The sequence below is a fragment of the Cibotium barometz genome, chromosome 23 (genome assembly GCF_041138505.1).
Source record: "Cibotium barometz isolate CiBa-2024 chromosome 23, ASM4113850v1, whole genome shotgun sequence".
Lineage (NCBI taxonomy): Eukaryota > Viridiplantae > Streptophyta > Polypodiopsida > Cyatheales > Cibotiaceae > Cibotium > Cibotium barometz.
Genome location: NC_141068.1, coordinates 54,469,809 through 54,541,897, shown reverse-complemented (window position 1 = coordinate 54,541,897; position 72,089 = coordinate 54,469,809). Strand labels below are relative to the sequence as shown.

The 72,089-nt window shown below is 40.5% G+C and overlaps 1 protein-coding gene across 1 annotated transcript; it reads right to left on the bottom strand.

Moving 5' to 3' along the window:
* Positions 1-65,674: 65,674 nt before the first annotated feature.
* LOC147626103 (uncharacterized) lies at positions 65,675-68,712 on the bottom strand. Its single transcript, XM_086817667.1, has 2 exons — positions 68,282-68,712; positions 65,675-67,250 (listed from the first exon to the last, which is right to left on the bottom strand). Exons 1-2 carry the CDS (start codon positions 68,632-68,634, stop codon positions 66,116-66,118), a joined length of 1,488 nt encoding a protein of 495 aa, XP_086673793.1. The 5' UTR covers positions 68,635-68,712; the 3' UTR covers positions 65,675-66,115.
* Between the last annotated feature and the right edge of the window lie 3,377 nt (positions 68,713-72,089).

Sequence of the window (72,089 nt, the reverse complement as noted above, 5' to 3'; positions counted from 1 at the left end):
TCCCTGATTTTGGCGGATAGAACCCTGATTACTCTGGATGGAAGGGGCCGGAGTCTCGAATCTTGGTCCTTGATTTTCCTGCCCTGAAAACCTTGATTCAAAAGGATTTGGGCAATCCATGCTGCGATGTCCAAACCCTTGACAGTTATAGCATTTCACTCTCTTGTTCAAGGGTGGAACTTCTGAAGTTGAAATCAAGGGGATTGAATTTCGGGAAAAGGACATTTCTTCTATTTTGCAACTTTCCATATCCTGGGTTTGACCCTGATATCTCTTAGGTGGAGGAAGGTTGGAATCACCTTCTTGGAATAAAAACCTTTTGAAAGGTGATGGTGCTAGGTTTGGAGGGACTTTGACATCAAAGGCTTTGGCAAAATCCTTTGTCTTTCTTACTGCTTCGGCCATTGAGATAGGTTTTGCATTCTTGACTAAAGTATCCAATGGCTCGTTCATTCCCCGAATGAACCTGGCCATCAGCTGCTCTTCATCCAATTGAGGGGAATATTTAAGGAGAAGGGCAAAATCCTGATGGTACTCTTCAATTGTCCGGTTCTCCTGCTTTAGTTCCAAGAACTCATTCATCTTAGTTTCAATAAAGCCTGGGGGACAAAACCTCTTTCTGAGGTAAGCCTTGAGATCGGTCCAGGTTTGGGTATTTCGGTCGAGACGGTTTGTCTCATAGTGGTTTCTCCATGCCACTCTAGCTGTGTCCACTATCTTCAGCCTTGCAAGAGCCATTTTGCTCTTCTCATTGTACCCGATGACATCGAAGTATTCTTCCATTGATTCGATCCACTTCTCCACAGCCTCGCCCAAGTTTTTTCCTTCACTCTTGAAAGGTCCAGGCTGTGAACTATGAAGAGTTTTACGAACATCCAGGTCGAGCTCTTCTTCATCGAGTTGGGGGTTAACATTTCTACCACGACAACCTTGATCCATGTTCCTATCAATACGGAAATTCTTGTTAAGTCTCTTTATTTAAGATTCAATCCGATTTTTGATTCAACTGATTTCAGGGTTTTCGGCTCCCCACAGAGTCAAGGGATAAAGATACTCATATAGAACGTATTATTAGTTAACAATTCATTCAGAATTATCTCATTCATATCTTTAACACAATAATGGTCCATTAGACTGAATTTTTCCATCTGAATAGTCCTCCATGGGGATTTCAATTTTTCAGATTTTTAATTTATCATCCCTTAACTTGATCCACTGATCAAAAGTTAACAGTAGCAATCTACCAGGACAATCCACTAATCTCATAGTGATTGGCTGAAGTCATTAACTTCATTCTAGTTAAGAACATCATCACAGGGACTCATCCCATTCATCCTCATTGCGGTTTTGTTCAGCTTATTACATTTCAACCAAATTTCAGGGATCATTATTTTTCAATCAGAATCCAAATCAACTCATCAGTTCTCAAGCAGAATTTAAAAATCATATCAACCACATTCGAATTCATCATTTGGATAGCATTAATGCTTATATTTTCAAGTCTTTGATTTACTCGTATATACTACCAGTAAAGAGCTGCAGTTATACCCTCGGTATATATGGGTAGTCATGGTTCTTGGAACTATAAGGTAAATACATACCATCATGTCTAGGCCTCAAGCAAGTCAAGGATTCCATACAATTGTAGTACTTCCATCTGAAGACCCAATTACCAATTTACGAATTTCAGTTTGAATATCAAATTGTATGAATTTTATCACACAATTACAACCTTTTAGTGCTTCTTGATAAATTTTTAACATATTTGGCTTCTCAGTTGATCCTCATTAACCAAATAGCTCTGATACCAACTGTAAGATCCCTGACCCCATTGCGCAATGAATTCTGGGGTGCTAGCAGCGGAAGTAGCACTTCTTACGTGGGGCAGGGTCCCACACTCAGGGCCTCGCCCACGGATATCCGGACAAGAGACTAATCCATCAATTTTTCCAAAACCGAACCCGAAAAAGCTTCATTTGCCCGGAAAGCACGGGCGATTCCACCAGAATAACTTTTTCCCAACGTAATCAAAAGCCTTAACTAACTGAACTGATCTGACCAAGATCGTAAGTTCCATAGTCAGATCAAGGGACAGATTGCACTTGGATCATAGAGACCAACGCTTTTTTTCTCATCGAGAGGCACAGCCGTTGATTCTTTTTTTATAGAACAATTTTTTTGTCTGGGATTTACTTCATCTATCAAACTAGACAGAAATTGAGTCTCGATTTACGGATCCAAAAGAATTTCTTTTATCCATCTAATTTATGCATAAAATCATTTATGATGAAAATCACACTTTTAATATAAAAATATCTTTTATACATATGTTTATGCATACAATCATTTGTGATGAAAATCACTCTTTTAATATAAAAGAATTTCTTTTATGCATCTAATTTATGCATAAAATTATTTATGATAAAAATCACACTTTTAATATAAAAATATCCTTTATGCATATGTTTATGCATACAATCATTTATGATGAAAATCACACTTTTAATATAAAAATATCTTTTATGCATATGTTTATGCATACAATCATTTATGATGAAAATCACTCTTTTAATATAAAAGAATTTCTTTTATGCATCTAATTTATGCATAAAATCATTTATGATAAAAATCACACTTTTAATATAAAAATATCTTTTTTGCATATGTTTATGCATACAATCATTTATGATGAAAATCACTCTTTTAATATAAAAGAATTTCTTTTATGCATCTAATTTATGCATAAAATCATTTATGATGAAAATCACTCTTTTAATATAAAAGAATTTCTTTTATGCATCTAATTTATGCATAAAATCATTTATGATGAAAATCACTCTTTTAATATAAAAGAATTTCTTTTATGCATCTAATTTATGCATAAAATCATTTATGATGAAAATCACACTTTTAATATAAAAATATCTTTTATGAATACTTCTATGCATGAAAATCAAATATGATAAAAGTAACACTTTTATCATTAAAAAAATAATCTTTTATGCATACTTTTATGCATGAAAATCAAATATGATAAAAGTAACACTTTTATAATAAAAAAACAATCTTTTATGCATACTTTTATGCATGAAAATCTTTCATGCATACTTTTATGCATGAAAATCAAATATGATAAAAGTAACACTTTTATAATAAAAAAATAATCTTTTATGCATGAAAATCAAATATGATAAAAGTAACACTTTTATAATAAAAAAATAATCTTTTATGCATACTTTTATGCCTAAAAATAAATAATAATGAAAGTAATACTTTTATAATAAAACTAAATAATCTTTTATGCATAATTTTATTTATAAAAATCAAATATGACAAATAATCAAAATGCATCTTCTATGCATGAAAATGACACTTTAGAATATAGAAATCATAAGGATTACTCTTTTAGAATAATGAAAGATAATACTTATTTTCAAATTTTTGAAAAATTTCACCATAACCTCCTTTGTATGGCTGACCATTTTTCAATTTTAAGTCTCTAAAATTAATTAGAAATGCATCAAGAGTATTTAAATTCTAAAGTAACATTTTTCTACTTATTTAAGAGAAACATTATGAAAAACTTGATTTTATTCATTAATCATTCACCTAGGATAAAGAATGGTTGGATTTACTGGAGAAGAGAGGGGAATGCCTTTTGCAATGAGGCATAACATCATTTGCAATGTAGAGAAGACAAAAATCATAAAAAAACCATAAAAACCATAAAAAGAATAGAAAAGAGAAGAATCTCCAACTTACATAAATAATTTAAGAGCTTTCCTTTGGCTTGATGGTTTGAGGATTCAATTCTTGTTTGAAACAAGGTTTGAAACAAGAGTGGCCACCAATCTTTTGGAAGAGGGAAGGTCAAAAACTAATGAATTATGAGTAAAATTCATTGTTTTTGGCACTTGGGAGAGGCACGGTAACAGTGCAAAAACCCTATTAAGTTTCAACAAAGGGAAAGGCTTCTATTTATAGGAAAAAGTGAGCCTCTAACCAAGCAAACCGATTCTAGAATTTTCCAGATCAGTTTGGTCAATTTTTTGCTCACTTTTTTGATCTAGTTGAAAAACAAGAGAGAGGAGAGATGAAAATATCTCATTATTTGGGAGTTCAAAACTCATTCAAGCATGTGAAATAGGCACCTCCTTCATGAGGGGAATTCCCCCATACTGAGGTGTCAAAAATGTATCATTTCACCTAAATATCTCTCTTTTTTAACTATTAACCTTATCCTTAGTCAACTCTTCATCTTATGTGAGTATTACTCATTTTTTGGGAGATTTTTTATTTTATTCTTCTATTTATCTCCTCCCTACATTTGGATGAATCTTATTGGTCCATAGGAACCTTAATTTAAAATTTCAAAAAAATCTTCACCCCTAGTATAATGCCTCTTGAACAGATTATACTTAATTTCTAATGCACCTTCTGAAAATCTTTTTGAACTTCTGTTTCAGGGGAACTTATTTTAATAAGATGAGGTATTTTTCTATCCAAAAATATTTAAAATCTGAATATTCTCTTTCTAGAACATTTTCTCTCTAGGCCAAAACTGGTAGAAACAAGATCTTTTATATTTCTGAAGAGGGATTTGATTAGAGGGGAAGATATTGGACATCCTGAGAGGCTAGGGAGGAATCTTACATTAGTGCAAAATTGGATGATACATTTCAGAAGGAGATTTGGGGATTACTCACTTCCTTTGAGGATGTATTTGCATGGAGATACACCAACATGAAAGGGATTGACCCCTAATTTTATCAACATCAGATCAATTTGAAGAAGGATGCAATTTCGTTCCGACAGGCAAAGCTATCAGATGAACCCGAAGTACACAAAAAGTGTGAAGGAGGAGCTGGATAAGCTACTGCATGTTGGATTCATATATCCGATCAATTGAGAAACTTGGCTATCTCCAATTGTGATTGTCACCAAGAAAAATCAAAAGCTCGGGGTCTGCATGGACTACAAGAAGCTCGATGCCGCAACCATAGCAGACCCCTTCCCTATGCCGTTCAATTAGATTCTTTGTTAGATGTAGTACCTGGCCACACGAAATGTATTCCTTCTTGGATAAATTCAATTGCTACAATTAGGCCCAGATGGCACCAAAGGATCTGGAGAAGATAACATTTGTTACCGAATGGGGTGCCTTTGCATCCAACCTAATGACTTTTAGGCTGAAGAATAGTTAAGCCACATTTCATCAGCAGATGGTTTAGGAAATTTTTAACTAGCATTTGACAAGCTTCATGTAGGTGTTCATCGAAGACTTCAGTGTGTCTGTTGGCCTGGGTCCAACAGCCACCAACAGCCGCTCCACTGTTGGTGGCTGCGCCACCGAAATTTTGGAGTCGGCACACTTTAACACTAGTTAATAGGTCATTGCGTCTGTAAATCAGTCGTGCGCTCAGAGCACAGTGGTATCTTGGTACCGAACTATGACTACAAGTAAGCAGTATAAAAGGATGTAATCAGAACTTTGTAAAGGTTGTTATAAGGTTACTGTTTATGTATTATCTCTTTGGAATAAAGGAAGATCATTCTGTATCATCTCTTTACATTTGTCAAGTCTATCTGTCTTTCTGTATAATCATCTTGTCTATTATCATTTTCGGTGAATTTGTCTGTTAAGTCTTCGGGATTTCATGCAACAATTTGGATCATCTGCACGGTCGATCAGTCTTAGTAGTCGGTTTCATTGCGCAGTTTCTTGTAGCTGATAGGCTGTCTGTGTCGTCTCGTGCCTGAGTATCAGACTAGTGTATGATGTGTGCATAACCAAAGTCACTTAGAAAGTTGATCGGACTATGTACCCAAAAACAAATCCAAACATATATGTGTTTGTGTGTGTGTTTTTGTGTAAAATTCTTGATGTGATGGAGAACATTGAAGACCAGAACCAGTAGTATGCAAAGAAAGCTAATAATGTTAGAAATTCCCTTCTCCAAGGTTGTCTAAGAGCACCATGTGGCCAAAATTGAAAGTAACGTCGATTTACTGCATATCAAAAAAATTTATTATAAATATAATTTGAGCATTTGTGTTAAAGAGTTGTGCAATAAATTGGCATTTGTGTGAAAATACGATTAATTGGGCAATTATCAACTCTGCATAGCGTGTGTTAGAAATATCTTCACACACACGAGAAAGTGGAAAATGTGAGAAGGGGAGGTATGTGTTTCCTTTTTTACTTTCTTTGGGAGAGCGTTTCTAATGGCTCCAAGCACATGTGTGTGTGTGTGGGGGGGGGGGAGAGAGAATGTGTGCAGAATGTAGGTTGTGTTTGACTGTCTTTACACCGATGGTCCGACCCATTTGAACTTTCTAGGAACATTATAAAATGCCCAAAATAAAATTTAGTATTTCTACACGAAACTCCAAATCTTTTTATTTTCTTTTTCAAGATTGAAGAATTTAGAAACCTTAAGACTCAAATCCCTTTCACATGCTCACACAAGACCTTTGACCCTCCTAGTCCAAAGTTTCAACTACTTACAAGCAGCTAGTTTTCTCAATTTTCAAGGTACTTTTGTACCATATTGAGGGGAATTGCCCAACAAGCAACCAATCCCATTCAGCCACACGGTGGCCCAAAATGTGAGAAGAACCACTTCGTGTAGGCAAACAAGTCCAATGAAGCCACATAGGGTGCATTGATACTATTGGCATTGTTGACAATATGTGATACGTCTTCGCACATGTTCACTCAAGCATGTGAGTCGCAATGGAATGGTGCATGCTTTTGCCTAATAGTCTAAGGAAGTTAGGAATAGAGGTTTCGTTTTCCAAGCTACCATGTATAAAGGTCTTTGTTCCTAGAGAAAGCCCTAGAATCCCATCGCGCTTTATTGGGTTTGGAAAAATTATGAATTAGAGGAACATGAATCTTATGATATGTTGGGAATCATTTAGGACCACCATGGTGAGACCAAACTTTGTGAACCATTATTACAAGCTTGCAAAGGTATATTGTATTTATGGGAATATTAGTTATAATGTCTTCATTGTAGGAATGTGTCATTTCACTTGATGTTACCTTGCCTCTATGAAGACCTTCGATGATAACTAGGTGTTAGGTATTTTTTAGCATATATGGATAGCCTCTTTATTTCCATAATATCAAATTCTGTAAAGGCCCACTAAAAAGAATGCTTATTGGATTCTTGGAAATGAACACTAGAGCATGGTTAAAGTAATTTCACTTCTACATACATGCCCCTCTTGTCACAATTGTCAAAACATATGGATGGAAAAACATGGAACAGACTTATTGCTCATCCACCCATCACCAACATTTGTTAAGAACCTTACAACATACAATATGCTTATGTGAGGTTGTACAAAAAGTGAAAAGGTGAAATGCAAAATTTTAAAATATATCCCTTTAAATTTTTTTAAATCTATGTTGCATTAGAAAGAATCTTTATAAAACCTAGCAGTCTCTTCACCCAATGGCATTTAAACCTAACTCTTTCCATGCCTTCAGATAGAAGTACTCTTCATTCACTGGGATTGCCTTAATGGGCAAATGATTGCCACTCCATGGTCTATCAGCTTAACCACTAGATGAGGACTCTCCTAGTCCACTCAAAGACTGTGATTGCTGACTTGTATTCTGTGCAACCACATTTCCACTCACATCAGCCCCAACAACTTCTTTTTCAGCAGCATACCAGCTACTCATCTTATAAAAAACAATATCCCTGCTTACCCTCAACTCACGTGTAGCAAGGTTATAACACCTGTATCCCTTTTGCTCAAGGAAATACCCAATAAACACACATTTTTCAGCTTTTGGATCCAACTTAGTTCTCAGCTCATCTGACACATGCACATATGCAATGCATCCAAAGACTTTCAGATGAGACAAATCAGGTTTTTTGCCAGTAAACCTCTCCTTTGGAGTTACATCATGTATGGCTACAGTTGGAGTCCTGTTCATGATGTAAACTGCTGTAAAAACAGCCTCAGCCCAATAGCTATGCGGCATATTCTTCTCTCCCATCAGTGCTCACGTAATTTCAGCAATGTGCCTATTTTTTTGCTCAGCAACTCCATTTTGCTGCGGAGTGTATCTGCATTTAAAAATTTAGAGAACTCATTGGAGAATTACTCTCCCCCTCCATCTAACCTTAGGCACTTTACATGTTTCCCTGTTTGCTTTTCAACCATAACTCTAAAATTGTGAAACTGAGTGAACACCTCACCCTTCTCCTTCGTGAAGTATACCCACACTTTCCTTGTGTGGTCATCAATAAATGTCACATAATACTTGCAGTGTCCCATCATAGACATGGTCTTCATAGGACCCCATACATCTGAATGCACAACATCTAGTGTATTTCTGCTCACATTTCTATCACGTGGAAATACATGCTTTGTTTACTTTCCAAATTGGCATGCTTCACATATTTTCTACATACCTTTAACTTTAAACTTTGGTAGCCCTGTCACAATTCCTTTAGTCTGCATAGACTTCATTCTCTGCACATTCACATGTCCAATTCTTTTATGCTAAATGTATGTGTCTGCAACAATTCCTGAACCATTTGCAAACATCGCAGCACTCACTTTAAGCATGTTTACATTCAATGTAAACATTCTGCCCACTCTGTTGCCTTTTGCAACCAACTTGCACTTGTCTTTAAAGTCTTCAACATAACAACCACCATCAGGGTTAAACTGAACCTGCAAACCCTGCTCAATCATCTGGCCAACTGAAACCAAATTCTTTGTTATGTTCGAACATGAAGTACATCTGCAAGGTACTTCACTTTGCCATCCTGCATAGACAATGGCACATCTCCAACATGGGCAATTGGATAAGCAGTGTCATCCCCTGTTTCCACAAAACCTGGTCTTTCAAGGTTTTTCATCTCCTTGAACCACTCCCCATGACTGGTCATGTGGTTCAAAGCACCTAAATCAACGTACCATACATCATCTTTATGTGCTGCTTCAATATTTTTAGACATGGTATTAACGACATGCTGCATAACAAACAACCTTTCATTATCCTCATTATTTCTGCTCGAGGATGCATAGTTGTTTTGCTGTAATTTTCCATTTTGCATGTCAGCCTACTTCTTATAACAATATGCTTGCACATGCCCAGGCTTACCACAATAAAAGCATCCACGTGTATCATTATGTTGAGATATCGAGCTCATCTAGTGAGGTGGTAGACACTGATGACCCGCCTGGGGGATAGGCCCCACACTTACACCACTGGCATGGTTGGTGAGATCATGGGTGATATGTGGCCACCCAGTGGGATGACAGGCTGTGTGATAGCCATTCTAGAGACTGGCATAGTTATAGTGCCAGCTCATTTAGTTGGGTTCACACTATAGAGAACCCTATTATGTATTTGGTTGAGTACCTTTGCATATGTGTGTACTGTTATCTTTGTATATGGTGTGTTGAGTGTTGAGTGAAGGAGAAGAAGATTTTCAGCCTCTCACCTTGTGTGTTCTCTTTTAGGGTTTTGTGAGTGTGTGTGTGCTTGCAAGAGCCCAAGCTCTCTTCTCCCTTGCATCTTTTCATGGTATTAGAGCCTGGTTCATGCTAAAGGCTGAGCTGCAAGCAAGAGAAGCATAGGAAGCGGTACTAGGGTAAGAGCTTCAACTACTCTTCCCCTATTTGTGTTGGCGACTACACCCTTGTCGGGAGCTCTACGGGAGGCACCGACAAACGATCTCTAATTGAGGAGCTTTCTTCATGGTCGTAAAGCTATAGGGCAACTATAGGGTCCTATCGGATAAAAATTTTCTAGCCGAAAACACGTTTCAGGTGCGTTACAACCTCCGTTTTTCAGAAAGTAGGCGATTTCCAACACTGTGGGTAAGTCATCGATTCTCTGCAAAACTCTATTTTAAGAACTGCAGGAAGACAGATTGGTTATGCAAACATTGTGTGTGCTGCAAGGAGGTCAACAGTTGCCATCAGGTGTATGTATGCACATTAAAGTCACTGGTTGTGACATTTGAGTGTACTACAGTACCGCTGCAGAAAATACAGCAGTTTGTGGTGCAAGACAAACGAGAGTGCTGTTTCTGGTAAATTTGTGTGTCTAGCAAGATGTCAAATGATGGCATAAACCAGATTGTTGTTGAGAAGCTTGATAAGAACAACTTCCATGCTTGGAGGTTCAGGTTGACGAATTTTCTGATGGGAAAGGGTTATTGGGACTACATAGAATGTGAGCATGAAGAGGCACCGGAGATACCGGAGATCAATCCGATTGCTGCAAATGTGAAAGAGTTCAAGGATTGGAACCAAGGAGCCAGAAAAGTTATGTATTGGCTCTCTATCAGTATACAGGACACCATGATTGGGCACATACAGGATGCCAAGTCCCCCAAGGAGGCGTGAGTAAAACTCTGAAACAAATACCAAGGCACGAAAGATACACTTGAAGAATGAACTTCATACTGTGGAGAAAAAGAGTATGTCTGTGAATGACTATGCATTGAAGATAAAGGGTATTGTGGAATCCCTTGCATCTATTGGTGTTTTAGTAGATGATGATGATAAGGTGGAAGTCTATCTACGTGGTCTCGAGCCACAATACAAGGCGTTCAAGACGTCTATTCAGACACGGGAAAACATTCCCAAGTTTACAGATTTGGTGTTTATGTTGATTATAGAAGAGAAGAGCTTGGGTGAAGAGAAGAGCTTGGGTGAAGACCAACAGTCTTCACAAAACAAAAACAGTTTAGAGCAATAGGCCTTCGACATAAGTTCAAGAAGAGGACAAGGTAGAGGAGGCTGTGGATGCGGTCAAGGAGGTAGCCGAACAAGTAATCAGAATTATGGCCAGCAGCAAACAACAACAATAGTCCTGGAATTCACAACAACAACAACAACAACAGTCCTAGAATTCACAACAACAACAACAACAACAACAACAACACGCAAGTGGAAGAGGCCAATTCAAAGGCAGGGGGAGTCAAAGAGGTCGTGGAAATTGAGGTAGTATAATGATACACGTGGATGCTTTTACTGTGGTAAGCCTGGACATGTGCAGCTCAGGTAGATTGTTATAAGAAGCTGGCTGACATGCAAAATGGGAAATTACAGCAAAACAACTATGCATCCTCAAGCAGAAACAATGAGGATAATATAAGGTTGTTTGTTATGCAGCATGTCGTTAATGCCATGTCTGAAAATGTTGAAGCAGCACATAAAGATGATGTATGGTACGTTGATTCAGGTGCTTCAAACCACATGACAAGTCATGGGGAGTGGTTCAAAGAGATGAAAAACCTTGAGAGACCAAGTTTTGTGGAAACAGGGGATGACACTGCTCATCCAAGTTTTGTGGAAACAGGGGATGACACTGCTCATCCAATTGCCCATGTTAGAGATGTGCCATTGTCTATGCTGCAGGATGGCAAAGTGAAGTACCTCGCAGATGTAGTTCATGTTCCGAACATAACAAAGAATCTGGTTTCAGTTGGCCAGATGATTGAGCAAGGTTTGCAGGTTCAGTTTTATCCTGATGGTGGTTGTTATGTTGAAGACTTTAAAGACAAGTGCAGGTTGGTTGCAAAAGGCAACAGAGTGGGTAGAATGTTTACATTAAATGTAAACATGCCTGAAGTGAGTGCTGTGATGTTTGCAAATGGTCCAAGAATTGTTGCAGACACAGACATTTGGTATAAAAGAATTGGACATGTGAATGTGCAGAGAATGAAGTCTATGTAGACTAAAGGAATTGTGACAGGGCTGCCAAAATTTAAAGTTGAAGGTATATAGAGAATATGTGAAGCATGCCAATTTGGAAAGCAAACAAAGCATGTATTTCCACGTAACAGAAATGTGAGCAAAAATGCACTAGATGTTATGCATTTAGATGTATGGGGTCCTACAAAGACCATGTCTATGGAAGGCTGCAGGTATTATGTGACATTTATTAATGACCACACAAGGAAAGTGTGGGTATACTTCATGAAGGAGAAGGGTGAGGTGTTCACTCACTTTCAGAATTTCAGAGTTATGGTTGAAAAGCAAATAGGGAAATATGTAAAGTGCCTAAGGTTAGATGGAGGGGGAGAGTACTTCTCCAATGAGTGCTCTGAATTTTTGAAGAAAATGGTATTCGGAGACAGTTTACATGCAGATACACTCCGCAGCAAAACGGAGTTGCTGAGCAGAAAAACACGCCAATGCTGAGATTGCGCGAGCATTGATGGAGGAGAAGAATATGCTGCAAAGCTATTGGGTTGAGGCTATTTTTACAACAGTTTACATTATGAACAAGACTCCAACTGCAGCCATACATGATGAAGTAACTCTAGAGGAGAGGTTTATTGGCCGAAAACCTGATTTGTCTCATCTGAAAGTCTGTGGATGCATTGCATATGTGCATGTGCCTGATGAGCTGAGAACTAAGTTGAATCCAAAAGCTAAAAAATGTGTGTTTATTGGGTATTCCCTTGAGCAAAAGGGATATAGGTGTTATAACCCTGCTACACGTGAGTTGAGGGTAAGCAGGGATGTTGTTTTTTATGAGATGAGCAGCAGGTATGCTGCTGAAAAAGAATCTATTGGGGCTGATGTGAGTGGAAATGTGGTTGTACAAAATGCAAGTCAGCAATCACAGTCTTTGAGTGGACCAGGAGAGTCCTCATCGAGTGGTTCAGTTGATAGACCATGGAGTAGCAGGCTGCATCATAATACCAGTCCTACAAATCTGATTAGTACATCACATAAAGGCAAAGAAAAAGTGGTTGAGCCCCTTAGTATGCCTGACATTTCTACAGGGCATTCTCATGTTGATGGAGAGTCTAGTGGCTCAAAGATGAGCCTTGATGAGGAGCTTGGGATACCAGCTATGAAAGCACCTAGTGTAAGGAAGGCTATGGAAGCCATGAATGTGAAGCTGTGAAGATCTGGGAGAGTGAAGAATCCTGTGTAGAGGTTTACCTATGATGGTTATGTGATACATCACTATGCATACATGGCAAAATTTGTACAGGTTGTAGAGCCCACATGCATTGATGAGGCTGTTGGAAATGTGTGTTGGGGGAAAGCTATGGATGAGGAGATGGATGCAGTATATGGAAATGAGACTTGGGATTTAGTGAAATTGCATGAAGGCAAGGAAGCCATTGTATGCAAGTGGGTGTACAAAGTAAAACATAACAGTGAAATTGTTGAGATATCGAGCTCGTCTAGTGAGGCGGTGGCCACTAATGACCCGCCTGGGGGATAGGCCCCACACTTACACCACTGGCATGGTTGGTGAGATCATGGGAGATATGCGGCCAGTGGGATGACAGGCTATGTGACAGCCGTTCTAGAGACTGGCATAGTTATAGCGCCAGCTCATTTAGTCGGGTTCACACTATAGAGAACCCGTGTATGTATTGGTTGAGTACCTTTCATAATATTGTGTACTCTTATCTTGTATATGGTGTGTTGAGTGTTGAGTGAAGAAGAAGAAGATTTCAGCCTCTCACCTTGTGTGTTCTCTATTAGGGTTTTGTGAGTGTGTGTGTGTGCTTGCAAGAGCTCAAGCTCTCTTCCCCCCTGCATCTTTTCATGGTATCAGAGCCTGGTTCATGCTAAGGGCTGAGCTGTAAGCAAGAGAACCACAGGAAGCGGTATGAGGGTAAGAGCTTCAACTACTCTTCCCTATTTGTGTTGGTGACTACACCCTTGTCGGGAGCTCTACGGGAGGCACCGGCAACGATCTCTGATTGAGGAGCTTTCTTCGCAGGAGTAAAGCTATAGGGCAACTATAATGTCCTATCGGACAAGTCCTATAAAGCTATAGGGCAACTATAAAGTCCTATCAGACAAATTTTCTGGGCTGAAAACGCGTTTCGGGCGCGTCTGCACCTCCGTTTTTCAGAAAGCAGGCGATTTCGAGCACTGCGGGTAAGTCATCGATTCTCTGTAGAACTCTGTTTTAAGAACTGCAGGAAGACAGATTGACTCTCCAGACACTGTGGGTGCTGCAAAGAGGTCTACAGTTGCCATTGGGTGTATGTATGCACATTGAGGTCAGTGGTTGTGACATTTGAGTGGACTGCGGTACTGCTGTGCAAAAAATACAGCAGTTGTGCAGGAAAAACCAGAGTGCAGTTTCTGGTAAAATTGTGTGTTTGGCAAGATGTCTAATGATGGCATAACACAGATTGTGGCTGAGAAGCTGGATAAGAATAATTTCCATGCTTGGAGGTTCAGGTTGACGAATTTCCTGATGGGAAAAGGCTATTGGGACTACATAGAAGGTGAGCATGAAGAGGCACCAGAGATACCGGCCGACTGCTGCAGATGTGAAAGAGTTTAAAGACTGGAACCAAGGAGCAAGGAAGGTTATGTATTGGCTCTCCATTAGTATACAGGACACCATGATTGGGCACATTCAGGATGCCAAGTCCCCCAAGGAGGCGTGGGACACCTTGGTAAAGCTTTATGAAACAAATACCAAGGCACGTAAGATACAGTTGAAGAATGAACTTCATACTGTGGAGAAAAAGAGCATGTCTGTGAATGACTATGCGTTGAAGATAAAGGGTATTGTGGAATCCCTTGCATCTATTGGTGTGTCAGTAGATGATGATGATAAGGTGGAGGTCTGTCTACATGGTCTCGGGCCACAATACAAGGCATTCAAGATGTCCATTCAGACTCGGGAAAACATTCCCAACTTTACAGATTTGGTGTCTATGCTGATTATCGAAGAGAAGAGCTTGGGTGAAGACCAACAGTCTTCACAAAGCAAAAACAGTTCAGAGAGCAATAGGCCTTCTACACGAGTTCAGGAAGAGGACGAGGTAGAGGAGGCCGTGGACGCAGTCAAGGAGGTGGCCGAACAGGTAATCAGAATTATGGCCAGCAGAGCAGCAGCAACAACAGTCCCAGAATCAACAACAACAACAACAAGACACAGGTGGAAGAGGCAAATTCAGAGGCAGGGGGAGTCAAAGAGGCCGTGGAAATTGGCAAAGGCAGTATAATGATGCACGTGAATGCTATTATTGTGGTAAGACTGGACATGTGCAGGCAGAATGTTATAAGAAGCAAGCTCACATGCAAAATGGGAAAGTGCAGCAAAACAACTATGCATCCTCAAGCAGAAATAATGAGGATAATGAAAGGTTGTTTGTTATGTAGCAGCACGTCGTGAATGCCATGTCTGAAAATGTTGATGCAGCACAAAAAGATAATGTATGGTATGTGGATTCAGGCGCTTCGAACCACATGACGAGTCATGGGGAGTGGTTCAAGGAGATGAAAAACCCGGAAAGACCAGGTTTTGTGGAAACAGGGGATGACACTGCTCATCCAATTGCCCATGTTGGAGATGTGCCATTGTCTATGCAGGATGGCAAAGTGAAGTACCTTGCAGATGTACTTCACGTTCCGAACATAACAAAGAATCTGGTTTCAGTTGGCCAGATGATTGAGCAGGGTTTGCAGGTTCGAGTGCTACAATGTTTGCAAATGGTTCAGGGATTGTTGCAGACACAGACATTTGGCATAAAAGGATTGGACATGTAAATGTGCAGAGATTGAAGTCTATGCAGACAAAAGGAATTGTGACAGGGCTGCCAAAATTTAAAGTGGAAGGTATGCAGAAAATATATGAAGCATGCCAATTTGGGAAGCAAACAAAGCATGTGTTTCCACGTAACAGATATGTGAGCAGAAATGCACTAGATGTTGTGCATTCAGATGTATGGGGTCCTACGAAGACCATATCTATGGGAGGCTGCAGGTATTATGTGACTTTCATTGATGACCACACAAGGAAAGTGTGGGTATATTTCATGAAGGAGAAGAGTGAGGTGTTCACTCACTTTCAGAATTTCAGAGTTTTGGTTGAAAAGCAAACAGGGAAATATGTAAAGTGCCTAAGGTCAGATGGAGGGGGAGAGTACTCCAATGGGTTCTCTGAATTTTTGAAGAAGAATGGTATTCAGAGACAGTTTACATGCAGATACACTCCGCAGCAAAATGGAGTTGCTGAGCGAAAAAACAGACACATTGCTGAGATTACGCGAGCATTGATGGAAGAGAAGAACATGCCGCATTGCTATTGGGCTGAGGCTGTTTCTACAACAGTATACATCATGAACAGGACTCCAACTGCAGCCATACATGATGTAACTCCAGAGGAAAAGTTTACTGGCACAAAACCAGATTTGTCTCATCTGAAAGTCTTTGGATGCATTGCATATGTGCATGTGCCAGATGAGCTGAGAACTAAGCTGGATCCAAAAGCTGAAAAATGTGTGTTTATTGGATACTCCCTTGAGCAAAAGGGATACAGGTGTTATAACCCTGCTACACGTGAGTTGAGGGTAAGCAGGGATGTTGTCTTTGATGAAATGAGCAGCTGGTATGCTGTTGAAAAAGAAGCTGTTGGGGCTGATGTGAGTGGAAGTGTGGTTGCACAGAATGCAGGTCAGCAATCACAGTCTTTGAGTGGACCAGGAGAGTCCTCATCTAGTGGGTCTGTTGATAGACCATGGAGTGGCAGGCTGCGTCATAATACCAGTCCTACAAATGTGATTACTACATCACGTAAAGGAAAAGAGAAAGTGGTTGAGCCCCTTGGTATGCCTGACATTTCTGCAGGGCATTCTCATGTTGATGGAGAGTCTAGTGGCTCAGATATGAGCCTTGATGAAGAGGAGCTTGGGATCCCAGCTATGAGAACACCTGGTGTAAAGAAGGCTATGGAAGCCATCAATGAAAAGCTGCGAAGATCTGGTAGAGTGAAGAACCCTGTGCAGAGGTTTACTTATGATGGTTATGTGGCACATCACTATGCATATATGGCAAAGGTTGTGCAGGTTGTTGAGCCCACATGCATTGATGAGGCTGTTAAAAATATGTATTGGGAGAAAGCCATGGATGAGGAGATGGATGCACTATATGGAAATGAAACTTGGGATTTAGTGAAATTGCCTGAAGGCAAGAAAGCCATTGGATGCAAGTGGGTGTACAAAGTTAAACATAACAGTGATGGAAGCATAAACAGGTACAAGGCTAGATTGGTAGCCAAAGGATATGCGCAGACATATGGGATTGATTATGAGGAAACTTTCAGCCCAGTTGCCAAGATGGCAACGGTGAGAGTTGTGATAGCAGTGGCTGCGTCAAAGCAATGGTCTTTACATCAGATGGATGTAAAGAATGCATTCTTGCATGGGGATTTGCAAGAAGAGGTGTATATGTTGCAGCCACCTAGTTATGAGGATGTGGGTCACCCCGAGCATGTTTGCAGGTTGAAGAAAGCCTTGTATGGCTTAAAGCAAGCACCAAGAGCATGGTTTGACAAGATTTCTGAATATCTTGTCACTATTGGCTTTCATGTAGCCAATGCAGATTTCTCGCTGTATGTGAGACATGGTGAAAGAGGGGTTGTGCTTGTTGTCATCTATGTAGATGACTTGATCATTACGGGGGACCATGATGCAAAGATCTTTGATGTAAAGATCTTGCTTAGACAGAAGTTCGAGATGAAGGATCTGGGGGAGCTCAGATATTTCTTGGGCATTGAGGTGATTAGGTCACCACATGGTATTGGATTACTGCAGAGACAGTATGGCTTGGACATGTTGTCCAAGTATGGTATGACAGGCTTTAAGCCTATTTCTGTGCCATTGGCAAGTTGAGTGCAGATTCAGGAGAGATCTTGGAGGATCCTACTATGTATAGGAGCATAGTAGGAAGTTTGATCTACATGACGATCACCAGACCAGATTTGAGCTATGCTGTTGGGTTGGTGAGTCAGTTTATGCAGGTTCCACAGAAACTGCATTTAGATGCAGTGAGACGCATACTGAGGTATGTGAGGTCTACTTTGCATTGTGGACTATTCTATGAGACTGGGACAGAGATATGTGTACATGGGTACACAGATACTGATTGGGCTGGTAGTATCTCAGACAGAAGATCTACTAGTGGCTTCATGTTTTCTTTGGGGAGTGCTGCTGTGACTTGGAGCAGCAAGAAGCAGCCTACGGTTGCTCTATCGAGTACAGAGGCCGAGTATAGAGGAGCTGCTATGGCAGCATGTGAGGTAGCTTGGTTGAGAAAGCTACTTGCAGATTTGGGTCTATCAGTGGATAGACAAGTTGTCATTTTTTGTGACAACATTAGCAGTATACAGTTGGCCAGGAACCCCGTCTTTCATGCTCGTACGAAGCACATAGAGGTCCACTACCACTTCGTCAGAGAGAAGGTCTTGGGCAGGAGATCTTGACCTTGTTTATGTCAGCACAGAGGATCAGGTAGCTGACATCTTCACCAAAGCATTGGGTACAGAGAAGCTCCGCAGATTCAGGGCTTCGCTTGGTATACATGAGATGGAGTTGAGCTCGAGGGGGAGTGTTGAGATATCGAGCCCGTCTAGTGAGGCGGTGGCCACTGATGACCCGCCTGGGGGATAGGCTCCACACTTACACCACTGGCATGGTTGGTGAGATCATGGGAGATATGTGGCCAGTGGGATGACAGGCTATGTGACAGCCATTCTAGAGACTGGCATAGTTATAGCGCCAGCTCATTTAGTCGGGTTCACACTATAGAGAACCCGTGTATGTATTGGTTGAGTACCTTTCATAATATTGTGTACTCTTATCTTGTATATGGTGTGTTGAGTGTTGAGTGAAGAAGAAGAAGATTTCAGCCTCTCACCTTGTGTGTTCTCTATTAGGGTTTTGTGAGTGTGTGTGTGTGCTTGCAAGAGCTCAAGCTCTCTTCCCCCCTGCATCTTTTCAGAAATTGCCTGAAGGCAAGGAAGCCATTGGATGCAAGTGGGTGTACAAAGTAAAACATAACAGTGATGGAAGCATAAGCAGGTACAAGGCTAGATTGGTAGCCAAAGGATATGCGCAGACATATGGCATTGATTTTATGAGGAAACTTTCAGCCCAGTTGCCAAGATGGCAACAGTGAGAGTTGTGATAGCAGTGGCTGCATCAAAGAAATGGTCTTTACATCAAATGGATGTAAAGAATGCATTCTTGCATGGGGATTTTCTAGAGCATCAAACCATATGACTTGTCATGAATGGTTTGAGCATATGAAGCCTATGGATGTGAAAGGCTATGTGGAGACAGGAGATGATACTCAGCATGCCATTACACATGTTGGAAGTGTACCATTGGTTATGCACAATGGTCAAACAAAATCTATGTCAGATGTATTGTATGTGCCTTCTATTACAAAAAGCTTGGTCAAATGGTGGAACATGGATTACAGGTTTGTTTCAACGAGCATGGTTGCTTCGTTGAGGAGTTCAAAAATGGATGTAGAGTCATCAAAGGCAAGAAAGAAGGCAGGTTGTTTAAGCTGGATGCTGGGATTCCTGAGTTAAAATCAGCCATGTTCTCTAAAAGCGTAAATGTGGTACAGGACATTGATATGTGGCATAAGAGGATTGGACATGTCAATATACAAAGGTTAAAGAACATGCAAGCAAGAGGCATTGTTAGTGGACTGCCTAGATTCAAGTATGATGGGAATATGCATGTTTGTGAAGCCTGTCAGTTTGGAAAGCAGGCAAGGTTGCGGTTTCCTAGAGAAGGTAACATGAGTAGCAGGCCACTTGAGATAGTACATAGCGATGTATGGGGTCCTGCACAAATCCCATCTATTAAAGGCAGTTTATATTATGTGACATTCATTGATGACTTCAATAGAATGACATGGATATATTTTCTGAGAGAGAAAAGTGAAGTATTGGGAAAGTTTATGGATTTCAAAGCTTTTGCAGAGAAGCAATATGGTTCTTGGATTAAATGTTTGAGGACAGATGGAGGTGGTGAATACACCTCAAATGCTTTTGAGCATTTCCTGAGAAAGCATGGTATAAGAAGGCAATTGACTTGCAGGTATACACCTCAGCAAAATGGTGTTGCTGAGAGGAAGAATAGAGTCATTTGTGAAGTGGCCAGGGCGATGCTCAATGAAAAGAGCATGCCAGATTATTATTGGGTAGAAGCTTGTGCTACTGCAGTGTATATACTGAATAAGACACCCATAGCAGCCATACATGGAAGTACGCCAGAGATGCAGCTTACAGGTTTTCGGCCAGACATTGGACACCTCAAAGTATTTGGTTGCATAGCTTATGTACATGTGCCTGACGAGAGAAGGAGGAAGTTGGATCCTAAGGCAGAAAAGTGTGTGTTTGTTGGATATGCCCAGGATCATAAGGCATACAAATGTTACAATCCACAAACTAGGCAAGTGGTTATCTCACGAGATGTGGTGTCTTATTCCTAGGGCGCTTCCACAATGATGCAAACAAAGAGCGATAGACTTGAATGATATGGTACCTAGGGTACTTCCAAATGTAAAGCCTGCATCGTATCACTAAGGGCCCTGCCCTCACAAATACCCTACACTAAATCCCTCAAGTGCTCCAAGAACTCTGAATCCTATGCCAAAGCCCAAAAATCATATTCTACAAATGTAGATATTTGACCATGCTTATTAATGGAGTGACAACAATCACCCGAGAGGCATAGGCATAAGTTACCACTTTAAGGACACTTAACTTATTGAGTGTACAAGGAGGACCTATTTATACACTCTCCCTTAATGGCTTTGCAAGGATCTAAGCCAAGATAAGGGCAATAGACCACAAGGGAACCTACAAGACTGCCAATATGCAAAAACCTCGTTGAGGCACAAGCCCCAAAGTTGTAATAGGTCCCTAAAAGGATAATGAACTAAAAATCGAGGTCTAAATGAAGAAGACATTAAAGAGCACACATAGATATAACATGTGATGAGTTGTTTTCAACAAGGATAACATTGTGATTATGGTGGAAAGTGTTTTAGAAGAGAGCCCTAAAGTTGCCTCCCTTGGAGACATCAACCAATCTCCCACTCAAATTTTCTCTTCCCAAGGAAACATAGCACATTGATTACGAAAACCTTTTGAAGAATGGGTCTTCTCTTATTCCTAGGGCGCTTCCACAATGATGCAAACAAAGAGCGATAGACTTGAAGGATATGGTACCTAAGGGTACTTCTAATGTAAAGGCTCCATCGTATCACTAAGGGCCCTGCCCTCACAAATACCCTACACCAAATCCCTTGAGTTCTCCAAGAACTCCAAATCCTATGCCGAATCCCAAAAAATACATTCTACAAATGTGGATATTTGACCATGCTTATTACAAGGATTATCTTAACGGAGTGACAACAATCACCCAAGAGGCATAGGTATAAGTTACCACTTTGAGGACACTTAAGTTGGTGAGTGTACAAGGACTTATTTATACACTGTCCCTTAATGGCTTTGCCAAGGATCCAAGCCAAGATAAGGGCAATAGACAAGGGAACCTCCAAGACTGCCAATATGCAAAAACCTCATTGAGGCACAAGCCCCAAAGTTGTAATAGGTCCCCAAAAGAATAATGAACCAAAAATCGAGGTCTAAATGAAGAAGACATTAAAGAGCGCGCATAGATATAACGCGTGATCAGTTGTTTTCAACAAGGCTAATATTGTGATTATGGAAAGTGTTTTAGAAGAGAGCTCTAAAGTTACCTCCCTTGGAGACATAAAGAAATATCCCACTCAAATTTGCTCTTCCCAAGGAAACATAGCCCATTGATTAACGAAAACCTTTTGAAGAATGGGTCTTCTCTTATTCCTAGGGTGCTTCCACAACGACGCAAACAAAGAGCGATAGACTTGAATGATATGGTACCTAGGGTACTTCCAATTTAAAGGCTCCATCATATCACTAAGGGCCCTGCCCTCACAAATACCCTACACCAAATCCCTCCAAGAAGTCCAAATCCTATGCCGAAGCCCAAAAAACACATGATACAAATGTAGATATTCGACCATGCTTATTACAAGAATTATCTTAACAGAGTGATAACAATCACTCGAGTGGCATAGGTATAAGTTACCACTTTGAGGAGACTTAACTTGTTAAGTCTCCTCAAAGTGGTAACGGAGTGACAACAATCACTCGAGTGGCATAGGTATAAGTTACCACTTTGAGGAGACTTAACTTGTTAAGTGTACAAGGCGGACTTATCTATACACTCTCCTTAATGGCTTTGCAAGGATCCAAGTCGAGATGAGGCAATAGCCAAGGGAACCTCCAAGATTGTCGATAAGCAAAAACCTCCTTGAGGCACAAGCCCCAAAGTTGTAATAGGTTCCCACCAAAAGGATAATGAACCAAAAACTAAGGTCTAAATGAAGAAGAAATCAAAGAGCACAAATAGATATAACTCGTGATTAGTTGTTGTCAACAAGGATAACAATGTGATTATGGAAAGTGTTTTAGAAGAGAGCTCTAAAGTCGCATCCCTTGGAGACATAAAGCAATCTCCCACTCAAATTTGCTCTTCCCAAATAAACGTAGCCAATTGATTACGAAAACCTTTTGAAGAAACTCAAGTATCCTAACCCCATGATGGTGGAGAAAGAGAGAATCAAACGGGACCTAGAGCTTGTAAGGAAGGTCCAGGCATTATATCCAGTATCATGACCTATTTCTACATAACTTGATTTTTTGATTTTTTGCAAGTCTCTAAACCACTCACACCATGGCTGGTCATGTGTTTAGAGGCGCAAGAATCCACATACCAAACATCTCCAGATCCTGACACATTTCTTGTTCTGTGGAACTTGTTGAGATGTGCAGTGAAAAATAAACGAGTGATTTCGTTGAGTATGTGAACACACCCTAGAGGTGCAAGATATCGTAAAAAAGATAAGAATGCCACAAAAGATATTGTGTGAATGGTGAGCTACATTAAAAAAAATGTGAAAAATGGATTTTCATGTGGCATGATGATGTGTAAAGAAGATTGGGCTAGAGGCTATCTATATTAGAAGCCTTTCATTGTATGGTTCATAACACATTCCAAATACAAGGTGTTGAGTGTGCCTATATTGTCTACCTCTCATTAGTGTGCAAGTAACATTATAGAGTTTCTTGATTACTATGATCCTCCTTAAGCATATGGTTAATATGTGATTAGCCCTAGAATGGCTATTTATGTTATGGTTTGTGTATAGATGGCACTCAATATCTTAGGACGAGCAATTTGTGTGAAATAAAGTCTTTATGGTTCATTGGAAATTCGGAGGCTACACCAAAAGGAGTTGCTACAAAGAAAGGAGTCAACAAAGGAATTACTATTGCAAATACATTGTCTCAGTATAGTTTGCAAGTTTCATTTCAAAAATATTTGGTTGCAAATGTTGTTTTGGTGCTGGGCACATGGAGAGTGCTTCAATGGGAAGCACTATTGGTTCAAGAAATGTATTGGAATGTGCTCAAGGTGATTGAGCATATATTTGGCTGCTTTCATGTGGAAGAGAGCACATTTTGGTGCACAAAATGGGTGCATGTTAAAAGCTTGGACAACAAGCTTTATAGAAGAGAGTGGTGTCTCAAATCCAACCAATAGGAGGTGAATGGCTTGTGGCCTTAGATTAGGCCAAGAATGAATTATGAAGCCAAAAAGGGAGGATGCAAAGTAGAGAGAAGGATTTTGCAAGCTCAAGAGGATGCGTGCAAATTGGCAGTGAAAGCTTACAAGGAAGGACACGCGTTCGGCAGTGAGCTGAAGAAGCGACTGGCAGGAACTTGGGAGAGAAAAGCCACAATGATCCTCCACAACGACCTGAAAGGATTTGTGATTAATGATCCTCCACAGCGACCTGAAAGGATTTCTATTATTATTTTATTTTTGTGTGGTGTGAACGAAAATCGCCACTTAAAAGATAAAGGTTTAAAAAGCATTAAAATGGTTGGTGTAAAAAATGCCCCATATATAAGCGGTTGCTCACATGTAGCTTTTTGGGACGGTTTTTTTAAAACCTTTTTTTTTTGGGAAAATCTTTCATTAGTCCTGAAAAATCGGACAGATATTAACTTCATGAAAGTCAAGGATTTCGACCATATTGGACGCCTTCCCTTCCCTTCCCTTCTGTTGTGTTGGCATAAAATGGTTGGATTTTTTTTCTCACCCAAAATTATGAGGGTACCCTACCTGAGCCTAGGGAGCTCAAAATGGATGTATTATGAGTGTACCCTACCCGAGCAAAATGGTACTCAAAACTTGAGGTGTCTAAGTTGGCTAGACACACACACACACACTTGTTGAACAGTCCAATTTGCATTGAGGGGGAGTATTGAAATTGGTAATGCCAAATTGTTGAGGGTGAGAGGTGAGTTGGTCAAATTGTTTGGAGGGATGATTAGTTCACACACTTAAGTTTACATTTATAAGATTCCTCCCTCCAGCTTTTGAGGTGTAAAGGTGTAAGAACCTCCCCTTCTATTCTTGAAATTATTCCCTCCTCTGAAATAGAAGAAAGATCTTGTTTTACCCTATTTTGGCCTAGAGAAAGATAATCCAAAATTGAGATATCTTTGGATATAAAAATCCTCCTAGTGTCTAAAATGGATTCCCCTGAAACAAAAGTTCAAAATGAACTTTCCAATGTGCATTAGGAACTAATTGAGAATGTGTATAAGGGACCTTAGCCTAAGGGTCTACATTTTCAAAAAAAATAGATTATGGTCCAATTAAGGTTCCAATGGACCAATTGGATTAATCTAAGTGTTGGGATGAGATAAATCCAAAAGAATAAAATAAAATACCCAAAAATGAGTAAATGCTCACATAAGATGAAGAGTTGACTGAGTACAAGGTTTATTACTTAAAAATTATGAGATATTTTAGAATAATGATGCATTTTTGACACCTTGGTAAGGAGAGGGGGACTCTTGAGGTAGGCACCTTTTTCACATGTGTGGAAGGGTTTTTAATTCAAAAAAATTGGGATATTTTTATCTCTCCTCTCTCCTGGATCAAACCAAATCATAAAGAGAGCCAAACTGGTCCAAATCTTGTCCAAATTGAGTCAAACTGAACCTGGAAAATTTTAGAACCTAGTTGGACTTGGTTATTAGCCTCCCTCACCTATAAATAGATCCTCAATCATTTGTAAAGGAATATTGGAGATATACTATGCCAATATTATATTAAAATAATCATATTTTCTATTATCCCTTAAATTTTTCTCTCTCTTGAGAGCTTGGAGCTCTCTCTCTCTACAACAACTCTTGGAGTTTCTCTTCTCCTCTTGGTGGACCAATTGACTAGTCGGGGGCTTCACTGCAATTAGAAAATCAAGCCAAACTTGGAGGTAAAGTCAATTTTTATGGTTTTTTCTAATTTTTTCCAATAACATTATTCCTCTCAGTCCCTCTCAAGCTCGAGAAGCCTTCTAAAATGATTGTTTTAATTCAAATCAAGCTTTGCCTTAAAGTCTTAATGCTTAAGTTAATCTTTATGCTTATTTGTAACGTTTTCTTTAAGAAAGTCTCTCTCTCTAAAAGAATAGCCATCTTTATGGCTAAATCCCTTGGCAAAAGGATGCTTCTCAATCCTTAATTCAAAGCTAAACTCTAGGCTTGATAAGCTAGAGATTAAGAAAATGGTATTTTTATGATTTTGTGTTAGCAAAATAATGGTTAATTCTTTTAGATTATTTATAAGTAGTTAAAAACTACTTTGATTTATTCTAAATGAGAAATAGATTATCCTATCAATTTGGAAAAAGAGAAATAATGGAATTAGCTTAATTTAGAGATAATCATAATTAAGTTTATGATTATGATTTAAATTCATAGTTTGATTTTAAGCATAAACGAGGAACTACTATCATATTTTCATTACAAGCTTTTTATTCGTTAGAAAAAAATTGAGAATTATCAGTAATAGCAGCAAAGCTATGGTAAAATTTTTAGAAAATAATACATATCTTATTTTTATACATAATGCTAAAAGAGGACTTCCTACCATATTCTAGGATTAGACATCCTATGCAAAAAGAATGATTTTCATCATATTCATGAGAAATAATTTTATAATTATGCATAATTAATTGATTATGAAAAAAGAGAAAATTTTTGGTAAATTTATTTTTATGAAAAAAAGAGGAATTCCCATGATATTTGAGATCCAAGTAATTAAATGGTAAAAGAGGAATTTTTGGCTTAATTCAAATTATGAGTATTTATCAAAAGTGAAATTTTGAGCATTATTAGTTTTATTGGAAAATAGAGGTAGAATTGATTTTTGTAAATCCCATGAATCTTTTACTCAAAAAGAAGAATATTGAATATGTTTCACTTGAGAAATTTGAGAAAGAATATGAAAATATCCATAAGAAAAAGTACCTTTAACTAGGCCAAGCAATTGGTAGAAACTTAGAAAAGTCCAATCGGTATCAAAAATAGAAAACGGTACCAAATGTGAATGCGAATGTGATAAGATGTGAATGTGATGTGATAAGATGTGGATGTGATAAGATGTGAATGCGATGTGATAAGATGTGGATGTGATAAGATGTGAATGCGATGTGATAACATGTGGATGCGATGTGATAAGATGTGAATGCGATGTGATAAGATGTGAGTGGATGTGATGAAATGTAGATGAGATGTGATGTGATGTAAATGGATGTGGATGTGGATGTGATGAGGTGGATGGGATGTGATGTGATGTGATGTAAATGGATGTGGATGTGAATGTGATGAGATTGTTAACAAACAGGTAGAGGGAGAGGAGACACACAACAGGAGCAAACCCTAATGTATATTGCAAACCCTAACCATAGAGAGAAGCCATCTCCCTTCTCACACAATGCATAAAGCCATAATCCATGATACACAAGACACACTATGAGTTGTGTCCACACACATCTAACCCTAGCTAATGTCCACACACTATGACCAGTTGGACGCGGTCATTTATGTCACACATGCTGCTACCTAACATGCCAGCACATAGCATAGCTGGCACACACTGACATCGAGCTTGAATCTCAACAGGCCCTCTCAAGCTCATGATGTACTGCCATAGATGAAGATGTAGATGAGCTTGGGCTATCAAAGCTCTCAACACTCCCCCTCAAGCTCATCCCATGTACTCCCAACATAGTACGGAAGTAGTCAAACTTCTCCTTGCTAAGTGGCTTTATAAAGATGTCAGCCACACCTGTTCTTCAGTCTTCACATACTGTAGATCCACGGTACCATCCAGCACTTTCTCTCTGACAAAATGATAATGGACCTCTATGTGTTTGGTCCGCGCATGAAATACTGGGTGGATTCTTGGCCAACTGTATGATGCTGCTCATGTTGTCACAATGAATGACAACTTTGCTATCAATAGGCTCACCCAAATTAGCCAAGAGATTCTTTAACCATATTCCTTCACAAAGTAGCAATGGCTACATCCCTATATCAGCCTCTGTACTAGATAAAGCAACAGTAGGTTGCTTCTTGCTACTCCAACTCACCACGACACTTCCAAGTGTAAAAGCATAACCACTAGTAGACCTCCTGTCATATGAGCTACCTGTGCAATCAGCATCTATGTAGCCATGTATATCCAATCCTTTACCATTCTCATAAAGAAGACCATAATGTGCAGTGGTCTTTACATATCGCATAATGCGTCTCACTGCATCCAAATGAGGTTTTCTGGGGCTCTGCATAAATTGGCTTACTAGCCCCACAGCATAACTCAAATCTGGGCGTGTGATAGTCATGTAAATGAGACTACAACCATCTTTCTGTACATAGATGGATCATCCAACTCCTCACCAAAATCAGCCCGCAGCTTCACATTTTGCTCCAAAGGTGTACTCATTGGCTTACACACCCTATCATGCCATATTTTGCCAACATATCCAATGCATATTGGTGTTGCACTAACCATGTACCTGCATGGTCTTTGATCACTTCAATTCCAAGAAAGTATCTCAATTCACCCAAGTCTTTCATGTCAAACTGCCCACTCAATGCTTTCTTGACATGCATCACATCTATACCATGATCACCTGTGATAATCAAGTCATCCACATAGATGACAAGTAAGACAATCCCATGATCTGTTTTCTTCACATAGAGTGAAGAATCTGTTGTAGAAACCTGAAATCCAATGGAGATAAGATATTTGCTCATCTTATCACTCCAAGCACGAGGTGCTTGCTTCAAACCATATAAAGCTTTCTTTAATCTGCATACATGAGTGGGATATCTTGGGTGTACATAACCTTCTGGTTGTGCCATATAAACTTCTTCTTGTAGATCACCATTTAGAAATGCATTTTTCACATCCATTTGATGCATTTCCCAACCATTTGCTGCAGCCATAGCAATGACTGCTCTCACTATTCCCATCTTTACCACTAGACTAAATGTTTCATCATAGTCCAAGCCTTGGGTTTGTGCATAACCCTTAGCTACCAATCTCGCTTTATGTCGCTCAATGGAACCATCTGACTTGCATTTCACTTTGTAAACCCATTTACAACCAATAACATTTTTGTCCTGGGTGGTAATGCAACCAAATCCCATGTGTCATTAATAACCAATGCGTCCATTTCAACATCCATTTCCTTCTCCCATACTTGCTTTCCAATAGCTTCTGTATAGCATATGTAGGTTCCACATGCTTCACCAAAGAGGTCATATATGCATAATGCATAGCAAAATCACGATATGTCAACCTATCAAACTGGATTCCTGACCCTTTGGGATCTCCGCAATGCATGCGGATCACTCTGAACACCTGTCACTCTAGCATGTGGTGGCACATATCTATCCTGCCTAGCACCAGGTGTGTGTAAAATGGGTATGCCAAGTTCCTCATCCAAACTCTGAACTTGACGACTCATAACCTGTAATTCCAATTCCTTCAACTTTCTTTTTCCCTTTATCCACAGCACTACTCCCAGTGCTCACACTCTCATGCCTCAAGCATCCTGACCATGGATGTATAGTACTATTCTTAGACTCTGTTGGCCCAGACATAGAAGTAGAACTAGAACTTGCTTGTGTGGCAAGTTCACATGCACATCAGCTTCAAGAGAATCAATGACACCCTCATCCTTTGCTTTGTACCAACTAGCAAGTTCATCAAACACCACATCTCGTGAGATAACCACTTGCCTAGTCTGTGGATTGTAACATTTGTATGCCTTACGATCCTGTGCATATCCAACAAACACACACTTTTCTGCCTTAGGATCCAACTTCCTTCTTCTTTCGTCAGGCACATGTACATAAGCTATGCATCCAAACACTTTGAGGTGTCCAATGTCTGGCCTAAAACCTGTAAGCCACATCTTCCATGTATGGCTGCTGTGGGTGTCTTATTGAGTATATACATAGCAGTAGCACATGCTTCTTGCCCAATAATAGTCTGGCATGCTCTTTTCATTGAGCATTGCCCTGGCCACTTCACAAATGACTTTATTCTTTCTATCAGTAACACCATTTTGCTGAGGTGTATACTTGCAAGTTAACTGTCTTCTTATGCCATGCTTTCTCAAGAAATGCTCAAAAGCATGTGATGTGTATTCACCACCTCCATCTGTCCTCAAACATTTAATTCAAGAGCCATATTGCTTCTCTGCAAAAGCTTTGAAATCCATAAACTTTCCCAACACTTCACTTTTCTCTCTGAGAAAGTAAATCTATGTCATTCTGCTGAAATCATCAATGAATGTCACATAATATAAACTGCCTTTAATGGATGGGTTTTGTGTAGGACCCCATACATCGCTATGTACTATCTCAAGTGGCATGCTACTCATGTTGCCTTCTCTAGGAAACCACAACCTTGCCTGCTTTCCAAACTGACAGGCTTCACAAACATGCATATTCCCATCATACTTGAATCTAGGCAGCCCACTAACAATGCCTCTTGCCTGCATGTTCTTTAACCTTTGTATATTCACATGCCTAATCCTTTTATGCCACATGTCAATGTCCTGTACCACATTTTGGCTTTTAGAGAACATTACTGATTTCAACTCAGGAATCCCAGCATCTAGCTTAAACAACCTGCCTTCTTTCTTTCCTTTGGCAATGACTCTACATCCATTTTTTAAATCCTCAACGAAGCAACCATGCTCGTTGAAATGAACCTGTAATCCCTGTTCCACCATTTGACCAACTAAGGCCAAACGTTTTGTAATAGAAGGCACATACAATACATCTGACATAGACTTTGTTTCACCATTGAGCATAACCAATGGTACACTTCCAACATGTGTAATGGCATGTCAAGGATTTGGACATCACAGTATGGATTGCCCAACTCCTTTTGGATCAAGGTTTTTAGGACAGGGAAGTCAGGGATCAAGATTCCAGACTCCAGCTCCTTCCTTCCAGAGTAATTAGGTTCCTTTCCGTTAAAATCAGGGAAATCCCAGAGGTAGACCCTCTAACCAATCCCAGAGGTAGACCCTCTAACCAACCCTCAGTTTCAATCCAACGTAATTTAAGACCTCCGTCTTAGAATAGGGGAAGTCAAAGAGAGATGTTCCCAAATCGGCCGTCCACCTCCAAGGCAGTAACACTGGAAGTGATCGAAGAAGAAGAAGATGAAAGAGATTATACTCCACCTGCGAGATGAGGACATCTCACGTTTTTAAAGTGGGATAGGATGTAAGATTCCTCCCTCTAGCTTTTGAGGTGTAAAGGCGTAAGAACCTCCCCTTCTGTTCTTGTAATTATTTCCCTCTCTAGAATAGAAGAAAGATCTTGTTTTACCCTATTTTGGCCTAGAGAGAGATAATCCAAAACTGTGATATCTTTGGATATAAAAATCCTCCTAGTGTCTAAAATGGATTCCCCTCAAATAGAAGTTCAAAATGAACTTTCCAATGTGCATTAGGAATTAATTGAAAATGTGTATAAGGGACCTTAGCCTGAGGGTCTACATTTTTAGAAATTTTTGGATTATGGTCCAATTAAGGTTCCAATGGGCCAATTGGATTAATCCGAGTGTTGGGATGATATAAATCCAAAGAATAAAAGAAAATACGCAAAAATGAGTAAATGCTCACATAAGATGAAGAGTTGAATGAGTACAAGGTTTATTAGTTAAAAATTATGAGATATTACTAAAAAAAAGAGATATTTTGGAATAATGATGCATTTTTGGCACCTTGGTAAGGATAGGGAGACTCTTGAGGTAGGTGCCTTTTTCACATGTGTGGAAGGGTTTTTAATTCAAAAAAATTGTGATATTTTTATCTCTCCTCTCTCCTGGATCAAACCAAATCATAAAGGGAGCCAAACTGGTCGAAATCTTGTCCAAATTGAGTCAAACTGAACCTGAAAATTCTAGAACCCAGTTGGACTTAGTTAGTGGCCTCCCTCACCTATAAATAGACCCTCAATCATTTGTAAAGGAATATTGGAGCTATACTATGCCAGTATTATATTAAAATAATCATATTTTCTATTATCCCTTAAATTTTTCTCTCTTGAGAGCTTGGAGCTCTCTCTCTCTCTCTCTCTCTCTCTCTCTCTCTCTCTCTCTCTCCAACAACTCTTGGAGTTGTTCTTCTCCTCTTGGTGGACCAATTGACTGGTTGGGGGCTTCACTACATTTAGCAAATCAAGCCAAACTTGGAGGTAAAATTAATTTTATGATTTTTTCTAATATTTCTCAATAACTTTCTTCTTAGCCCCTCTCAAGCTTGAGAAGCCTTCTAAAATGATTGTTTTAATTCAAATCAAGCTTTCCCTTAAAGTCTTAATGCTTAATTAAGAGAAAGTTAATCTTTATGCTTATTTGTAATGCTTTCTTTAAGAAAATCTCTCTCTCTAAAAGAATAGACATCGTTATGGCTAAATCCCTTGCAAAAGGATGCTTCTCAATGATAGTCTCTAAATTCAAAGCTAAACTCTAGGCTCTTGATAAGCTAGAGATTAAGAAAATGGTATTTTTATGATTTTGTGTTAACATAATAATGGTTAATTCTTTTAGATTATTTATAAGTAGTTAAAAACTACTTTGATTTATTCTAAATGAGAAATAGATTATCCTATCAATTTGGAAAAAGAGAAATAATGGAATTAGCTTAATCTAGTGGGATAATCATAATTAAGTTTATGATTATGGTAAAAAAATATGATTTAAATTCATAGTTTGATTTTGAGCATAAAAGAGGAGCTACTATCCTATTTTCATTACAAGCTTTTATTCTTTAGAAAAAAATTAAGAATTATCAGTAATAGCAGCTATGGTAAAATTTTTAGAAAATAATAAATATCTTATTTTTATGCATAATGCTAAAAGAGGACTTCCTACCATATTCTAGGATTGGACATCCTATGCAAAAAGAATGATTTTCATCATATTCATGAGAAATAATTTTATAATTATGCATAATTAATTGATTATGAGAAAAGAGTAAATTTTTGGTAAATTTATTTTTTTTGCAAAAAAAGAGAAATTCCCATGATATTTGAGATCCAAGTAATTAAATGGTAAAAGAGGAATTTTTGGCATAATTCAGATTATAAGTATTTATCAAAAGTAAAATTTTGAGCATTATTAATTTTATTGGGAAACATGGGTAGAATTGATTTTTGTAAATCCCATGAATCTTTTACTCAAAAAGAAGAATATTGAATATATTTCACTTGAGAAATTTGAGAAAGAATATGAAAATATCCATAAGAAAAAGTACCTTTAACTAGGCCAAGCAATTGGTAGAAACTTAGAAAAGTCCCATCAGTATCGAAAATAGAAAACGGTACTAAATGTGAATGAGATGTGAATGCGATGTGAGTGGATGTGATAAGATGTGGATGAGATGTGATGTGATGTAAATGGATGTGGATGTGGATGTGGATGTGGATGTGATGAGATGTGGATCGGATGTGGATGTGGATGTGATGAGATATGGATGGGATATAATGAGATGTGGATGTGATGAGATGTGGATGGGATGGGATGTGATGTAAATGGATGTGGATGTGAATGTGATGAGATGTGAAAGGATATGATGTGATGTAAATGGATGAGAATGAGATGTGGTGTGATAGATGTGCATGTTAGTGAATGGATGGATGTGGATAGATGTGAATGTGAATGAATGAATGGATGTGGATGAATGTGATGAGCTGTGAATGGATGTGGTGTGATATGGATAGATGTGGATGTGATGTAATGTGGATGGAATGAATGAGATGTGATGTGGATGGATGTGAACGAGATGAGGATGGACGTGACGTGATGTGGATGGATGTGACGAGATGTGAATGAATGTGGGATGTGAATGAGTATGATGGATGTGAATGAATGTGATGAGATGTGAGTGGATGTGGTGAGATATGAATGTGATGTAATAAGATGTGAGTGGATGTGGTGAGATGTGAATATGATGTAATGAGATGTGAATGGATGTGATGTGGATCTGGTTAGATATGAATGGATGAGATATGATGTGGATATATGTGATGTGATGTGATGTGGACTTGGGTAAATGTGAACGGATGTGAAGTGATGTAAATAGATGTGAACATGATGTGATGATATGTGGATGTGATGTGGATCTGAATGAATGTAGATGGATGAGATGTGATATGAATAGATGAGATGTGATGTGGATATGTTGTGATGTGATGTGATGAGGATAGACGTGGATAGATGTGATGAGATGTAATATAATGTGATTGGATGAGAATGGATGAAGGACGATGGGAATACATGACTGGATGTGGAATAAGCAATGTGAATTGATGTAGAAGAATGTGGAATAACGAGAAATTATGTGGAACAATGTGGAAAGATGAGAGTTCGTTAGAAACTGTATTTATGAAACCTATTTTTAAATGACTGTTTTATGTCAAGAATGCTAGGGAAGCATTTTGACCATCTTGTGAATGAGATCAGAGAGACCTAAGTGATAAAGTTGCAACAACTGACGGAGAGTCAATGGAGGACGTCTCGCGTAGCAAGGTCGGCCAGGGTCTTGACCAAGCCTAGCTTCCGGTACGGTGGATGAGGGACCAAGGAAGCGGCCTATGAGTGAAGCACTAGTAGGTGACCTGCGAAGGAGCCTAAAGGGTACTAACCATACGATGCTCGGGCTCTGGGGGGTCATCGAAGATATCCACGCGTGTGTCGGGGAAGAAAATGGAACAAGGTGTAGAGTTGTGTTTTGAACTCGGGCATGGATCTAGTTGATTGGCCTTGCTAGTCGTCAACGCATGAGTCCATGGCTCTTTTATATAGATCTTGCTGATCTTCAATGGAGAGTCCATACGGATTTTCTTAAGTGAATATATTTCCGAGTACTATGAGCTAGGAACTATTGAAAAGGCCCCTGAGTGGATAGGTGGTGAGCGTTCTGGTTACCAATGATGCCATAGGTACACCGATGGAATGATTGCAAATTGAAACTCAAGCTAGATATTTTGGAGGATTATGATTAGTGATACTATGGTTTCATTAAAAGATTGTTTTGAAGACAACTGAATGTGTGAAACAAGCAATTTTATAATGGGTGTATAAGTGGTGTGTCTTGAAATTTGCGCCTAGGAACTCCTTTCCATGGTACCCGAGGAAAATATAACCAAATTCCTAAATGGATCATATATCACTACAGTGGTTGGGCAGTTGGCTAACCCATGGGATTGGATGGGGTTAGGCTGGAATGATGGATCCCTAAAATGAGACTCAATTTTGTTAAAATTATGATAGTTGAAGTAAATCCCAGATAACCCTTGTTTGGGATTCCCACCTTACTGCATCATTTTACCTAAATATCTCATTTTTTTTAGTAATATACCTTAGTTTGTAACTAATAAACCCTGTACTCAGTCAACTCTTCACCTTATGTAAGCATTTACTCATTTTTGGGCTATTTTCTTTTACTCATTGTATTTATCTCATCCCAACACTTGGATTAATCTTATTGGCCCATTGGAACCTTAATTGGACCATAATTCAAAAATGTCTGAAAATGTGGACCCTTAGGCACTAAGGTCCCTTATACACATTTTCAATTAATTCCTAATGCACATTGGAAAGTTCATTTTGAACTTCTGTTTCAGGGGAACCCATTTTAGACATTAGGAGAATTTTTGCCATCCAAAAATATCTCAATTTTGAATTACCTCTCTCTAGGCATTTTCTCTCTCAAGGCCAAAACAGGGTAAAACAATATCTTTTTCCATTTCTGAGGGGGGGATGATTACAAGATATAGAAAGGGAGATTCTTACACCTTTACATCTCAAAAGCTGGAGGGAGGAATCATACATCCTACCCCACTTAAAAAATACAAGATGTCCTCATCTCGCAGTTGGAGGATAATCTCTTAGTTCTCTTTCTTCTTCTATTACTTCCAACGTTACTACCTTGGAAGTAGATGGCCGATTTGGGAATATATCTCTTTGACTTCCCCTATTCTGAGGCGGAGGTCTTGCATTACTTTGCATTGAAGCTGAGGGTTGGTTAGGGAGTGTACCTTGGGGGTTTCCCTAATTTTGACGAAAGGACCTTGATTACTCTAGAAGGAAGGAGCTGGAGTCTCGAATCTTGGTCCTTAACTTCCCTACCCCAAAAACCTTGATCCAAAAGGAGTTGGGCAATCCATTTCGTATCCTTGACAGTTATAGCATTTAACTTCTTTGTTCAAGGGTGTGGAATTTTTGAAGTTGAATTCTAGGGGATTGTGTTCCAAGAAAAAGACCTTTCTTCCATTCTAGAACTTCCCATATCCTGAGTTTGACCTTGCTGTCTCTTAGGCGGTGGAAAGTTGGAATCACCTTTCGGAGCTAGAAATCTTTTGAAAGATGATGGTGCTTGCTTTTGCGGGACCTTGACAACAAAGGCCTTGGCAAAATCCTTCGACATCCATACAGCTTCAGCCATAGAAACTATCTTGGCATTCTTCACCAGGGTATCTAAGGGTTCGTTCATTCCCCGAATGAACTTAGCCATCAACTATTCTGCATCCACACTGGTGGCTAGTATTTCAAGAGGAGAGTGAACACCTGGTGATATTCTTCAATAGTTCTGCTCCCCTGGGTTAACTCTAAGAATTCATTCATCTTGGTTTCTAAAAAGCCGGGAGGAGGACAGAATCTTTTCCTTAGGTAAATCTTGAGATCATTCCATGTCTGGGTGTTCTGATCTAGATGGTTTGTCTTGCAGTGGTTTCTTCATGCAACTCTATGCAACTCTAGCTGTTTTTGCTATCTTCAGCCTTGCAAGAGCTATTTTACTCCTCTCGTTGTATCCGGTGACATCAAAGTATTCTTCCATTGCTTCGATCCACTTCTCCATAGCCTCACCCAAGGTCCAGGATGAGCTCTATGAAGAGCTTTACAAATATCTGGGTCGAGCTCTATGAAGAGCTTTACAAATATCTGGGTCGAGCTCTTCCTCATCGAGTTGGGGGTTAACATTCCTACCATGACAACCTCGATCCATGATCCTATCAATACGAAAATTCTTGTTAAGTCCCTTTTTCTAAATTAACCAAGATGCTCAGGTGAAAAGACCACTTTATTTAAAATTCAAATCTGACTTTAGATCCAACTAATTCTAGGGTTTCTTATAGTTTGGTCAGCCCCCTTAGAATCTTGGGATAAAGATCCCTTCTACAAGAAGAACATACAGAACTCATTATTAGAGAACAATTCATTTATATTTTTATCACAATAATGGTCCATTAGACCGAAAATTCCATCTAAACATTCCCCCTTGGAAATTTTAGTTATGCAGGTTCTCAATTTATCGTTCCTTAGATTGGTCCACTGGGTCAAAAGTCAAACAACTACAATCTGTTAGCATAATCCACTAATCTCATAGTGATCTGGTGAAAGTCTTAATCGTCTTCCAGTTACTAACATCATCACTGGGATTCTCTCCATTCATCCTCATTGAGGCTTTATTCAACTTATCTTCTTCCAACCAGAATTCAGAAATCATCATCTTTTAATCAGCATCCAAATCAATTCATCAATTCTCAACCAGAATTCTAAAATCATATCAACCAGCATTTGAATTCATCATCTGGATAGCATCTTTGCTTATAAGTTCAAGGTCTTAGATTTACTCGTATATATTGCCAGTAAAGAGCTGCAGTTATACCCACGGTATATACAGGTAATCACGGTCCTTGGAACTATAAGGTAAATACCATCATATCTAAGCCTTAAGCAAGTCAGGGATTCCACACAATTGCGGTACTTCCATCTAGACCCAATTCCCAATTTATGAATCTTCATTCTGAATATCAATTTGTATGAATTTCATCACACAATTACAATCTTTTGCTCGTAACTCATAAATTTTTTACATTTCTTGCTTCTCGGTTAATCAACTTTAGCTAATTCGCTCTGCTTCTAGCTGAAAGATCCCTGTCCCCTCCGCGCAACAAATTCAGAGGTACAAGCAGTGGAAGCAGCACTTCTTGCACAGGATAGAGTCTCCCACTCAGGGCCTCGCCTACAAATATCTGGACAAGAGACTAATATCTCGGTTCTTCCAAAATTGAACCCGAGAAAAGTCCCTTGCCCAAAAAGCATAAGCGATTCCTCTAGGAAAATTTATTCTAAAGTAGTCAAGGGCCTTAAATTACCCTTTTTCATTTTGGCTGATCTTGCGGGTCACATGGCCACGTCAAGGGAGGAACTTGCACTTGGATCATAGAGACCAATGATTTTTTCCCCGTTAAAAGGCACAGCCATTGATTCTTTTCTATAGAACAAGGATTATCCGTGATTTACTTCAACTATCGTAACTTAACAGAATTGAGTCTTATTTTTGGGATCCATCAGTCCAGCCTAACCCCATCGAGTCCCATGAGTTAACCAACCGCCCAACCACTGTATTGATAGGATCCACTTAGAATTTTGGTTATGTTTTTCCCCGAGTACCAAGGAAAAGAGTTCCGTGGCCCCCTAGCCAGCACTTCAGGCAAAATTCAAGATAGTCACACCACTTACACACCTAATATAAAATTGCCTTTTCATAGATTCAGTTGTATTTAAAATAATCTTTTAATACAACCATAGTATCACTGATCATAATCCTCCAAAATATCTAGCTTGAATTCCAATTTCCAATCATTCCTTCATCGGTGTACCTATGGCATCATTGGCAACCAAAACGCCCACCACCTGCTCACTCAGGGGCCTTTTCAATAGTTCCTAGCTCATAATACCCGGGAATATAATCACACAAGAAAATCCACATGGACTTCTGTTGAAGATCATTCCTTCATCGGTGTACCTATGGCATCATTGGCAACCAGAACGCCCACCACCTGCTCACTCAGGGGCCTTTTCAATAGTTCCTAGCTCATAATACCCGGGAATATAGTCACATAAGAAAATCCACATGGACCATCTGTTGAAGATCAACGAGATCAAACAACAAGATCCATATAAAAGAGCCATGGACTCATCTGTTGAAGACCAGTAAGGCCAATCAACCAGATCCATGCCCGCGATCAAAAAACAACTCCAACTCATTTTTCTATTTTCTTCCTCAAGGCATGCGTGGGTATCTTTGGCAACTCAGATCCCAAGCACCGTATGGTCAGCACCGTCTAGGCTCCTTCGCAGGTCACCTAGCGCTTCACTCATAGGCCGCTTCCTTGGTCCCTCATCCACCGTACTTACCAGAAGCTCACCATTTCAATCGAACCGAGGTTGGTCAAACCGACCTTGCCACGCGAGACGTTCTTCATTGACTCTCCACCATTAGTTGTTGCAACCTTTTCACTTAGGTCCTCACGACCTTAATCGACAAGATAGTCAAAATGCTTCCCAACATTCTTGACATAAAACAGTCTTTTAAAAATAGGTGTCGTATATAATTACAATTTCCAACTACTCCCACCGTTCTACGTCATTTCTCATTATTCCACATTCTTCTACATTAATTCACATCGCACATTCCACATCCATTTATATCCATTCCCATCGTCCTACAACCATTTACATCCACTCACATCATATCACATCCATTCATATCCATTCCCATCGTCCTACAACCATTTACATCCACTCACATCATATCACATCCATTCAAATCCATTCACATCGTCCTACATCCATTTACATCCATTTAGATACATTAATTCACATCGCACATTCCACATCCATTCATATCCATTCCCATCGTCCTACATCCATGTACATCCACTCACATCATATCACATCCATTCAGATCCATTCACATCACATCACATCTATTCACATCCATTCACCTTGCATCACATCTATTCACATCCATTCACCTCACACCACATCTATTCACATCCATTCACCTTGCATCACATCCATTCACATCCATTCACCTTGCATCACATCTATTCATATCCATTCAAATCCATTCACCTCACATCACATCCATTCAAATCCATTCACCTCACATCACATCTATTCACATCCATCCAGATCCATTCACATCACATCACATCCATTCGCATCCATCCACATTACATCACACCATTCGTATCCATCCATATCACATCACATCCATTCGTATCCATCCATATCATATCACATCCATTCGTATCCATCCATATCACATCACATCCATTCGTATCCATCCATATCACATCACATCCAATCGTATCCATCTATATCACATCACATCCACATCACATCACATCCATTCACATCACATCACATCCATCCACATCACATCACATCCATTCACATCCATCCACACCACATCACGTCACATCCATTCACATCCATCCACATCCATCCACATCTCATCATATCCATTCACATCCATCCACACCACATCACATCCTAATGCACATTGGAAAGTTCATTTTGAGCTTCTATTTCAAGGGAATCCATTTTAGATATTAGGAGAATTTTTGCATCCAAAAATATCTCAATTTTAAATTACACCTTTGTAGACATTTTCTCTCTCAAGTCCAAAACAGGGTAAAACAAGATCTTTTCCCATTTCTGAGGGGGGGGGATGATTACAAGAGACAGAAGGGGAGATTCTTACACCTTTAGATCTCAAAAGCTAGAGGGAGGAATCTTACATAGGTGCTCCCTACTTCTTCGAGTATTGTTTAGTAACAATGCTCATTCCTTCTTCTCCATCTAAGATGGCGGTGACCTGAAGGCCATCAAAGGTTATGGGTAGTGCTGCATTGAGTTCATTTCCTTCAAAATATTGCCCTATTCTATTGACTCAAATACTGGCGGTGCTAGTGATTCCACGAGGCTCTATAAATTTATCCTTATCTATATTGTGAGCTTTCTATCTCTGCGGTCTCTTGCATTCCTACTCCTAGGCATCCTTCCATCAAATCCTTCAAATCTTTCCATAATCTCGGGCTACCTTGGAGTAAGGTGCCAATGGGGATTTGGATTTGAGATGATAGGAAGGAGGAGAGACGTGCAATGTATCTACGTATGGATGCAGTTTCCTAAGATGGATCATCCTTGTCTATGTTTAGGCTCTTGCAGGTATAGGGTATCGGAACCTGGACTTCCATGTCTATTCTTTTTGGGCAATTATCTCCTAGGTTTTTGAGATACTCTGCAACCAAGTTTCCCTGGTGGGGGGTATTGGTGCTTCCACTCAAGGAGGTCTCTCAGAGGGTGCTTGGTCATTGGAAACCTCTATTATGTTCCTGAGCTTCCTCAATTGGTCTTATGGTTTGAGATTGAGGGACCTGCTTCAAGGTATGTTGTTTGAGGCTCATCCTCCAATTGAGCTTAATATTCCCTAACCAACTCTTGAGCTTCATTTAGCCTTTCCTTCTCTTCAATGGGTTTAGGATATTTGGCTAACTTTCGGGGTAGCTGTTTGGGGTCTATCTGCCCTATAATGAGAGGGGATGAAGGTAGTACTTTCTCCCCTTCAGACAAGGAGGTTGACTCATTGGTGGTTGTGCTATCCTCACACCCACTATTTATGACCACACGGATATCCCCTTTGCCTACCTTTGTGGCCTTCTTCTTTCACAGCCTTGTTGCATGTGTTTGTTTCGGGACTTCCTTATAGGATAGAACTTTTGTGTGGGGAGTGGTAAATGGAACTAAGAAAAGACCAAGTTGAGATCTAGATCTTATTTCTAAGTGTACCACTCTAGACTCACACACCTTCATTTGTTTGGTGAAGGGATCCTTGAGTAAAAGCATTTCTAGGTGAAAAGCCAAGCTCCATTGTAAAGTTCTAGAGCTATAAAGGAATTCCTTGTTTGTGTAACACTGTGTGTGTGTGTGTGTGTTCCAGGTTGAGTACCATGGCAACCATGGTGGGAAAAATGTTTGACAAAAATGATAAATTTGATGGCTCCAAGTACCATACTTGGTGCATCAAAATGCAAATGTGTCTGATTGAGAAATACATGTGGGGAGTGGTAAATGGAACTAAGAAAAGACCAAGTTGAGATCTAGATCTTATTTCTAAGTGTACCACTCTAGACTCCAAGGCATTGTCTCTCATCATTTGTGGGCTAGGTGATAGCCAAATTCATCAAGTCAGCTCAGCCAAGACTTAGAATGAAGCATGGCTAAGGCTCAAGTCTATCTTTGGGCAAACCAATGCAGCTACTCCATTCTTCTTAAGGAAGAAACTTTATAGGATGGAATGGGATGATAAAACCAGTATTGCTTCTCATGTGAATGACATCCCTTGTATGATTGATCAACTCAGTGGTGCAGGTGTTACTATTAATGGGAAGGAGACCATCTATGTGTTGCTTTCCATCATACCTCCTTGATATGAGCAGTGTGTCTCAGTAATAGCCAATCAAAACAATCATACGTTAATCTCAGACACTTCTGCCCTCATTCTAGAGGGCTTGCATGGAGGGTTCCAAAGCTTCATCTCCTTCAACACACCAGTTCTAGAGGAGCATGCCTACTCTGCTACAGTCAAAGACAAGAAAACCAAGGCTCCTTGAACTTGCTACTATTGCAAAAAGAAGGGCCACATCATCAAGGATTTCTTCAAGAGGAAGAAGGATGGGCCCTAGATGCCTCCCTCTCATGAGTCTATAAATTCAAGGAGTACTATGTTGAGATATCGAGCTCATCTAGTAAGGCGGTGATGACCCACCTGGGGGGATAGGCCCCACACTTACACCACTGGCATGGTTGGTGAGATCATGGTTGATATGCGGCCAGTGGGATGACAGGCTATGTGACAGCCATTCTAGAGACTGGCATAGTTATAGTGCCAGCTCATTTAGTTGGGTTCACACTATAGAGAACCCTAGTATGTATTTGGTTGAGTATCTTTTCATATATGTGTACTCTTATCTTTATATATGGTGTTTTGTGTGTTGAGTGAAGAAGAAGAAGATTTTCAACCTCTCACCTTGTGTGTTCTCTTTTAGGGTTTTATGAGTGCGTGTGTGCTTGCAAAAGCTCAAGCTCCCTTCTCCCCTGCATCTTTTCATGGTATCAAAGCCTGGTTCATGCTAAGGGCTGAGCTGCAATCAAGAGAAGCACAGGAAGCGATACGAGGGTAAGAGCTTCATCTACTTTTCCCTATTTGTGTTGGCGACTACACCCTTGTCGGAGCTCTATGGGAGGCACCGGCAAACGATCTCTGATTGAGGAGCTTTCTTTGCGGGATTAAAGCTATAAGGCAATCATATTGTCCTACTAGACAATGATTTTTGGGCCAAAATCGTGTTTTGGGTGCGTTACGACCTCCGTTTTTCAAAAAGCAAGCGATTTCGAGCACTACGGCGGGTAAGTCATCAATTCTCTACAAAACTCTGTTTTAAGAACTGCAGGAAGACGGATCGGTTGTGCAGACATTGTGTGTGCTGCAGGAGGTCAACAATTGCCATTGGGTGTATGTATGCACATTGAGGTCACTGGTGGTTGTGACATTTGAGTGTAGTATAGTACCGTTGCAGAAAATACAGTAGTTTGTGCAGGACAAACCAGAGTGCTGTTTCTGGTAAATTTGTGTGTCTAGCAAGATGTCAAATGATGGCATAAACTAGATTGTTGCTGAGAAGCTTGATAAGAACAACTTCCATGCTTGGAGGTTCAGGTTGACAAATTTCCTGATGGGAAAGGATTACTGGGACTACATAGAAGGTGAGCATGAAGAGGCACCGGAGATACCAGAGATCAATCCAACTGCTGCAGATGTGAAAGAGTTCAAGGATTGGAACCAAAGAGCTAGCAAAGTTATGTATTGGCTCTCTATCAGTATACAGGACACCATGATTGGGCACATACAGGATGCCAAGTCCTCCAAGGAGGCGTGGGACACCTTGGTAAAATTCTATGAAACGAATACTAAGGCACAAAAGATACAGTTGAAGAATGAACTTCATACTGTGGAGAAAAAGAGTATGTCTATGAATGACTATGCAATGAAGATCAAGGGTATTGTGGAATCCCTTGTATCTATTAGTGTTTGATGATGATGATAAGGTGGAAGTCTGTCTACGTGGTCTCGGACCACAATACAAGGCGTTCATCAAGACATCTATTCAGACTCGAGAAAACATTCCCAATTTCATAGATTTGGTGTCTATGTTGATTATAGAAGAGAAGAGCTTGGGTGAAGACCAACAACCTTCACAAAACAAAAACAGTTCAGAGCAACAGGCCTTCTACACAAGTTCAGGAAGAGGACGAGGTAGAGGAGGCCGTGGACGCGGCCAAGGAGGTGGCCGAACAGGTAATGAGAATTATGACCAGCAGCGGCAACAACAACGGTCCCAGAATTCACCAACAACAACACGCAAGTGGAAGAGGCCAATTCACAACAACAACAACACGCAGGTGGAAGAGGCCAATTTAGGGACAGGGATAGTCAAAGAGGTCATGGAGATTGGTAAAGGCAGTATAATGATACACGTGGATGCTTTTATTATGGTAAGCCTGGACATGTGCAGGGAAATTGTTATAAGAAGCAAGCTGACATGCAAAATGGAAAATTGCCGCAAAACAACTATGCATCCTCGAGAAAAAATAATGAGGATAATGAAAGGTTGTTTGTTATGCAGCATGTCGTGAATGCCATGTCTGAAAATGTTGAAGCAGCACATAAAGATGATGTATGGTACGTTGATTCAGGTGCTTCAAACCACATGACAAGTCCTGGGGAGTGGTTCAAGGAGATGAAAAACCTTGAAAGACCAAGTTTTATGGAAACAGGGGATGACACTGCTCATCCAGTTGCCCATGTTGGAGATGTGCCATTGTCTATGCAGGATGGCAAAGTGAAGTACCTTGCAGATGTACTTCATGTTCCAAACATAACAAAGAATCTGGTTTCAGTTGGCCAGATGATTGAGCAGGGTTTGCACGTTCGGTTTAACCCTGATGGTTATTATGTTGAAGACTTTAAAGTCAAGTGCAGGTTGGTTGCAAAAGGCAACAGAGTGGGCAGAATGTTTACATTGAATGTAAACATGCCTGAAGTGAGTGCTGCGATGTTTGCAAATAGTTCAGGAATTATTGCAGACTCAGATATTTGGCATAAAAGAATTGGACATGTGAATGTGCACAGAATGAAGTCTATGCAGACTAAAGGAATTGTGACAGGGCTGCCAAAGTTTAAAGTTGAAGGTACGCAGAAAATATGTGAAGCATGCCAATTTGGAAAGCAAACAAAACATGTATTTCCACGTAATAGAAATGTGAGCAAAAATGCACTAGATGTTGTGCATTTAGATGTATGGGGTCCTACAAAGACCATGTCTATGGGAGGCTGCAGATATTATATGACATTTATTGATGACCACACAAGGAAAGTGTGGGTATACTTCATGAAGGAGAAGGGTGAGGTGTTCACTCACTTTCAGAATTTCAGAGTTATGGTTGAAAAGCAAATAGGGAAATATGTAAAGTGCCTAAGGTTAGATGGAGGGGGAGAGTACTTCTCCAATGACTGCTCTGAATTTTTGAAGAAGAATGGTATTCGGAGACAGTTTACATGCAAATACAGAATGGAGTTGGTGAGCGGAAAAACAGGCACATTGCTGAGATTGCGCGAGCATTGATGGAGGAGAAGAATATGCCGCATAGCTATTGGGCTACTGAGGCTGTTTCTACAGCAGTTTACATCATGAACAGGACTCGAACTGCAGCCATACATGATGTAACTCCAAAGGAGAGGTTTACTGGCATAAAACCTGATTTGTCTCATCTTCTGAAAGTCTTTGGATGCATTGCATATGTGCATGAGCCAGATGAGCTGAGAACTAAGCTGGATCCAAAAGCTGAAAAATGTGTGTTTATTGGGTATTCCCTTAAGCAGAAGGGATACAGGTGTTACGTGAGTTGAGGGTAAGCAGGGATGTTGTTTTTGATGAGCAGCTGGTATGCTACTGTGGAAAAGAAGCTGTTGGGGCTGATGTGAGTGGAAATGTGGTTGCACAGTCTTTGAGTGGACCAGGAGAATCCTCATCTAGTGGTTCAGTTGATAGACCATGGAGTGGCAGGCTGCACCATAATACCAGTCCTGCAAATGTGATTAGTACATCACATAAAGGCAAAGAGAAAGTGGTTGATCCCTTTAGTATGCCTGACATTTCTGTGTTGAAATATACAAGTAAATAGCGTGTGTGTGGGAACAAGCCCTTGGCTAGAGGCTATAAAAGAGAATGTGTAAATGTGAGAGAACCTGTGAAAAGGTAAGAAGAATCTACTTGGAGAGAATCAAGCAAAAGAGGTGGAGTGAATCAAGGAGAAATCAGTGGGATTAGATGCTTGGATGTAAACTCTATAAATTTGGGGAATTGGCCTAATGAGAATTTGCTAGTTTTTGATTATCCATGCCTACATTAAGCTATTAGTTAATTACTCACTAATCATATCTTAATTATCATCTAATCACTTTGTTAATAATGTTGATTCTAGAAGTTGATCTACCATAGCTCATCACATTGTTGTAATTTTAACATGGTATCAGAACCTAGCCTAGAATCCATCAATTTGTGAGCCCATTATCTTGCTAATCACTTTGCTGATTAGGATTAGTAGAAAATTAATATTTTTCACCCCTTTTTCAACTAACCTCTACACCCCCAGCTAGTGGAGGAGCTCTATCTCCTTACACACATCAAATTAGCCCAAACCCTTCTAGCCCAACATAGCCACTTCACTGTGCTCCAGCCCATCGAATCAGCGTAGCAAACCGCTGGCACATTCAGGAGAAATCGTGTTTTTTTTCAACGCTGTTTTTTCTGAGAAAAATTGACATCTTGTCTGCTCCAGTAGAAATTGGTCTAATTCCAGCTAGACCCGGGGGTTTTCAAGCATGCTCTACAAGCTGGTGAAGTCAGAATTTGATTTGATCAAGTCTACAGTGAGATCCAAGCTCTTCATCAAATCTGTAGGTGACTTTGGTAATTCTGGTGATTTTATGCTGATAAATCTGTTGTAATCATCTCCTAAACACCAGATTGAGTTGTAAAAGGATAGACACTGTCCTTGAATCTTGAAATTGGATCAAGGAGGTAAGCCCCCCTTCACATCATCATGAGTACAGCACAAGAAATAGCCAAATTTAATGGGGAGCAGTTTTACACATGGCAGACAAAAACCATGTATCTGCTCATGAGGAAAAATTTGTGGGGGCTAGTTGAGGGAAGAGATGAATGCCCAGAGGTGAGAGGGAAAAATGAGTGGAAGAGCAGGAATGAAAAAGCATTGGAACTTATTGCACTCAGTTTAAATGATGAAATCATTCATCACATCACAGGGATACAATGGGCAAAAGATGCATGGGATGAACTCAATAAATTATTTGGCACACAAGCTAAAACTTCAAAGATAAATCTGTTAATGCAATTCTACAAATTGGATATGAAGAAAAGTGAACCTTTAAATCACACACTTGAACAGATATAAAAGCATTAAGCAACAACTAGCAGCTACTATTGGCAACAAAAAGGTAGAAGATGATGAGGCACTGGCAGTGCTTCTGTTCAAGAGTGTGGACAAAGGTGAATATGAAAACATTGTAGCAACACTAAAGAATGTACTTGAATTGAAGCTACATGAGATAGAAGGAGCTCTACTAGAGCAAGAGAGCAGAGGCAAAGAGAAGAAATGGCTCAACCCAATAGCAGGAGAAGAAATGGCTTGACTCAATAGCAGGAGAAGAAAAAGCATTCTTCACCCGAGGAGGATTCTCTCGAGCACGAGGACGAGGAAGAGGCAGAGTAGGAGGAAGGACCTTCACTTACCACAACTGTGGAAAGCCAAGACACATGGCAAGAGACTGCTACAACAAACCCAGTGGAGAAGGAACGACATCGGCAAACTTCATGGAGGCTCCTAAGGAAGTCGAGTCGGATCATCTTTTCTGAGAGACAGAGACAGAGAGAGAGAAATCCCACAACCCAATGTAACCTGCCCCAACAGAGTAAAACCACCTCTGAGCCACTGCCGATGATGTAGGCCATGTGGTAGATGTATGTGTGAGCACTTTAGTCAAGGTCAGGGGCACTTGTAGTAGCCTTGGACACATAGAGAGAGAGAGAGTGTCAAGGACTATGAGTTTAGGGACTTGAGGCACTGGTCGCAGACTATCAAGTAAGAGGAAAACTTGGTATAGGGTCCAGGTGTGCTAGGAGTATTCACTTGAGGGGAGGTGTTGAAATATACAAGTGAATAGGGTGTGTGCAGGAACAAGTCCTTGGCTAGAGGCTATAAAAGAGAATGTGTAAATGTGAGAGAACCTGTGAAAAGGTGAGAAGAATCTACTGGGAGAGAATCAAGCTAAAGAGGTAGAGTGAATCAAGGAGAAATCGGTGGGATTAGATGCTTGGATGTAAACTCTATGAATTGAGGCATTAGCCTAATGAGAATTTGCTGGTTTTTGATTATCCATGCCTACATTAAGCTATTAGTTAATTCTAGCATTTGATCCACCATAGCTCATCACATTGCTATAATTTTAACATTCTGCAGGGCATTCTCATGTTGATAGAGTCTAGTGGCTCAGAGATGAGTCTTGATGAGGATCTTGGGATACCAGCTAATGAGAACACTTGGTGTAAAGAAGGCTATGGAAGCCATGAATGTAAAGCTACGAAGATCTGGGAGAGTGAAGAATCTTGTGCAGAGGTTTACCTATGATGGTTATGTGGTACATCAATATGCATACATGGAAAAAGTTGTACAGGTTGTAGAGCCCACATGCATTGATGAGGCTGTTGGAAATGTGTGTTGGGAGAAAGCTATGGATGAGGAGATGGATGCACTATATGGAAATGAGACTAGGGATTTAGTGCAATTGCCTGAAGGCAAGAAAGCCATTGGATGCAAGTGGGTGTACAAAGTAAAACGTAACAGTGATGGAAGCATAAGCAGGTACAAGGCTAGATTGGCAGCCAAAGGATATGTGCATACATATGGCATTGATTATGAGGAAACTTTCAACCCAGTTGCCAAGATGGCAATAGTGAGAGTTGTGATAGCAGTGGCTGTGTCAAAGCAATGGTCTTTACATCAGATGGATGTAAAGAATGCATTCTTGCATGGGGATTTGCAGGAAGAGGTGTATATGTTGCAGCCACCTGGTTATGAGGATGTGAGTCACCCCGAGCATGTTTGCAGGTTGAAGAAAGCCTTGTATGGCTTAAAACAAGCACCAAGAGCATGGTCTGACAAGATTTCTAAATATCTTGTCACTATTGGCTTTCATATAGCCAATGCAGATTTCTCGTTGTATGTGAGACACAGTGATAGAGGGGTTGTGCTTGTTGTCATCTATGTAGATGACTTGATCATTACGGGAGACCATGATGCAGAGATCTTTGACGTAAAGATCTTGTTTAGACAGAAGTTTGAGATGGAGGATCTGGGGGAGCTCAGATATTTCTTGGGCATTGAGGTGATTAGGTCACCGCATGGTATTGGATTACTACAGAGATAGTATGGCTTGGACATGTTGTCCAAGTATGGTATGATAGGCTGTAAGCCTATCTCAGTGCCATTAGATCAGAATGGCAAGTTGAGTGCACATTCAGGAGAGATTTTGGAGGATCCTACTATGTATAGGCGCATAGTAGGAAGCTTGATCTACATGATGATCACCAGGCCAAATTTGAGCTATGCTATTGGGTTAGTGAGTCAGTTTATGCAGGTTCCTCGGAAGCCGCATTTGGATGCATTGAGACGCATACTGAGGTATGTGAGGTCTACTTTGCATTGTGGACTATTTTATAAAACTGGGACAGAGATATGTGTACATGGGTACACAGATGCTGATTGGGCTGGTAGTATCTCAGATAGAAGATCTACTAGTGGCTTCATGTTTTCTTTGGGGAGTGGTTGTTGAGATATCGAGCTTATCTGGTGAGGCGGTGGACACTGATGACCCGCCTAGGGGATAGGCCCCACACTTATACCACTGGCATGGTTTGTGAGATCTTGGGTGATATGCGGCCAATGGGATGACAGGCTGTGTGACAGCCATTCTAGAGACTGGCATAGTTATAGCACCAACTCATTTAGTTGGGTTCACACTATAGAGAACCCTTGTATGTATTTGGTTGAGTACCTTTCATATTGTGTGTACTCTTATCTTGTATATGGTGTGTTGAGTGTTGTGTGAAGGAGAAGAAGATTTTCAGCCTCTCACCTTGTGTGTTCTCTATTAGGGTTTTGTGAGTGTGTGTGTGCTTGCAAGAGCTCAAGCTCTCTTTCCCCCTGCATCTTTTCATGGTATCAGAGCTTGGTTCATGCTAAGGGCTGAGCTGCAAGTAAGAGAACCACAAGAAGTGGTACGAGGGTAAGAGCTTCAACTACTCTTCCCTATTTGTGTTGGTGACTACACCCTTGTCGGGAGCTCTACGGGAGGCACCGGCAAACGATCTCTGATTGAGGAGCTTTCTTTGCGGGAGTGAAGCTATAGGGCAACTATACTGTCCTATCGGACAACATTTTCTTGGCCGAAAACGCGTTTCGGGCGCGTCTGGACCTCTGCTTTTCAGAAAGCAAGCGATTTCAAGCACTGCGGGTAAGTCATCCGACTCTCTTCATAAATCTGTTTTAAGAAATGCAGGAAGACAGATTGGCTGTGCAGACACTGTGGGTGCTGCAAAGAGGTCAACAGTTGCCATTGGGTGTATGTATGCACATTGAGGTCACTGGTTGTGACATTTAAGAGTACTACAGTACCGCAGCAGAAATATAGCAGTTTGTGCAGGACAAACCAGAGTGCTGTTTCTAGTAAAATTGTGTGTCTGGTAAGATGTCAAATGATGGCATAACCCAGATTGTGGCTAAGAAGCTTGATAAGAATAACTTCCATGCTTGGAGGTTCAGGTTGACGAATTTCCTAATGGGAAAGGGCTATTGGGACTACATAGAAGGTGAGTATGAAGAGGCATCAGAGATACCGAACATATATCCGACTGCTGTAGATGTGAAAGAGTTTAAAGACTGGAACCAAGGAGCCATGAAAGTTATGTATTGGCTCTCCATTAGTATACAGGACACCATGATTGGGCACATTCAGGATGCCAAGTCCCCCAAGGAGGCGTGGGACACCTTGGTAAAACTCTATGAAATAAATACCAAGGTACGTAAGATACAGTTGAAGAATGAACTTCATACTGTGGAGAAAAAGAGCATGTCTGTGCATTGAAGATCAAGGGTATTGTGGAATCCCTTGCATCTATTGGTGTGTCAATAGATGATGATGACAAGGTGGAAGTCTGTCTACGTGGTCTCGGGCCACAATACAAGGCGTTCAAGATGTCTATTCAGACTCGAGAAAACATTCCCAACTTTACAAATTTGGTGTCTATGCTGATTATAGAAGAGAAGAGCTTGGTGTTGGTCTTCACAAAACAAAAACAGTTCAGAGCAACAGGCCTTCTACACAAGTTCAGGTAGAGGACGAGGTAGAGGAGGCCGTGGACGCGGTCAAGGAGGCCGAACAGGTAATCAGAATTATGGCCAGCCAACAGCAGCAACAACAGTCCCAGAATACACAACAACATCATCATCAACAACACACAGGTGGAAGAGGCAAATTCAGAGGCAGGGGGAGTCAAAGAGGACGTGGAAATTGGCAAAGTCAATATAATGATGCACGTGAATGCTTTTATTGTGGTAAGCCTGGACATGTGCAGGCAGAATGTTATAAGAAGCAGGCTGACATGCAAAATGGGAAAGTGCCGCAGAAGAACTATGCATCCTCAAGCAGAAACAATGAGGATAATGAAAGGTTGTTTGTTATGCAGCATGTCGTGAATGCCATGTCTGAAAATGTTGAAGCAGCACATAAAGATGATGTATGGTTTGTGGATTCAGGTGCTTCGAACCACATGACAAGTCATGGGGAGTGGTTTCAAGGAGATGAAAAACCTTGAAAGACTAGGTTTTGTGGAAACAGGGGATGACACTGCTCATCCAATTGCCCATGTTGGAGATGTGCCATTGTCTATGCAGGATGGCAAAGTGAAGTACCTTGCAGATGTACTTCACATTTCGAACATAACAAAGAATCTGTTTTCAGTTGGCCAGATGATTGAGCAGGTTTTGCAGGTTCAGTTTAACCCTGATGGTTGTTATGTTGAAGACTTTAAAGACAAGTGCAGGTTGGTTGCAAAAGGCAACAGAGTAGTGGGCAGAATGTTTACGTTAAATGTAGACATGCCTGAAATGAGTGCTGCGATGTTTGCAAATGGTTCAGGAATTATTGCAGACACAGACATTTGGCATAAAAGAATTGGACATGTGAATGTGCAGAGAATGAAGTCTATGCAGACTAAAGGAATTGTGACAAGGCTGCCAAAATTTAAAGTGGAAGGTATGCAGAGAATATGTGAAGCATGCCAATTTGGAAAGCAAACAAAGCATGTATTTCCGCGTAACAGATATGTGAGCAGAAATGCACTAGATGTTGTGCATTCAGATGTATGGGGTCCTACAAAAACCATTTCTATGGGAGGCTGCAGGTATTATGTGACATTCATTGATGACCACACAAGGAAAGTGTGGGTATATTTCATGAAGGAGAAGAGTGAGGTGTTCACTCACTTTCAGAATTTCAGAGTTTTGGTTGAAAAGCAAACAGGGAAATATGTAAAGTGCCTAAGGTCAGATGGACGGGGAGAGTACTTCTCCAATGGGTTCTCTGAATTTTTGAAGAAGAATGGTATTCGGAGACAGTTTACATGCAGATACACTCCACAGAAAAATGGAGTTACTGAGTGAAAAAACAAGCACATTACTGAGATTGCGCGAGCATTGATGGAAGAGAAGAATATGCCACATAGCTATTGGGCCCCGCCCTAGTTGGGTCAAGGGGATCCTTTTGATAGGTAGCTATGTCTCCTTGTCTCTGATTAAGGACACCTTGATCTCTCAAAAATATGAAATACGAGAGCAAACAGAGGGACCTAACTCTATCTTGCAAGGGAAACATAGTGATTCTAATAAGAATCTATTCCTCCAATCGAATGGCAATCAATGTCTGATCGAGGATTGAACAAGTCTGCACTTGGAAGTGAATGCCTTTTTCCTTTTTTCCCTCTACGAGGCACAGCCATTGGCTCGTTCTCCTAAAAAAACACTTATTCAAGCCCTATTCTTACTATGGATCGTACTGACCCGACTCATCGGGTCCACCCATTTATATGATGGCATCATCAGGGCATCCATCCACCCACTTTCCACCCACTCACCCATTCATTTTTATTATCTAATTAGGTCTTACAAAACTGTGAAACATATAAAAATAGGTTCTTTAATTAAAGTTTTTCACATTATCCAATCTACAGAGAAGCTTCCAAAATTTAGAGCAAATTCCTCCACCATCAGGCTTTTCTGGTTCATCCAGCACATCTTATCTAGCACATGCATGGAGGTCTTGTCTTCTCTGAATCTTTGGAGGAATGCATCACTGATTGTATCATCGGTGGACACATGGGTGTACTCGTATATTGATCAACCTAGAGAGCGGCTCTTTTCTGTAAGGTTAGGATGAAAGCTGCTTTTTTGAGGTTTTGCTCCAGTGGGTTGGGGATGTTCATGCGCCAAGCACTGTCGAAAAGAAGAATGTGAGCATCCGCATCCTCTAAGGATTTCTTGAAGAACTTGGGATACTTCACGGTGATGGCTGGTCGTGGAAGCACGTTGTAATTTAGAAGACGGGGTTGTGGTGGTGGAGGTGGTGATGGTGATGGTGGTATGAAGAGTGGTGGGGGTGGGGTTACTGGTTCTTCTTTGGATTCGAATTCAGATTCTTTTGGTTCAGGTGTTGTGGGAGCTTCTTCTAGTCTAGTGAACTAGAGTTCCTAAGCTTGGTGCTGCCAAGTAGCGGAGTCCACTTTCTGACATGAAGGATTTATTCAAACATAAAAACAATCAAGCAACAAGCAAAACGACACAAGAAAGAGATAGCAAGATGCATCGTGGTTGTTGCTAAAGTGTTGTTTGGGACTGACCGTTGTCCTGAGCAACCTGCTGAGCGACTCTGGTTATGCGCACAACATACACCAGTCGGATATGGATCAGGCACAAACCGACAGACATAGTCTATTGGCTAACTATAAGCGATTGCATAATGGAACCGACTACTAAGCTTAGTTGTATATGGTTATTGCTTGATATGTTCTCCTTTTATATGAGGAGAGTACAACTTATCTTTTCTCTTGCATATGGGATAATTCTCACTTGGTGATGTGCCGTTTAGGTAATTGTATATCATTATAGTCTTTGATTTCTAGGCTTTCTTGTTAGACTAAACTATTTATGGCTACGGAATGGACCCCTATTCTCAATTCTTGGTGTTCCAATACATGTTCATGGCCTCTTGTCACTCCCCAAACTTTAATTTCCGTGATGCCATGATGCACTCATAGACAAGTTAACCCTTCCTCACTACACTCGCATTGAGAGGGTATGAAATAGGGATAAATACTAGAGCCGTGGATCATCCTATTTCATCATTTGGCCAGATTTGGTTGGAAATCTTTCCATCAACCTAAGGTGAATCCGTTATATTGAGATGTTGAGAATGGTTCGGCTGTTTTAGTTCTTCGGCACTCCTCAAAACAATACCCATGTAATCATCAACGAAACTCATATACTACATAATCGATGGGTCTACAACAAAGTGACCAAGGTTTTGCCTCCCAATAGAATAGCTGTCAGCCAAAGTTCAACTCATGGTTTGCCTCCCTTGCCAAAGGCTATTCGAGTTTTAGAAACCTTGGTAGAACCGTCTTACTTTTTCAATGCTAATTCCTCACAATTTTACTAGAAGCCTACCATGCAAATAGTTAAGAATTGAGTTATATAACTCAATCTTTGTAATCAGCTGGTTTACTTGTAAATATTAAAGCTTGGAATAAAGGATTTGGAATTCTCGCATTTAGTGTTCTTGTGATTGTTATAAGACCAGGTAGCCTAAGTGTTATAATTCTAAACTTAATCTCACATTGATGACCACGATTGTTAGCTTCTTTCTCCCACAGATACACAAGAGAAGAAGCTCCTGCATAAAACAAATGCAGCCTCCCTCATTCAATGGGGTAGGCTCAAAGATTGAAAGGTATACGGAAGTTTGGATTGAGGCTATGGATGACTATTTCTCAGTTTGCCGATAGAGGAGCTAGAAATCAATCCATGCTTACAAGGTTTCATCTCATTCTAGATGTGCTAAACTTTGGTGGAAACAATGGTGTCAAGATAAGGGTTCACTAAAGGTTCCCATACCTGGAGTGATATTAAGCAAACTGTGAAGGACCACTACCTTCCCCCATCTCATGAATCCATTATGATGAATGAGTTCTTTAGCCTTAAGCAACTCAACTGAACCCTAGAGGCATACTACTCCAAATTTTTCACACTTTGCAAGTATACAACCACCCAACAAGTGGCCTGTTTTGGCCAACAGTTCAATTAGCCCCTAGACTCTTGCCTTGAAGCAAAGAGGCTGACTACTTTGCAAGATGCTCTTACTTGAGTCAAGCCATTGGTAAAAGAAGTAAAGAGTGGTCAAGTCAAGAAGAGATTCCATCCTGAGTCTAATTCAAGGGAATTCTTCCAAAGGAATTTCCAACCAAATTCTCACAATAACACTCCTGATTAGTGCCCCAACAACAACTTTGTCCCCCGCACTTATGTTATTTCTACCATGGAGCCCTATGGGAACGAAAGCTATTTTTATTGTAATGAAGTTGGCCACTTTAGAGTTGAATTCCCCAAACTTGCAAGACCAGGGTTATCTCACAAAGTGGCCAAGCAAACCAGGGTCGTGGGGCCCCCAACCACCAAGCTAGACGAAGTGGTCGTGATGGATGTGGCAAAGGCCGTGGACGAGCTGCTCGCACTTATGCCATGATTGATGAACCGACCTTAGAGATAAAAGAGGAAGAGCAAGCCATCCTGCATGCATCTGTGTGCAACAACAACCCTCTTAAAAGATTACCTAGAGTTTATGTCGGGATGTGGACATCTCGATTTTTTTTAAAGGAGGAAAGGATGTAACATACCCATTGTAAATATCGGATATCCATTGCAAGTATAGTTTAGGTAGTTCATTATGATTACATTTAACTGTTATTTTTTATCCTTGAGAAGCTGCTATTTTGAGACGATTGCAATTTAAGAACTTTCTACTCAAAAAATGAGAATACTAAATTCAAATTTCAAATCTTAAGCACGACAATACCTGGGGTGAAACTTTTTCCGAGATTGAAACGAGTAACCGAAGTGGCCTAAATCGACCCGCAAAGTTTTGAAATATGACAGCTTTAAACCAAAATTAGCAGTATTCTGAACGTCCAAATGACGGATAAAAAGTGCCCACGGTATCCTGAGGCAGCCCCGAACAATTTCCATTAAAAAAACCTGACAACCCGACAAACGCCCCCAAGGACGCGCGGCGGGTCCCACGACTCGCGCTAAGGTGACATATGATGCCTATGAACACCTTCCCCGAACAATCGAGAGCTCATTTCTTGCCAAATTATGCATGCATGTATTGTTGGAATTAGGGTTGCAGGAATGCACACACAACTTCAAGAAGATGAGGAAGCTTGAGCACAACACAGTAGTGTATTATGAGTGCCAAAAATGAAAGATAACAAGCCCTAGAAGATAATGGGCGTATATACAATGCACGGGGGAAAAAACCTCCTAGTGAGGGAAAAAGTGCCCCGGCGGTCCTAAGTGTGTTCACACACATCACTACTATAATATGGTAACAAATCCCCCCTGGAGTGATGCGGTGAACAAGAGCTAGCACTCATGTATAGGGAAGTGTCTAGCTATGTGGACGAATCCACAAAAGGGAGTAAGCCCAAAGCTTTGCGAAAAGCTTCGAACTTCTCACGAGGCAGAGCCTTTGTGAAAAGGTCTGCAAGGTTATCCTGTGTTGGCACATAAGCCAAACTGATCTCTCCTGCAGAGAGTCTCTCCCTGACATAATGGTAGTGCACCTCAATGTGCTTCGTACGAGCATGGAACACTGGGTTCCGCGCAACTGCCAATGCGCTCTGACTGTCAGTGAAGATGGTGGTGGCAGATGGCTGCCCAACACCCAAATCAGCCATAAGGCGTCTGAGCCACACACACTCAACCGTAGCTGTGAAAGCTGCCCTGTACTCAGCTTCACAACTAGAAGTGGCCACAGTAGGCTGCTTCTTGCTCAACCATGATATGCATGAGCTTCCAAGCATGAAGCAAAAACCACTCGTGGACACGCGTGTGTCATAACAACCAGCCCAGTCAGAATCTGAAAAAGCATGTAAATCTGGCGGCAATGATCCCCCCTTGGGATAAAACAACCCAAGATGCCGAGTACCACTCAAATAGCGAAAGATACGCTTCACTGCCTGCCAATGCTTAATGCCTGGGCTATGCATAAATCTGCTCACCTGTGAGACTGCAAACTGAATGTCTGGCCTCGTAATGCATACATAAATGAGGCAACCAACAGCTGTCTGATAGAGTGTGACATCAAAGTGATCTCCAGCATCATGAAGACTCAACTTCAAACCTGTCTCCATTGGAGTAGCAATAGGCTTGCAGTCTTCAAGGCCAAATCTCCGCAACAATGTTTCAATATACTTTGTCTGACACAAAGCAATACCTCCATCACACTGCTTAAATTGTATCCCCAAATAATGATGCAAATGCCCCAAATCTGACATCTCAAAAGAGGCATTCAAATCAGCCTTAAAATCAGCAATATGAGTCTTATTTGGTCCTGTGAGCAGCATGTCATCGACATAGAGAGCAATGATTAGATGTACACCATCCACACGTTTAACATACAAAGTGCTTTCTGTTGGACTATTCTGAAACCCATGTGCAGTCAAATATGCATGTATTTTTTCATACCAAGCTCGTGGAGCTTGCTTTAAACCATATAAAGCCTTTTTTAACCTGCACACTTTGTTTTCCTGCCCTCTTTGAACAAAACCACGAGGCTGCGATACATACACCTCCTCATGCAAATCTCCATTTAAGAACGCAGTCTTTATGTCCAGCTGATGTACATTCCAACCATTATGAGCTGCTAATGCACAGATGCTACGAACAGTGGTCATACGACATGTGGGAGCAAAAGTCTCATCAAAATCAATGCCCTTCTCTTGAGCATAACCTTTTGCAACAAGCCTAGCCTTATGGCGATCCACTGTGCCATCAGGCTTACGCTTCAATTTGTATACCCACTTAGTGCCAATGGCCTTCTTGCCAGGGGGCAAGTCACATAAAGACCATGTACCATTTTTCATAATAGCATCGTATTCTGCTTGCATAGCAGCCATCCAATTTTCTGAACTTTGTGCCTCATCAAATGAAACAGGCTCACTTTCATCGCACATACTAGAAACAGCCAATGCATAACAATCTGACGCATAAGAGGCACCATGAGAGCCAGAACGAGTGCGACTAGACAAAGGGGCATCCAACTTGCTGTCACGCAAAGTCTGCACCAGCCATCTAGGCATATTCCTAGAGCCCTCAATCTCTTGTCTCTCATCCTCAAGTGCATCATGCACATCTGCATCAGATATAGGCTGATCTGTGCCATCATTTAAAACCTGCATAGGCTGAAAAACTGCCTCATGAGGTATTGCACTTGACTGTGCACCACTGAAAAGAGGCAACAATGTATCATAGACATCACATGAGCTGATATCTGTCTCCTTAGTACATGAAACCAAGGGCTGAACTGCATCTTCCACAAATACAACATCACGGCTAACCAAAATGCGCTTTGTCTGTGGATGATACAAACGATAGCCTTTGCTCTCAGCACTATATCCAACAAAAATACATTTGACAGCTTTGTCATCCAATTTTCTGCGATGTTGCACAGGCACTAATGCATATGCCAGGCAACCAAAAACACGTAAATGGCCAACAGATGGCTTGCAGCCATGCCAAGCCTCATATGGAGTGACAACCTGTAATGCTTTGGTGGGACACCTGTTTAGTACATAAGTGGCACACATGACAGCCTCAAGCCAAAAACCATGTGGTAGACTTTGACTCTTAACCATACATCTTGCCATTTCCATGAGAGACCTGTTTTTTCTCTCAGCCACACCATTTTGCTGTGGTGTATACGGCATTGTACATTGGTGTTTTATCCCACGCTCAGCCAGAAATGCATTAAATTCTGAAGACATATACTCCCCCCCTCGATCTGAACGGAGGGTGCCCATCTTACTTTCTGACACATTTTCAGCCATAACCAAAAACTGTTTGAAGCACAAAAACACTTCGGACTTTGCCTTCAAAGGATATACCCATGCATGCCTGGTAAAATCATCAATGAAAGTCACGAAGTAAAGGTAGTTTCCAAATGATGGAGTTTGCATGGGACCACAAACATCACTGTGAACAAGCTGCAATCTGCGTTCAGCTCTCACTGATCCATCTTTGGGAAAGGAAGCACGCTGCATTTTACCCAATATGCAGCCCTCACAAACATGCTTGACAGGTGCCTCAAGCTTAGGCAAAGAAGACACCATTTCAGATTTCTGCAGGCGCAGCAAACTTGCAAAATTCAGATGACCAAAACGTGCATGCCACAGTTTTGCATTTGAAATAGCCTGCGTATCCATAATAGCACATGCTGAATCCTCTACACATTTGCCATCCATATTGAGCTTATACAGCCCTCGACATAGTGAACCAGATGCTACAATGATGTCACCACAAGAGAGATCATGAACAGTACATCTGTCATCCACAAATTTTACAACCAAACCTGTTTTGGCAAATGCGGAGACTGACAGCAGATTCTTTTTGATCCCTGGCACATACAATGCATCAAAAAGTGTAAAGGTGTTGCCATTTGCAACATTCAGCACAATCTGTCCAACTCCTTTAACGGGATAAGAGGAGTTATTGGCACAAGTGACAGTATTCCCTGTGGGAGCAGACTCAAGGAAAGTGAATAAACTGCGCTGCGAGGTGATATGCTTAGTGGCACCACTGTCAAAGTACCATACATCTGAATCTACTGCAGACATACATGTGTCATGCAAAGATGGGTCATAACTGCACTGCGCATTGAATGCCCATTCTGTATCTAGCACAACATTAGCAGATTCATTGTTAGAAGGAGAGGCATCTGCAACAGCCATACCAGCCTCTTTCTTCTTAGCCTCTTTCGCAGCCAGCTTAGGACACGCTTTGATGACATGATCATTTCCCTTACAGTACTTGCAAAATGTCTTCTGTTTGTCACCCTTCTTCTCATCTTTGTCTTCCTTCTTTGGTTGCGCAGCATTTGCAGATTTCTGCTTACTAGAAGAAAAGCCAGCTTTACCTTTCCCGCTTCTCTGACTAGCACCGAAAGCTTGATCTGCGACACGCATAATATTCCTGTTTTGCCTTGACTGGTCTTCTTGCAGCAAAACAGAAACTAACTCCTCAAATGATAAGGCATTGGGATTGCCTTTCATCATCAAGCGAAGAGTGGAAGCAAAACCCTGATAAGAATCTGGTAGACCATTCAAAACAGTCTGCACAAGTGAACTGTCTGACAGGATTTCATCTGCAGAAATGAGCTGCTCTTTGAAATCCTTGATCTTTGTCAAAAAGCTATCCATAGAATCACCTTCGTTCATATGCTCATTCTCCAACTGTTTTCGGAGGTAAGCAACACGAGCCTCATTTCTTGCCTGATACAATGTGGCAAGTACATCCCAAGCATCCTTAGAAGTCCTGCAGGAGCGAATATGTGGGATAATGGTACGTTTGACAGACAGCGCAATCAAGGCATGAGCCTGCGCATCTCTACCATCCCAACGAATCTGCTCTGCTGAAAGTGGTGGTTCTCGAACAGCTGCTACAGCACTTGTGCCTGCACCATCATCAACAGTACCTGTTTCTGATGTGTTTGCAGCATTTCCAGCCACAATAGGACGTGCATCAATACCCTGCACAATATTCCATAACCCCTTTGCTACCAATACATGTCGCATCATATATGCCCACAATGGATAGTTGGTGCCATCCAACTTATCCTCAGCAGCCAACATGCGGAATACATCATTGTTGTCAGCCATGGCCAATGACTGTTCTACTAGATGTAAATGCTGTCTGCAAGAGGTAAACCTGTATAAAATCAACCTGTGCTATATAGCACAGCCCAAAACAGACGAATGGGCACCTGTCCTGCAGATTTTAATCTTGACAGAAAATCTGCACAGTAGGACGATTTTGCCTGCGCAGTACTTGGAATGCAAAAACGGAGGGCGAAATGACTTCAGATCAAAATTCTGAAACGACCAAGCCCTACGGGCTATCCCACGGCATATACTAACCTGCTGACGCTCGTGAAACCTCGTTGCAATCGGAGGAGATGAAGCGGCAGGTGCCGGTGATGCTGCCCGGGAGGAGGAAGCCTGCTCTGATACCAATTGTTGGAATTAGGGTTGCAGGAATGCACACACAACTTCAAGAAGATGAGGAAGCTTGAGCACAACACAGTAGTGTATTATGAGTGCCAAAAATGAAAGATAACAAGCCCTAGAAGATAATGGGCGTATATACAATGCACGGGGGAAAAAACCTCCTAGTGAGGGAAAAAGTGCCCCGGCGGTCCTAAGTGTGTTCACACACATCACTACTATAATATGGTAACATGTATCCCCCACGGTGGGTGCCGTGCCCACTAACACCTGTGATCCACGAGCCGAGACCCACCAACTCGCACAGACAATTCCCGCCATCCTCCCCCCGAGGCACGCCTCCCTACATGTACCCCTTGCCACCTTCACCCACCTCTAGACCCTTCCAGGATAGTTGGTGCATGTGCTCCCCTGCCACCTCTCCCCCCTACGTACACCCCTTTCAGACCCCTCCTGGACAGGTGGTACTCTCTTCATGACACACCTATCGTCCATGCAACTAGCCCAAATGGCGCCCCCACCCAGATGCACTTGCCCCCTACTGGCACTCCCTCCATGTGCAAGCACCCCCTCCCCCGCACCGATATAAACCCCCTCCCTCCCCCTCTAGGAGATAGGCACTCATGTAAAGGCTGGGCTCTAGCTCTAGGACATGTCCTACACTCTTCTCCCCCCATGTGAATAGACTTAAAGTCACCCTCTTAGCCTCTCCCAACCAAGGCTAGACGTACCCAAGCTTCTCTCTTTCTTGTAAGGCCTCTGGCTAAGAAAACCCTCTCCAAAAGCAACCCCCCCATGTGAAGACATAAAAGGTGAGTTTAAGCCTTGTTCTCTTTAGGATTTTAGGCAAGCTTTCGGAATCCCAAACGGTGTCCATTTCCAAATTTGTTTGATCCGTTAGAATCCTCTCTCTCTCCTACTGATCTCTAGAATTTCATATCTACCCACACTCTTTCTATTCTCCATAAATAAGGATCTTAAAACGTCGCAGAATCAAAGAACCATGCAACATTCAAGCAGAAATGAAGAAGCACGCATCCATGCAAACGACTTTGCCCCTTTCATAAACGAATCCTTGTGCAAACAACACCCAGGTTGGCCATATTTTTAGTTCTCTTAAATATGAGCAACTTCTTCCTTTTAGGTCATAAAGTTAAGATTCTTAGGCTTAGTGAGATTACATTCCTATTGGTTAAACCTATAAACGATTACGACTAGCATTTTAGAAGCATCGCACCTCTCTTTAATTTAATTAGCCAAAAGGATTAAGTGTCCAATATGGAGAATTGCCACTTTCGTCCTCGTATATGCCCTTAAATAAGGCTAGTAAGAAAAGTTATGAGTGAGTAATCTTACTCCGGACTACTTTATGGTTTTTTTTCTTGTTGGACAAAGATTGTAGCTAAGAAGATCATCGTTGTGTCCAATGTTTTCTTATTACTCAATAAATTATTGAAAGAATGTTTTTCCTAGTTTCAATGGATATATTTGCTGGTTTCATTGCTAACTTGTAGATATATCTTCTCTCCTACTTAGCTAACGCTTGCGTAGTCAACAACAGAGGCAGTAGCAAGCCTGGGAGTCAGCCCAAGGTAATCCCCTCCTATGCCACTGGGAATTGGATTTTCACCCTGCGAGGGTGGATATGTAGTTATGGATGCTACCTAGTTCTACGAGCCTAGGCTAGTGTGGTGAATTAGTCCACCTCATGAGTAGACGTCCTCTCTAATGAGTGGGAGAGTTTGGTACAAGTGGTAGGACTTGAGGGGTGATAGGCTGGCTTGGCCCTCGCCAATTGGTCGATGACAAGGGAATCCGGTCCTCCGTGAGGTATGCCTAATTGGTTGAGGTTGGAAGACTGAATTCTAAATCATCGGTGGTTTGGTTTTAATTTTGAAATGCCTATGCACATAGGTATGGAAGCCTGGATCTGGTTGTTGCTGACCCGGTTTCAAGGTCTCTTTTATGAACATTTTGCTGTAAAAATTATTTGATGTAAATATTGTTGTTTTCAAAGGCTCTTTTAAGGAACATAAACTCCTTTAATTAAAGAACATGTTTTCAAAGGCTCTTTTAAGGAACATAAACTCCTTTAATTGAAGAACATATTTTTATATGTTTCACAATGTGCTAGGACCTAATTCGATAATAAAAGTGAATGGATGAGTGGATGGAAAGTGGGTGGATGGATGCCCTGATGGTGCCATCCTATGGATGGGTAGACCTGATGAGTCGCGTAACTTTCCAATAAATTTATTTGTAATAAGAATAGGGCCGGAATAAGTTCTGTTTTAGAGGGAACGAGCTAGAGGTCGTGCCTCGTAATAAGGAAAAGAAGAAAAAGGCGTTGGCTTCTATGAACCAAGTGCGGACTTGTTCCATCCTTGATCACGCACATTGAAGGGAATAAGATTTTTTAAACCTTTAATAAAAAATACTTCTTCTTCTTTTTTTCCTCTAAGGAAATTATTCTTTTATCGTGAATGTGTGGATGCAGATTCTATTGCCGGCGGTGGTTGTTGATGTAGATTTTATCGCCATGTGGTGGTCGCACACAGCAGGTTGCTGTCTGGGTCGTGATGCTTTCTTTTGATCGTGGCCGCCTTGTGGATGTTGTGCTACATGTGTTCGCCCGCACTAATCATATCCATCTCTTCTCTTCTGAGTTTATTGTTGCATGTTGCCGATTGATGATGGCGATTTTGTGAGTCACGCTTGCTTCGACTTTGATGCAAGATTGTCATGCTTCTTGTATAGCCCACAATGGACCACTTTATTTGTTTTCTGTGTGTTGTTGGCGCTTCCTTGGCTGAAACTTTTGTTCTCTCTTGGTCTCTGTCTCTCCCAATACCGCCTGCTAGCTTTGCGTGTTGCTTGCTTTGCTTATTATGCTAGCCACCAGTGCTACAGGTGTAGCTTGCCTCTCTCCTCTACTACCAACACCAAAGTCGCTACTTCTAAATTGCACCAAACAATAATTCTTTCTCTCTCCTCTCCCAGACTTTGATTACCCCTAATGCAAGAAAGCTTAAAGAGAGAAGATAACCTTAATCTAAGACTAAAACATTTGCCAATGAAATCTAATCATTTCCTAAAAACTGGAGAGCTTCACCCTTAGCTCTGATACCATGTTGAGAATCATGGATCAAGATTTCCTAATAACAAGACATCTACCTAATCAAAAACTAATCTTCCATTAATGACAACACTAATCTAAGGAAGATAAAAATGAAAAACACTCATCACATGAGTGTATGCTATAACTAAGATGCAACAATTAGATACCAAGATAAATTAGCTTGGATACATAAAAAGACTTGAGATAAGTGCAAGTGACATGTTCATTGCTTAAGATGCTCAAACTACATGTGTCTCTATGCACTTTCTATGTGCTACTTTTTTTACCATTGACTTCACTTTCTACAAATGACCATACAAATCAACCTTTGATCTAGAAAGGACCCTTGGTCTTTCTTCTTTTCAAATGTGCATGCTCTCCCCCTTGATCTACACTTGTTGCACCCTCACACATTACTATTTCAACACTATTCCCACAAAGAGATATGCTTTGGTGCATAATTTACCCACTTTTTTTGTTGCCTGTAGCTTTTCAGAGCGCACTCATGTATGATCTACCTCTACTAATTAATCTTAACTATTATATGTACTGATCACATGCTTATTGTCCTCTTTTTCTTTCTCTAGCCTCTTCTCGATTTCTCTCAAGGAAAGTTATGTAAGCTAATTCCAAGAGTAGAAAGGTTATCAATACTATAATCCTACCACTCATGAGATGTGAATAATCAAAGATGTTCTTTGATGAGATGAGTAACTAGTATACACCAGTAAAGGTAACTGAAGATGCAAACGTAAGAAGTAAAAATGATGTCCCATATCGAGGTGGTAGTACTGGACGTGAATATGACAACTGATAGGGTCTACAAATACCTCCTCGTAAGCGGTTTTAATATGTTGTAGGCATTGGATCTTGTGCCTATTGTGGAGTGATTAGAAGGGCCAATCCTTTTAAGTTTCCTTGGTACCAACAATGAGCTATGTTATGGTTCTTATGGTGCCAGCAATGAGCACCAAATTGTTGTTGTCTAGGCCTCAACATTAGACACGTTGGTAGCATAGAGCTTACGGACCAACTTCCATTCGAGCGTGGTGACATGTGGAGTGACTTTTACATTACGACATTAAACGTCAATCATTAAAATTCCTTACTACGTTGAAAAATGGCTTTCTGGCATTATTGGAACGTCGTCTCGACCCCCCCTTTCTTGTAGTGTCAAGTAGATAAGATAAGATTTTTGAAAGATTCCCCCAAGGTTTCTATAATTTCTTTTAGATTCACCCATTCATCTATATGCATACCATGGTAATACGCTCTTATTTTTTTACCTTGCTAGTATACTAACAATACAAGCATGATGAAAACAAAATAACAATTATAAATATCTATTATGATCCTTTCTAAAAAACAAAAAAGCATACCTTAGTTTTTTGAAAAAAGTACAAATCATGAAATCAATTGTTTCTTTTTTTTTGTTATAACTACCCGATACATGGATGGAGCATGTATGGTATTCTATTGAAAATATAGATGGGACAGATATAAAACTTTGAAGCCTATTGGTTAAACAAATGCCAAAAACCTATCAAATTTCTACTAGGAAAGTACTATTAACACAACATTGGTTGAAAGAATATATCAAACGCTAAAATAGTCTTCCCTGGCCTTCATATGAGCACTTCTTCAAAAAACTATCAATTTGTATCTTCTTTGAAAATACTTCTAATAAAGTTTTACGCACACCAGAAATGCAATACAAAAAATATTTTCTATATCTTTAAGCCATTGTCATGAACCTTCTTCTTTAACCTAAAGACCCACTTTTTTAAACGCCACCTTCTTGGAGATAAGGCCTTGGAAATAAAGGCTTTTAAATCATTTTTAAGCCATTTTTAGCCATTTTTAAAATCATAAATTTACTATCTTCATGACTTTTTTAAAACTATCACCATAGGTAAATGCATGTTAACCAAGCATTCTCAAGTAGTTTCATGGAGTTTTAAGTTGAGTTGCCTTTCCATTGCAAAAATCTACCTTGAACCACTTGTGGAGCTCAATTATAGGTGTAGTGTTGCACATTCAAAAGGTTTCCAACAGTCCCAAGAGTTTTCACATATGTTACTAATCATCGAGTTCTAAGCAAAACGATATAGTTTACAATCTCTAGCCCTAAAAGGGCCACTCTCGAGACGAGTCCTAATGTGAATGCCATAGCTTTAACCAAAGAGCAGTCAAATGGAACCACAATAGTAGTGCTCTCTCTCTCTCTCTCTCTCTCTCTCTCTCTCTCATATTTATGTACATTAATTGATGTTTCCCACACTCTTCTTGCTGATCTCCTTTTATCCTGCAAAATGTTAGCAAACTTACTATACTATGCTTTCTGGCAAATTTGTGGCCCTCTCTATGCTCCCTGATGCCATTTCTTTGCCTGTGTAAGGCCCTCCCAGCTCTGGTGAAACAGAAGGCATTAAAGGTTTGGAAGCATGAGTTACTGCCACCTTTTCTTCTGTATGGGCATTGCTCTCCATTTCTGAACAAATCTGCCCCTCTAATTCGGAAGCGCAAACAACAACTACTTGTCTTTTTGCATCGCTACACACAGCACCCTCCGTGGAGTGTGTACCCTCAGATGCCTGTCCTTGTACGCTTGTTTGTAACGATGGCTGCAAACTTAGCGTATTATCACCATGCATCAATGACATGCTCAAACTTCTCTTCGGCCCGCAGATTGCATCAACCTTGCTGTACACAGATATCGAAACCAAGTAGCCTGCGGCTGCCAGCAATGATATGATCATGTACGGCATTGGCAGAGTTCCAAGCCAGAATGTCACAAACAAGACTCCAAGATCGAGCACGAGATGCATAAGGGATACTATCAACAGTTTGAGTCGGAAGATAAAAAATCCGAGCTGATTTCTGTCATTGGCTTCACTCACCATGGGGTAGAGGGGGCCAAGGATCATGCTCATGTAGCTGAATGTGAGTGATGTGAGCAGCCTGTGGGGATCTCGGAGACTCTTTGAGAAGGTTTTGGGCGATTGTAGGAGCCAGTAATGGAGCCAGTAAGCAGTGATGGTGCCCGCAATAAATAATGGCGGGATGGAATCAGAGGCATGAAATTTGGCCTGCTCTCGGACTGATCTGCGGCTGGAGAAGTGTTCTCGGATGTGCACAATGATGTTTGTGAAGGTCAAGCAGCGGACAAGGCTAGAGAAAAGGGTGAACACCCCTGCCACGACCCCCACCGCAATCCTCTGCCTGAAAGTTCTGGCATTCTTGGCTATGGACTGCACTGATGTGCCCCCATTGTAAGCTGCAGAGATGAGAGATGCAGCTACTGAGATTTTGAATGTGGTGGACATGCTCTGGACAAAGCCATTCACTGGACTGAGGACCAGGTAGCCGCAGAACTGGAGGATAAGCATGGGAATGCCCTCCAAAGCAGTGCCCAAGATGCAGTACAGTCCATTCATCTCCGGGCTTCTCAAGTTCTGGACCCTGAATCAGACAAATTTGGATCAATTCTTAAATGGGAAAACATGAAATGGTGCTCCAAATTTTTTAAAAAACCAAATAAGCCTCGCTAATTGCTTCTTTTCTCACTCCCCCGTCCAGCATGGTCAGGGGCCGTGGGAGGATTAATCTGAGCCGTCCATTCAGCAAGCATTTATTTCCAGAATACAGGGACAGAATCAACAAGATGCTGCCACACCAACATCTAGAATAATCAATGCATTCAGATGCTGGAATGCAAGCAGATGCTTACAACTCAGCGGCTGGAATGCAAGCAGATGCTGACAACTCAGCGACTGGAATGCTCACGCTTCATCAGCACTCCAAAGACCTCCCACTCCCCCTTGCCCATGACGGCTCCCCATGGCCATTCCCTACACCTTGATGGCCGGGAAAGGCCATCGGTCGGCCATTCCCGGGGAAGATGGGTCACTGGCTACTAGCACCGGCTTCCTCATGGGAAAGGCCTCCCCATGACTTAAAGCTTCGTAACTACATCGAAACTGTGCCAGGCTACCCGTATTTTTCACCAGGAATCCATTCCCGTGTAATTAGGCGAGCTTAAATTAATGCACAAAATGGAAGATCGCCATGTTAACTGTGAAAGGAGGAAATTTTATAAAATAGATCCTCCATCAACAGGGTTCTCTTGGTTGAGACTTTCCTTTCTACTACTGTGCCAATTTTGGCATAATTAGAAAGGCAGAGGTTCAGTAGAGCAATCTGTGGCTACGATTGAGGAATTGATGTGGGAATGCTGCCAAGACATAGCTAAGGTGTTTCAGACGCCCAAATGCAGAACTAGTAACATCAAAAACTCTGGCCACAACACCTTTTTTCCAACAGAAGCCCCATTAAACCAAAAATAAAATAAATTACAAAATTTAGGCAAAACCCTGCTCAGAATTCGTCCTTGCCTCCGTCAACCAGTTTTCTATGGTTTCCTTTATTCTTTTTGAAAAGGGGAAGAAGGAGGGGAGGGGGGGGAGAGAGAGAGAGAGAGGAGGGGACGTTACCCCTCGCAGCTGACGGTGCGCCAAAGGAGGTTGGAGAGGCGCCAAAGGTGGATGAGCGGCAGGAAGTAGGCGGCAAAGAGGGGGGCATCTCGCTGCCTGTACTTGAGCTTGAAGACGAGGGCGTTGAGGGTGTGGCAGCAAAACAGGATTCCTAGCAGCGCGTAGAAGTAGCCCTCCAGGTCGCTGGTCTGGTGCCTGCAATCCGCATCGCAATGGCCCTCCCTCTCCCGCCTGGTGTAGCGGACAAAGAGGGTGGAGTAGTCCACCAAAACCACCAAGTTGCTGAAGAAATCGAAGAGGTAAGTGCCTGCGGACAGGAGGATGCTTGCCACCACCAGCACCACCAACGCCATGCTAGCTCAGCCGTCCAACCAACCCTATGGTTTTTACATTCCCGTCGCGTCTTTAGTGCGACTGCCTGCGTGCGTGCGTGCGTGCGTTTGTTTGTGTCTGTCTTTCTTTGTGCGAGTGGGCCTGCCACCTACCTACCTAGCACACCTACTTACTAGTTCCATCTGATCATCGTCCTTGGAATCCCCGGCCCCTGCCACAATTTTCCACTTTCTCATGTGCTTTTGCCACATGGCCTGGTTACTCTTCCCCACATGGTACGCGGCCGCCTGACGAGCTAGGCTCTTCACGCATCCACACTGACGGTAGGAAGGAGTTTGAGAGTCCCTAGGTGACGGTTTTACATGTCTTGTACAAAGGTAAGGAAGGAGTTTGAGAGTGGTTCAAATCTCCCCCTTACAAGTGATGGCATCTAGTGTGTGTGAGTAGTGTACTTTCAAAATTCTAGCCAAGCCAAAAAGAAAAAAGAAAAGCCAACAACCTGACACTTTCTTGTCTAGTATTAAAGCTAAAGAAATTCTCAAGGGTGGAACCAGGCAGCGCTGTTATTTGACCTTCAATTTAAAGTTCATAAACTAGCTTGACCTGCAAACTGTATGTTTATGTCTAAAAATTAGAGAAATTTTTAAAATAGTGGCCTTCTTTAGCAATTGAGAAGCCTTGTCTAGAACGCTTCAAATTTCAGCATTAGAACACGAACGCCCTATGCTCCCAACCAAAACCTTGGATGGAAATGGTTGGCTTTTTTTTGTTCATGACATAAGAAAATACTAATTTCAAAACAGTGTTGCAAATAATGCATCTTCATAGCCTTGGTAAAAGGTTGTTGTAGTTAATGCTTCTTCAAAGCCTTAGCCAACCAACACATGGTTTCCTTTGATGCTCATCATGGGCGTCTTTGGTGTTTATCCCCGTATTTAACATTTGTTTTCATCAAATGGTTGTCATCTATGAAGGCTTGTTATTGTACTCATCATCCCATCAAACTGACGTGCATGTTTCAAAAATACTCGTCAAAATTTTATATTTCCCCAAGGTCATCTAGAAATGACCAGTTAGCGTTGTGAATTTTGACACAAGTGGGACCCACCCGCCCTCACATTGTGCAATTGCATTAAAACAAACCAAATGGATTACAATAACTCCAAGCATAGAATTGAAATCAAATTGTAAATATTATTTGTCCAGCTCATTACTACATAATCCATTTACTTTGAAGCAAAATTCCATTGCTATGATATTCCCCTCCTCTTTCAACTTTCAAAAGAGCGCTCATTTCCCTCCTCTCTCACACTGTAAGATTCCTCCCTCCAGCTTTTGAGGTGTAAAGGTGTAAGAACCTCCCCTTCTGTTCGTGTACTTATTCCCCTCTCTGAAATAGAAGAAAGGTCTTGTTTTACCCTATTTTGGCCTAGAGAGAGAAAATGTCTAGAGAGAGATAATCCATTGATAAATAATTATTGGTTACAGATGTCATAACTCAAAATTTCCATTCAATCCTTGTTTCTCACAAAACAGTATCACTTTGGACTCTCCGTTGAGCCCAGCAGGTCAGCAAACAAGATCCAATAATAGATTACAATAATTTTCTCGTCATCATACATATATATATATTCCACGACATACGCATGGGTGTCCTAAGCACCGCGAGCCCGTGCATCGCCTGGTCAGAACCGTTTCGTCGACCCTCGCCCATCGTATCGGAAGCACACCATTTTTCACCATAACCATGCTGGTCAAGACCTGGGCAGGTTTTTGCCACGTGAGCCGTCCTTTGAACACTCCCCGCCAGCTGTTGCAACCGAACTTCCCTTAGAAAAACACATATACCAAATGCTCCCTGTACCACTCTCTCTCTCTACAACACCTCTTAGAGTTGCTCTTCTCCTCTTGGTGGACCAATTGATTGGTCGCTAATAGAGAATCAAGCCAAACTTGGAGGTAAAATCAAATTTTATGGGTTTTTTTCAATTTATCTCAATGACTTGCTTCTTCTCAACCCCTCTCAAGCTTGAGAAGCTTTCTAAATAATTGTTTTAATTCAAATCAAGCTTTCCCTTAAAGTCTTAATGCTTAATTAAGAGAAAGTTAATCTTTATGCTTAATTGCAATGCTTTCTTTAAGTAAATCTCTCTCTCTAAAAGAATAGCCATCTTTATGGGTAAATCCCTTGAAAAATGATGATTCTCAATAATAGTCTCTTAATTCAAAGCTAAACTCTAGGCTTGATAAGCTAGAGATTAAGAAAATAGTATTTTTATGATTTTGTGATTATTTATAAGTAGTTAAAAACTACCTTGATTGATTCTAAATGAGAAATAGATTATCCTATCAATTTGGGAAAAGAGAATTAATGGAATTAGCTTAATCTAGTGGGATAATCATAATGAAGTTTATGATTATGGTTAAAATTATGATTTAAATTCATAGTTTGATTTTGAGCATAAAAGAGGAACTACTATCATATTATGGTTATGGTTAAAATTATGATTATGGTTAAAATTATGATTTAATTTTATAGTTTGATTTTAAGCATAAAAGAGGAACTACTATCATATTTTCATTACAAGCTTTTATTCTTTTAGAAAAAAAAATGAGAATTATCAATAATAGCAGTGCAGGTATGGCAAAAATTTTTAGAAAATAATGCATATCTTATTTTTATGCATAATGCTAAAAGACTACTTCCTACCATATTCTAGGATTGGACATCCTATGCAAAAAGAATGATTTTCATCATATTCATGAGAAATAATTTTTTTGTAATTATGCATAATTAATTGATTATGAGAAAAGAGTAAATTTTTGGTAAATTTACTTTTATACAAAAAGAGGAATTCCCATGATAATTAAAATCCAAGTAATTAAATGGTAAAAGAGGAATTTTTTATAAATTTATTTTTATGCAAAAAGAGAAATTTTTGGTAAATTTATTTTTAGGCAAAAAGAGGAATTTCCATGATATTTGAGATCCAAGTAATTATATGGTAAAAGAGAAATTTTTGGCATAATTTAAATTATGAGTACTTATCGAAAGTAAAATTTTGAGCATTATTGATTTTATTGAGAAATATGGGTAGAATTGATTTTTGTAAATCCCATGAATATTTTACTGAAAAAGAAGAATATTGAATATATTTCATTTGAGAAATTTGAGAAAGAATATGAGAATATCCATCGAGAAAAAGTACCTTTAACTAGGCCAAGCAATTGGCAAAAACTTAGAAAAAGTCCCATCAGTATCAAAAGTAGAAAACGGTACTAAATGTGAATGCGATGTACTAAATGTGAATGCGATGTAATAAAATGTGTAATAAAATGTGAATGCGATGTGATAAGATTTGAATCCGATGTGATAAGATGTGAGTGGATGTAATAAAATGTGAATGCGATGTAATAAAATGTGAATGCGATGTACTAAATGTGAATGCGATGTAATAAAATGTGAATGCGATGT

Bases quoted from the DNA above. Each gene is read 5' to 3' on its own strand.
- LOC147626103 (XM_086817667.1), bottom strand. From the start codon at position 68,634: ATGGCGTTGGTGGTGCTGGTGGTGGCAAGCATCCTCCTGTCCGCAGGC. The intron at 67,251-68,281 runs GTAACGTCCCCT...TGTCTGATTCAG, and splicing joins CGCACCGTCAGCTGCGAGGG to GGTCCAGAACTTGAGAAGCC.